Source organism: Rhinoraja longicauda, chromosome 19 (assembly GCF_053455715.1).
Source record: "Rhinoraja longicauda isolate Sanriku21f chromosome 19, sRhiLon1.1, whole genome shotgun sequence".
NCBI lineage: Eukaryota > Metazoa > Chordata > Chondrichthyes > Rajiformes > Arhynchobatidae > Rhinoraja > Rhinoraja longicauda.
This window is the reverse complement of record NC_135971.1, coordinates 19,312,068-19,367,449: the sequence shown is the minus strand read 5'-3', so window position 1 is coordinate 19,367,449 and position 55,382 is coordinate 19,312,068. Positions and strand designations below refer to the sequence as shown.

The following is a 55,382-nucleotide window of genomic DNA, read 5'->3' as shown; positions in this document are numbered from 1 at the left end:
AGCACCAGGTGATCGCCGCCGGGCAGGAAGAAGTTGAGGCGGGCGTTGTCAGCGTGGACCACCTTATCCTTGGGCCGGTAGAAGATGGCGTTGTTCACCGACAGCATGACGGCCACCGTCAGGATCTCCTCCGAGCACGCGTACCTGCGGGGACGGGCGGAGGGGTCAGGGACGGGCGGAGGGTCAGGGACGGGTGGAGGGGTCAGGGTCTCCCCTCCCCCCCCCTTCCACTCGCTCTCCTCCCTCCCCCTCCCCACCACCCTCCCCCTCTCCCCATTCTTCTCTCCACTCCTCCCACCCCCTCTCTCTCTCCAACCCCTCCTCGGTCCCTCTCTCCTCCCACCCTCTCTCTAACCCCTCCTCCTCTCTCCCCCTCCCTCCTCTCTCCCTCCACCTCCTCCCTCTCTTCCTTCCCTCCTCTCTCCTCCCTCCCTCCTCTCTCCCCTCCCACCTCTCCTCCACCTCCTCCCTCTCTCCTCCCTCCCTCCCCTCTCCCCCCACCTCCTCCCTCTCTTCCCTCCTCTCTCCTCCCTCCCTCCTCTCATCCCCCTCCGTGGGACAGAGGGTTGCCCCGTCCCACTCCTCACTTTCCCCCAGGGACCGCAGAATCATCCCTGACTCCATCGGGCGTGTAGGATAGTGCCGGTGTACTGGGTGACCCTTGGTCTGCACGGATACGGTGGGCCGAGTGGCCTGTTTCCGCGCTATATCTAAAGTCTCGAGGCATTTTGGGGCAGTGGTAGAGTTGCTGCCTCCCAGCGCCAGAGACCCTGGTTCGCTCCTGACCACAGGTGCTGTCTGTACGGAGTCTGAGCGTTCTCCCCGTGACCGCGCGGGCTTTCTCCAGGTGTTCCCGTTTCTTCCCACACTCCAAAGACGTACAGGTTTGTCGGGTGATTGGCTTGGTTCAAATGTGAATCGTGCCTCGTAGTGTGTGGCAGTATTAGCTGCGAGGAGGATGCTAGGAGGCTGCAGAGTGACTTGGATAGATTAGGCGAGTGGGCAAATGCATGGCAGATGCAATATAATGTGGATAAATGTGAGGTTATCCACTTTGGCGGCAAGAACAGGAAAGCAGAGTATTACCTGAATGGTGACCGATTGGGAGAAGGGGAGATGCAACGTGACCTGGGTGTCATGGTGCACCAGTCATTGAAAGCAAGCATGCAGGTGCAGCAGGCAGTGAAGAAAGCGAATGGTATGTTGGCATTCATAGCAAGAGGATTTGAGTTTAGGAGCAGGGAGGTTCTGCTGCAGTTGTACAGGGCCTTGGTGAGACCGCACCTGGAGTATTGTGTGCAGTTTTGGTCTCCTAATCTGAGGAAAGACGTTCTTGCCTTAGAGGGAGTACAGAGAAGGTTCACCAGATTGATTCCTGGGATGGCGGGACTTTCATATGAGGAAAGATTGGATAGACTGGGCTTGTACTCGCTGGAATTTAGAAGACTGAGGGGGGAATCTTATAGAAACATATAAAATTCTTAAGGGGTTGCAGAGGCTAGATGCGGGAAGATTGTTCCCGATGTTGGGGGAGTCCAGAACCAGGGGTCACAACTTAAGGATAAGGGTGAAGTCTTTTAGGACCGAGATGAGAAAACATTTCTTCACACAGAGAGTGGTGAGTCTGTGGAATTCTCTGCCAGAAGGTAGTTGAGGTCAGTTCTTTCTTGCGTGTGTGCTTGCGTATGTGATTTATTCACAAAATGCTGGAGTAACTCAGCAGGTCAGGCAGCATCTCGGGAGAGAAGGAATGGGTGACGATTCGGGTCGAGACCCTTCTTCAGACTGATGTCAGGGGGGCGGGACAAAGGAAGGATATAGGTGGAGACAGGAAGATAGAGGGAGATCTGGGAAGGAGGAGGGGAAGGGAGGGACAGAGGCTTGCGTGTGTGTGTGTGCGTGTGTGTGGACGGAAGGCAGGCTCTCTGCTTACCCAGGCTCTTCAGCAGTAGGACGACGTTGCCCAGGTTCGTCCGCTGGATCTCGGGCACTGAAGTCTCCTCCATCTCGTGCTTGAAGGCCCAGGCCGTGTAGAGTCGGAAGCACTTCCCCGCCGCCACGCGCCCTGCCCTGCCCGCCCGCTGGTTCGCAGAGGCCTGGAGTTGTGCGGTAAGCAAGCGGTGCAAGACGATCACTGCAGATGCTGGTTTAAACCGAAGATAGACACAAAAAGCTGGGGTAACTCAGCGGGACGGGCAGCGTACCTGGATAGAGGGAATGGGTGACGTTTCGGGTCGAGACCCTTCTTCAGACTGAACATCGCCCGTTCCTTCTTCTCTCCAGAGATGCTGCCTGTCACGCTGAGTTACTCCAGCATTTTGTGTCTATCTTCGGGCACAATGATCAGCTCCATCCAGAGATGGATAGATTCTCGATAAGTATGGGCGCCTGGGGTTACGGGGAGAAGGCAGGAGAATGGGGTTAGGAGGGAGAGATAGATCAGCCACGATTGAATGGCGGACTACACTTGCTGGGCCTAATGGCCTAATTCTGCTCCTATCACATGACCTTTATACGTCTTGTATCTCTGGTTTCCGGCATCAGGAGGGGGGCTCAGGGGCTGTGGGGCAGAAACCCGGTGGACAACAGGTCGGCGCTGAACGGCTCCCATCTAATCCCCAAATTCCGCGGTAAAACCCCAGTGAGCGCGGAAATAAAACCAGGGGGAATGTAACTGTGGGAAGAGAGAAATAAACAGCAAGTGGAATCAGAGCTGTCGATCCGTTCATTTCAACACGTTAACTGCGTCCGTCAACGGAACAGAAACACTTTTGTGAAAATATATAGATTGAAACAGTCTCCCTTCCCGCGGGTTCAACAGCAGCCGCGGGCGGCGGGTCCTAAACTCGCCCCGAGTCACAACGCGGCACCAGCGGTGTTGGTGCGGACTTCAACAGCGGCGTAAAGGCGAGTATGGGGGGGGGGGGGGGGGGGGGGGGCAGGTGGAGACAGGAGGGCGGAATGAAATCGGAAATTCCCTCCAGTGAGAGAAGGCAAAGTGAATATTGGAAATGGTAGATACAAGAAATCTGTTGAAATATAATGGATGTTACAAAAAAACAACAAAGTGCTGGAAGAACTCAGCGGGCCAGGCAGCATCTGTGGAGGGAAATGGACAGACCACGCTTCAGGGTCGGGACCCTTGTTTGGTCTGAAGAAGGATTTCTAAGAGTTACAGGTCTATTATATCAGAGTGAATGAATTGGTGTTTATGTCGTTCGGAAGAGGGCGGGAAAGGTCTGACTCGGGAGGAATGAAATTGGAAATTACTTGAAGGGAGAAGAATAAAGCTGAATGTTGGGAGTGGGAGATACAATGGGTCTCTCGGTGTGGTTGATGGCCATGTAGAACTAGAACATTCTCTTCGGCCCACATAGAACGTCGAACAGTACAATGCCAAGCTAATCTCTGTTTCCTCTAGTTGCTCCGGTTTTCTCCCACATCCCAAAGATGTGCGGGTTTGTAGGTTAGTTGGCCCCTGTGAAGTAGAGAGTGGATAGAGAGTGAATGAGAAAGTGGGATAACATAGAACTGGTGTGAACGGGTGATCGCTGGTCGGCGTGGATTCAGTCCCTCCCCCACCCTGGTCGTTGTACTAGTTTCACTGTCGTCCTGGTGAATTTCATGTCCTGTAACTCGTTTTCTCCGAGCTCGCAGCCAACAATGGCCTGTTTCCTTTATCATCGTTATTTGTTTACGTACTTTTCATTTGATCAAAATCTTTGTATCACCGTCGATATCTCTCGTTTCTCTTTCCCATGACTCTCAATCTGAAGAAGGGTCTCGACCCGAAACGTCTCCTTTTCCTTTTCTCCAGAGATGCTGCCTGACCCGCTGAGTTACTCCAGCTTTTTGTGTCTATATTCGGGGGGCCGAAAGGCCTGTTTCCGTGCTGTATCTCTGCACCAAACCCGTGTTCTGTTAATCCGGAACAGGGCTGTTTGAACTTCTTGGTTCGGCCACTAGATGGCAGCAACGCCACGCGGTGCGACCACAGACCAGGTGTAACTTTGAGAATTCACTTTGACAATTGCAGAAACAGCGGGAATCTGATTTAATAAGTGACTTTTGTGACCTGTTACCACACCTGCGGCCTAAACCAAATGCATGGCTTAAAACGTTGAGGCTTTAAAATGTGGAATAGAAGCAAAAATAGCCCCAAATACTCAGCAGGTCAGGCAGCAACAGCAAGGTGCAACAGACCTTACATTTCAGATCTAATACAGATGACGAATGGTGTTCAACCTGAGTCATTAACTCCGTTTCTTACTCTACATAAGCTAACCGGCCTACCGACTATTTCTTGCATCTTACTGTACGTCTTCATTTAGGATTTTCAGCATCTGCGTTTTTATTTTAGTTTTTCCAGTTCAATGGTCGATTGGAATGTGAGTCTGCCCATAAACTGCCAAGAAAAAAAACCCAGAAAGCCTTGGTGGCATTCAGCAGGTCGGGCAGTATACGGTATTTGGAAAGAGAAGACTTAATATTTCTGAGGTACAGTTGAGCAGCGGGAAGAGCCGGTGCCTCACAGGGGCAGGGAACCGGTTTCGATCCTGACCTCGGCTGCTGACTGTTACATAGAAACAGAAAATCGGGCAGGAGAAGGCCATTTGGCCCTTCGAGCCACCACCGCAATTCATTGTAATCATGGCTGATCATCCACAATCAGTAACCTGTGCCTGCCTTCTCCCTAGATCTCTTGATGCCACTAGCCCCTAGAGCTCTATCTAACTGTCTTTTAAATTCATCCAGTGAATTGGCCTCCACTGCCTTCTGTGGCAGAGAATTCCACAAATTCACAACTCTGGCTGAAAAAGTTTCTTCTCACCGCAGTCTTAAATGGCCTCCCCTTTATTCTTTGACTGTGGCCCCCGGTTCTGTACTCCCCCAACACAGGGAACCTTTTTTTCTGTATCTAGATTGTCCAGTAGGAGGTAGTTCCGCAGGGACTATCACAACGTTTACGAAGTAGTTGGACATGGATAGGGCAGGTTTGGAGGGATATGGGCCAAACGCGGGCACTGCAGGTCGGTTCAAGAACCTAATGGTTGTGGGGGAGGAGCTGGGTTTGGGAGCTATAATGAACCTGTCGGTTTAGTTGATGGCCACAAAGAACTAGACCAGTCCCTTCAGCCCACATCAGACTACGCAATGCCTCTACCGTATGTGTCTCTACCACCACTCCAGCAGGGCGTTCCAGGCACCCACCATCCTGTGTAATAAAACATGACCCGCACACCTCCTTGAAATTTGCCCCCACTGTGCTAAAATCCATGTCGTTTCGTCAGAGCCGAGAAGGAAGGGGGGCGGCGCGGGGGCGCCTGCTGCCTCGTGCGGCGGGACCTGGTTCGCCGCTGCGGGGAAATATAGACAGTTCCATAAACCTCTCGCAACTTTGTCTGCCCCAGTAACGTGGCGACTCTCTCTGTACTGCCTGGGGGAGGTCTGTATTTTACCGGATTGCATGCAAAAGCAAAGCATTTCACTGTCCCACGGTTCATGTGACAATCGAGTATAATTGGCTCATTGAGTTGAATTCAAAAGTTTGCACATGAGACTGTTAAATAAAATAAGTGTTTGCTGTAGAAATAATATTATTGTGCAGCCTAATCAAATGAACAATTCACGATGGGAAACACTGATGTAGTTAGTTTAAGGGAATGAAATTTACCCGCAGCTTATTGCATATAACACCCATTTGCTGGTCAGGGCTGTGATTGACGGGGCTGAGCTCCGCCTCCCCTCAGCCGTGCCCCGATACTGCAAGGGTTCAGCAGCTGCGCGAAAGGGAACGCGTTTTGAACCAGGAAGTTAAAATGGCTTCGAAAGACCAGGTCGGGAGTTGGACCGAGGAGATAGTTTGTCCCATCTGCCTGGATTTCTTCACCGATCCGGTTACACTGGACTGCGGGCACAACTTCTGCCGCTCCTGTGTCACACAGAGTTGGGACAGGGAGGGGAGAAACTCCTGCCCGGAATGTAGAGAGGTGTTTACAGACCGCACCCTCAGGGTGAGTCGGGCCTTGGCGAGACTGGCTGAGAAAGCTCGAACACTGAGCCTGAATCGGGAAAAAATTCCAGAGAAGGAAAGTAAACTTCACTGCGAGAAACATCAGGAAGAACTGAAGCTGTTTTGTGAAACTGACAAGAAGCTGATCTGCCTGGTTTGTCGAGATGCGCGGGAACACAGAGATCACCGCTTCATGCCGGTAGATGAAGCTGTTGAAATCTTTAAGGTAAATGCAAACCGATTTTAATCACATCATTTTAATTCAATTTTTACTGTTCAACAATTTAATGTTCTGATTCCCAAACACAATTCCAGGATCAGGTGAAATCTTCCATCCAGTCTCTCACAAAATATAAATCAGGGATCCAGCAAATGGAGCAGCAACAGAAAGAGAAGATTTCTGGAGTTCTGGTGAGGCATTTAAGTTTCGATTTCCTGATCTTGTGCAGGTTTGATCCCTTTGACGGGTATAATAACAGGGCAGCGCAGTGACACAAGTAGTGCTGCTGTCTCCTAGTTCTGGTGAGCGGGTTCGATCCTGACCTCGGGCGCTGCCCGTGTGGTTCACGCCTTCTCCCTGTGACCGCGGCGGATTCCTTCCACGTCCCCAACAAAGATACTAGAGGCGCAAAATGAACCGCTCCGTCGAAATCGCTTCTACCTGAGTGTAGTACGTAACGGAGCGGATCGTCCGTCATTTTAGTAAGCAAAACCCGCCTTGCAGTGTAATCAGTGTTGTGGGGAACAGTATGTGAGATGATCCCATCAAAGTGCAGAAAATATCTCATCTATCAACTCACATTTTATTGTTATTTTTATTTTAAAATGTTTTCCCCCTGCTAAATTTCTCTGGTTTTATTTCCTTACTGTTTCTGCCCATTTCCCTCCCATCCTTCCTCCCCGTCCCCTCTTTTGTGCCATTTCCCTTGTATTGCTCAAACACACAATCAGCACAAATTTAACTTATATATATATAGATATGAATGTGTGTTTGTGTGTGAGAGGCAAGATGGAGATAAATAGATCTCCAAGTTCCTTCAGTTGGATCAGAAGCAACTTTGATTTAAAGCAACACTCTATTTCTCTCTTCATCTTATTTTTCAAATGATGTACATCTAGGCCAAGTGGGCCCGTCCTCGTAGGGTTTCCATTGCGACCTGGGGAAATTGCTTTTTTCTTTAAAAGCAATCTCAGTGGGGGGAGGCGGAGAGGAAGGGGGGGCTCACCCCCTCCACTCGCCCCATCCCCATTCTCACTGTCCCCCTCCCCTCCCACCCCCACTCTCCCCTCTTCCCCACCCCCACTGTCACCCTTCCCCCCACCACCACCCACCCTTGCCCCACACCCCTCTCTCCTCCCCCTTTCACTCTCTGTCCCCTCCTCCCCACTCTTCCCAGACCCACACTGCCCCCTCCCCCCACGCCCACTCTCTGCCGCCCACCACCACCCCCCTTCTCCGCCAATCTCACCCCCCTCCCACCCCCACCCTTCCCTCCACCCACTCGCCCCCACGTCCACTCCCCTCCGTGGAGACTGGCGGCGAAAGGCACTTACCGAGCGTGCAGGGAGGAGGAGGGAGCTCCGGACTGCTCGAGTCGGGCAGCGGAGGTCGGACTACTCGAGGCGTGCGGCGGAGTTGGGAGGGGTGTGAGGGAGGGGGGGGGGGAGGGGGGGGAAGGGAGGGGGTGAGGGAGGGGGGGGGGAGGGATGGCGGGAGGGATGGCGGGAGGGGAGGGGGGACAGCAGTAGAGCCCTCGTCACCCCGCATTGACAGGCAATGTCGTCAGTCGGGCGGGTGCCGCATCCCCCCCCCCCCCCCCCCAGCCCCCGAGCGGGAGAGGCGACTACATCTCCCGGCCGGAGAGACTACATCTCCCGGCGGTCAGCTCTGCCCGACCTGAGTAATGTCAGATGCGGGGACGGGCGGCGGTGCTCGGGGAGAGCGCATTAAAGTAAAGGTCCGGGGGGGGGCATTAGTTAATGTTCCGCGCGGGGGGGGGGGGGGGGGAGCTGCCCTCTGCGCTTCGGCCTGTGTGCGGTAACGGTGCTGGGCCCGTGCGGGAGGGGGGACGCGACGGATAGTGCGGCGGCGCGCTGGGTCCGTGCGATGGCGGGGTGAGGGGGGAGGGGTTGGGACCTCCCCTTTTCCCAGTACCCCTCTTTCCCCCTCCGCACGACCCCTGCTGTCCCCTTCCCCCGTCCCCATTCTCAGACCCCCCCCATTCTCTCTCCCCCAGACACACTCTTACTCTCCCCCACCCCCCCCCCTTTCCCCAGCACACCCCTTTCCCCTACTCTCTCTTGCCCCCAGCACCAACCCCCCCACCCCCGCTGCCCCCTTCCCCAGTCCCACTCTGCCTCCTCCCACCCCCAATCTCTCCTCCTCCCACCCTCCCCGTCGCCCCCACCGTTACTCTCCCCCACCCCCTTTCCCTACCAGCCCTCCCCCCCCCCCCCCCCCCCGTGGTCCCGGCGAAAAGCACTTACGGATCGTGCGGGAAGCAGGAGGGAGCTGCGGATCGCGGCCGGACTACTGGAGACCGATAGGGCGGCGGCGCGCTGGGTCCGGGCGATATCGGGGAGAGGGTCTCCCGGGTGTGGGAGAGAGGAGAGAAGCAAGGGGAGAGAGGAGAGGGGAGCCGGTGATCGCGGGCGGGCGGGCGGCTCCGCTAACGGCGTCCATGTGGTTGGTGCTAGTGAGGAGATGCCGCGCGTGCGCACAGACGCACAGCAGCGCAACGCTGAAAACCTTCAATAAATCAGTTAGATGGGGGGGGCGGGGCAGCGCGAGCTCATCTCACAGGGGCATTGTGACGTCACACGCTGAAGGCCTTCAATAAAAGCCTTAGAAATGTTTTTTAACTTTAAAACCTCTGTAACTTAAAAAATACGCGACCGAATCAAATAAAAAAATCATTTTCCAGCAGCGTTCGGCGCGGTGATTAAGGCGGTGCAAAAATCGTGGCGCTACGGTTCACCGTTTTTGCCGAAATCAGCCGAAATAACAGAGAAAAAAAGTCTTGACTTTTAAACCTCTGTAACTTTAAAAATATACGACCGAATTAAATAAAAATATCATTTTCGGCAAGCGTCCAGCGGTGTGATTAGGCGGTGCTAAAATTGTGGCGCTACGGTTTACCGTTTTGCCGAAATCAGTGAAATATATATACAAGTGAGAAGATACCGCGCATGCGTACTGAGCACAGCCGCACCACAGCGCCCCCCTGAAAACCTTCAATAAATCAGGGAGTCAGCGCTTTAAAACCTCTGTCACTTAAAAAATATGCGACCAAATTAAATTAAAAAAACATTTTCCAGCAGCTGTCCGCGTGGTGATTAAGGCGGCGTAAAAATCGTGGTGCTACGGTTTACCGTTTTGCCGTAATCAGCCGAATCACAGATATATATATATACATATATTCATACATACACAAGATCTGAGTTTTAAGAAGATAGATAGATAATAGATAGATAGATAGATAGACTAGCGAAGAGGGCCCGTTGGGCCCATTCGCACACCCCCCATTCTCTCCAACCCCAATCTTACTCTCCCCACACCCCCCCCTTTCCCCACGACCTCCCCTTTTCCCAGTACCCCTATTTGCCCCACCACCAAGCCCCCTCCGGACGACCCCTGTTGTCCCCCTCCCCAGTCCCCATTCTCAGACCCCGCCACCATTCTCCCCCAGACACACTCTTACTATCCCCCACCCCCCCTTTCCCCAGCACACCCCTTTCCCCTACTCTCTCTTGCCCCCAGCACCAACAGGTCCGGGGGGGGGGGGCGGGGAGCGCATCAGTGAAAGGTCCGGGGGGGCGGGGGAGCGCATGAGTGAAAGGTCCGGGGGGGGGGGCGATAGCGGGGAGAGGGTCTCCCGGGTGTGGGAGAGAGGAGAGAAGCAAGGAGAGAGAGGAGAGGGGAGCCCATACGCACAGACGCACCACGCTGAAAGCCTTCAATAAATCAGTAGGAGAGGGGTTGGGCGAGCTCTTCTCACATGGGCATTTTGACGTCACACGCTGAAGGCCATGGAAAAAACGGCTGATTTTCAAAAATTTATACTAAAACCTCTGTAACTTAAAAAATACACGACCGAATCAAATAAAAATATCATTTTCGAGCAGCGTGCAGCGTCGTGACTTACTCCACCACTGTGTCAATTTGAATTGGATTCGTGCTTCTGTACCACATCAGACAGCATTGGTCATTTTAGTGGCTATCAAGGATTTTTAACTAATCAATTCACCAATTCAAATTTTCTTGGCTCTAAGTATAAAGTTAAATGTCTTTTCAATTATAATGTGGATACAGTCGAGTTCTATTGTTTGCAAAAGCCTAATCTCTACATCCATGACTTTTTAAAAGAAAACAAAAAGAGATACAGCTTGTGGAGGTGAAATTGAAATTAACAGAGAAAGCAAAGAACAGTTCATTAAATATGATCAATTGGCCTGATAGAGATAGAGTGGATCTATAGTGCAAATATTAGACAATAGACAATAGACAATAGGTGCAGGAGTAGGCCATTCAGCCCTTCGAGCCAGCACCGCCATTCAATGCGATCATGGCTGATCACTCAATCAGTACCCCGTTCCTGCCTTCTCCCCATACCCCCTCACTCCGCTATCCTTAAGACCTCTATCCAGCTCTCTCTTGAAAGCATCCAACGAACTGGCCTCCACTGCCTTCTGAGGCAGGGAATTCCACACCTTCACCACCCTCTGACTGAAAAAGTTCTTCCTCATCTCCGTTCTAAATGGCCTACCCCTTATTCTCAAACTGTGGCCCCTTGTTCTGGACTCCCCTAACATTGGGAACATGTTATCTGCCTCTAATGTGTCCAATCCCCTAATTATCTTATATGTTTCAATAAGATCCCCCCTCATCCTTCTAAATTCCAGTGTATACAAGCCCAATCGCTCCAGCCTTTCAACATACGACAGTCCCGCCATTCCGGGAATTAACCTAGTGAACCTACGCTGCACGCCCTCCATAGCAAGAATATCCTTCCTCAAATTTGGAGACCAAAACTGCACACAGTACTCCAGGTGCGGTCTCACCAGGGCCCGGTACAACTGTAGAAGGACCTCTTTGCTCCTATACTCAACTCCTCTTGTTACGAAGGCCAACATTCCATTGGCTTTCTTCACTGCCTGCTGAACCTGCATGCTTCCTTTCATTGACTGATGCACTAGGACACCCAGATCTCGTTGAACTCCCCCTCCTCCTAACTTGACACCATTCAGATAATAATCTGCCTTTCTATTCTTACTTCCAAAGTGAATAACCTCACACTTATCTACATTAAACTGCATCTGCCATGTATCCGCCCACTCACACAACCTGTCCAAGTCACCCTGCAGCCTTATTGCATCTTCCTCACAATTCACACTACCCCCCAACTTAGTATCATCTGCAAATTTGCTAATGGTACTTTTAATCCCTTCGTCTAAGTCATTAATGTATATCGTAAATAGCTGGGGTCCCAGCACCGAACCTTGCGGTACCCCACTGGTCACTGCCTGCCATTCCGAAAGGGACCCATTTATCCCCACTCTTTGCTTTCTGTCTGTCAACCAATTTTCTATCCATGTCAGTACCCTACCCCCAATACCATGTGCCCTAATTTTGCCCACTAATCTCCTATGTGGGACCTTGTCGAAGGCTTTCTGAAAGTCGAGGTACACCACATCCACTGACTCTCCCTTGTCAATTTTCCTAGTTACATCCTCAAAAAATTCCAGTAGATTTGTCAAGCATGATTTCCCCTTCGTAAATCCATGCTGACTCGGAATGATCCCGTTACTGCTATCCAAATGCTCAGCAATTTCGTCTTTTATAATTGACTCCAGCATCTTCCCCACCACTGATGTCAGACTAACTGGTCTATAATTACCCGTTTTCTCTCTCCCTCCTTTCTTAAAAAGTGGGATAACATTTGCTATCCTCCAATCCACAGGAACTGATCCTGAATCTATAGAACATTGAAAAATGATCTCCAATGCTTCCACTATTTCTAGAGCCACCTCCTTAAGTACTCTGGGATGCAGACCATCCGGCCCTGGGGATTTATCAGCCTTCAGTCCCATCAGTCTACCCAAAACCATTTCCTGCCTAATGTGGATTTCCTTCAGTTCCTCCATCACCCTAGGTTCTCCGGCCCCTAGAACATTTGGGAGATTGTGTGTATCTTCCTCAGTGAAGACAGATCCAAAGTAACGGTTTAACTCGTCTGCCATTTCTTTGTTCCCCATAATAAATTCCCCTGCTTCTGTCTTCAAGGGACCCACATTTGCCTTGACTATTTTTTTCCTCTTCACGTACCTAAAAAAACTTTTGCTATCCTCCTTTATATTATTGGCTAGTTTACCCTCGTACCTCATCTTTTCTCCCCGTATTGCCTTTTTAGTTAACTTTTGTTGCTCTTTAAAAGAGTCCCAATCCTCTGTCTTCCCACTCTTCTTTGCTATGTTATACTTCCTCTCCTTAATTTTTATGCTGTCCCTGACTTCCCTTGTCAGCCACAGGTGTCTCTTACTCCCCTTAGAGTCTTTCCACCTCTTTGGAATAAATTGATCCTGCAACCTCTGCATTATTCAATCAGTAACATCCAAATTTTAAAGATCACGAAGCAGCAACTCTTCAAGAAATAGTCATAGGTGTCAACCATCAACTTATCCAAGAAGTTGAACAAAAATAATTGTTTGCAAACATTTTATATACAAACAAATCGCAGAGAGTTGTGAGCACAGCCCAGTGTCGCACACATAATCTGCTTAGTAAAATGGCGCTGAAATTTACCCATGACCAACTACGGTTTTAAGAGTCGGGTGGTCTATCTTGCTCCTCTAGTATCTTTGGTGCCCAATACATGCTGGTTCAAAGGTCAATCGGTAACTGTAAATTATCCCTGCAGAGGTGGGTGGTCAGCGGATGAATGAGAATTAATGGGTACGTGAAAAGGAATAGGCAGCAGGGAATTAAAGTCATAAGGAATAGGAGTAGAATGAAGCCATTTCGCTCATCACGTCTACGCCGCCATTCAATCATGGCTGACTTATCTCTCCTTCCAGACCACATTCTCATGCCTTCTCCCCATAATCTCTGACATCTGTACTAATGAAGAATCTATCCATCTTTGCCTTAAAAATATCCATAGCCTTCTGTGGCAAACAATTCCACAGATTCACCGCCCTCTGACTAAAGAAATTTCTATCTTCCTAAAAGAATGTCCTTTAATTCCGAGACTTTGACTTTGAGTCCTGGATTCTCTCATTAGTGGAAATATCCTCTCCACATCCATTCTATCCAAATCTTTCACTATTCTGTATGTTTCAATTAGGTCCCCCTCATTCTCGGAAACTTCAGCGGGTGCAGGCCCAGTGCTGACAAACGATCATCATAGGTTAACGTATTCATTCCTGGGATCATTCTTGTAAACCTCTTCTGGACTCTCTCTAGAGCCAGCACATCTTTCCAAAGATATGGTGCCCAAAATTGCTCACAATATTACAAATGCGGCCTTACCAGCGCCTTAAGGAGCCTCAACATTACATCCCTGGTTTTATATACAAGCCCTCTTGAAATAAATGCTGGCACAGAGTTTGCTTTCCTTACTATCGATTCGACTTGCAGATTAACCTTTTGGGAATCCAACACCAGCACTCCCAAGTCCATTTGCACCTCCGTTTTCTGGATTCTCACCCCATCTGGAAAATTACATATGCTTTATTCCTACTCTGAAAATGCATGACTCCACACTTTGAGATATTGATGAAATATTGAGCTTCACCTTTCATTTCACAGGAACAGTCACACAACCTTCAGTCCAAGATCACATCCCAGTTTGCTGAACAGCACCAGATTCTCACTGAGAAAGAGCAGCGTGTACTGGCAGATATCCGGGAGGAAGAGAAGAAGATTCTAAATGTAATGGAGAAAAATCTTCGAGAAATTGAAGAGAATTTAAATTCCATTCAGGAGGAACTCTGTAAGTTGCAGCAGCAGATGGATCAAAAGGACAGTGTGGTGTTTCTGAAGGTGAGGGGTTACACTACAGTCTGGTGAAGTGAAAGTGCAGTCACAAAATGGTGGGTGACATTTCTGAAATAATTCCTGCATTTACCAGTAATTGAGAACTGGGTAAATGTTTCATCTGTTCCAGTTGTTGTTGTTCCCAAACTAATTGGCCTCCCACATTATCTATGGGATCTCAGGACTGCCTGGCCGGAATGTAGAGAGGAGTTTGTATTCTGTAGAGCTCAAAACTACGACGGCTGATTCTATATCTGATCCTAAGGAACACGAATGGACAGAGGGCAGTAAATCTCTGGGATTCTCCAACCCACAGACTCTGAGAGGTTTAACCTGTTAGACGTATTTATAACAGAGGAAGATACATTTTTGAAAATTTGAGGAACTGAAATCAAAGGGAATGGGACAAAGCGGAGGCGTTCAGTCCTGGGCTAGATCAGCCATGACCACATTGTGGGGGTTAACATTGAAATCTAGAACGTGGCGCACACAGCAGATTGATCATCTATATCAATAGAAAATAGGTGCAGGAGGAGGCTATTCGGCCCTTCGAGCCAGCACCGCCATTCAATGTGATCATGGCTGATCATTCTCAATCAGTACCCCGTTCCTGCCTTCTCCCCATACCCCCTGCCTCCGCTATCCTTAAGAGCTCTATCTAGCTCTCTCTTGAATGCATTCAGAGAATTGGCCTCCGGTCTCCCAGGTTCTACACACCGCTCTCTCATCTGGACAACCAGGGGGGCTATGTGAGGATGCTGTTCATTGACTTTAGTTCAGCATTCAACACAATAGTCCCCAGCAGACTGGTTGAGAAGCTGCTGGAACTGGGGCTTAGCACCCCTCTGTGTGCCTGGGTCCTGGACTTTCTCACCGCCAGGCCCCAAGTGGTCAGGATGGGGGAACACACATCTAGCTCCCTCACCCTGAACATAGGATCCCCCCAGGGATGCGTCCTTAGCCCCCTACTGTACTCCCTGTACACACATGACTGTGGGGCAGGTTCAGCTCAAACTCCATCATCAAGTTTGCTGATGACACTGTGGTGGTGGGCCGGATCTCCATCAACGATGTGAAGGCCTACCGGGAGGAGGTGGCTGATCTGGCACTCTGGTGTCAGGACAATAGCCTCCTCTTGAATGTCACTAAAACGAAGGAGCTGATTGTGGACTTCAGAAGGGCTAAACATCCAAGGACGTACACGCCACAGGAGATAAATGGGTCTACTGTGGATAGGGTAAGCAGTTTTAAATACTTGGGAGTCCGCATCACAGAGGATCTGACGTGGGCAACGCACATTGCCGCACTGGTGGGTAAGGCAAAGCAGCGCCTTTACCACCATATAACCATATAACCATATAACAACTACAGCATGGAAACAGGCCTGTCCGGCCCTACCAGTCCACGCCGACCACTCTCCCTGACCTAGTCTCATCTACCTGCACTCAGACCATAACCCTCTAATCCCCTCTTATCCATATACCTATCCAATTTACTCTTAAATAATAAAATCGAGCCAGCCTCCACCACTTCCGCCGGAAGCCCATTCCATACAGCCACCACCCTCTGAGTAAAGAAGTTACCCCTCATGTTACCCCTAAACTTTTGTCCCTCAATTCTGAAGCTATGTCCCCTTGTTGGAATCTTCCCCACTCTCAAAGGGAAAAGCCTACTCACGTCAACTCTGTCCGTCCCTCTCAAAATTTTAAAAACCTCTATCAAGTCCCCCCTCAACCTTCTACGCTCCAAAGAATAAAGACCCAACCTGTTCAACCTCTCTCTGTAGCCTAAGTGCTGAAACCCAGGCAACATTCTAGTAAATCTCCTCTGTACCCTCTCCATTTTGTCGACATCCTTCCTATAATTTGGCGACCAGAACTGCACACCATACTCCAGATTCGGCCTCACCAATGCCCTCTACAGTTTTAACATTACATCCCAACTTCTATACTCGATGCTCTGATTTATAAAGGCAAGCATACCAAACACCTTCTTCACCACCCTATCCACATGAGATTCCACCTTCAGGGAACAATGCACAGTTATTCCCAGATCCCTCTGTTCCACTGCATTCCTCAATTCCCTACCATTTACCCTGTACGTCCTATTTTGATTTGTCCTACCAAAATGCAGCACCTCACACTTATTAGCATTAAACTCCATCTGCCATCTTTCAGCCCACCCTTCCAAAAGGCCCAAGCCTCTCTGTAGACTTTGAAACTCTACTTCATTATTAACTACACCACCTATCTTAGTATCATCTGCATATTTACTAATCCAATTTGCCACACCATCATCCAGATCTTTAATGTAAATGACAAACAACAGTGGACCCAACACAGATCCTTGGGGTACTCCACTAGACACTGGCCTCCAACCTGACATACAATTGTCAACCATTACCCTCTGGTATCTCCCATTCAGCCATTGTTGAATCCATCTTGCAACCTCACTATTAATACCCAACGATTTAACCTTCTTAATCAACCTTCCATGTGGAACCTTGTCAAATGCCTTACTGAAGTCCATATAGACAACATCCACAGCCTTGCCCTTATCAATTTCCCTGGTAACCTCTTCAAAGAATTCAAGAAGATTAGTCAAACATGACCTTCCAGGCACAAATCCATGTTGACTGTTTCTAATCAGGCCTTGTTTATCCAAATAATTATATATATTGTCCCTAAGTATCTTTTCCATTAATTTTCCCACCACAGATGTCAAACTAACAGGTCTATAATTGCTAGGTTTACTTTTAGAACCTTTTTTAAACAAAGGCACAACATGCGCAATGCGCCAATCTTCCGGCACCATCCCCGTTTCTAATGACGTTTGAAATATTTCCGTCATAGCCCCTGCTATTTCTGCACTAACTTCCCTCAATGTCCTAGGGAATATCCTATCAGGACCTGGAGACTTATCCACTTTTATATTTTTCAAAAGTGTCCGTACCTCCTCTTCTTTAATCCTCATAATTTCCATCACTACTCTACTTGTTTCGCTTACCTCACATAATTCAATATCCTTCTCCTCGGTGAATACCGAAGAAAAGAAATTGTTTAATATCTCCCCCATTTCTTCCGGCTCAGCACATAGCTGTCCACTCTGACTCTCTAATGGACCAATTTTATCCCTCACTATCCTTTTGCTATCCTTTAGACAACTGAGGAAATTCAGAGCGTCTCTGAGGATCCTTCATTGCTTCTACTCTGGGGCTGTAGAGAGCATCCTGTCCGGCAACATTACAGTCTGGTTTGGGAATAGCTCTGCCCAGGACAGGATGGCCCTGCAGAGAGTAATGCGTTCGGCAGAACGCACCATGGGAACTACACTCGTCCCCCTGCAGGACCTATACATCAGGAGGTGCAGATCCAGAGCAAGCAAGATCATGAGGGACCCCTGCCACCACAGTAACGGACTGTTCCAGATGCTACGATCAGGCAAACGCCTCCGCTGTCACGCTGTGAAAACGGAGAGGATGAGACGGAGTTTCTTCCCACAGGCCATCAGGACTGTCAACTTTTATAACCCCAGAGACTAAATTTTTGTCTACACTATAGTAACTTATTAACTTTATTTATATGTTGTAACTGTAATTCTTTTTTGTGCACAATCCGCAGGCACTGCCACTTTCATTTCACTGCACATCGTGTATGTGTATGTGACAAATAAATTTGACTTGACTTGACACTGCCTTCTGAGGCAGAGAATTCCACAGATTCACAACTCTCTGACTGAAAAGGTTTTTCCTGACCTCAGTTCTAAATGGCCTACCCCTTATTCTTAAACTGTGGCCCCTTGTTCTGGACTCCCCCAACATTGGGAACATGTTTCCTGCCTCTAACGTGTCCAACTCCTTAATAATCTTATACATTTCGATAAGATCTCCTCTCATCCTTCTAAATTCCAGTGTGTACAAGCCTAGTCGCTCCAGTCGTTCAACATATGATAGTCCCGCCATTCCGGGAATTAACCTAGTAAACCTACACTGCATGCCCTCAATAGCAAGAATATCCTTCCTTAAGTTTGGAGAACAAAACTGCACGCAGTACTCCAGGTGCGGTCTCACTAGGGCCCTGTACAACTGCAGAAGGACCTGTTTGCTCCTATACTCAACTCCTCTTGTTATGAAGGCCAACATTCCATTGGCTTTCTTCACAACCTGCTGTACCTGCGTGCTTCCGTTCAGTGACGGATGCACTAGGACACCCAGATCTCGTTGTACGTCCCCTGTTCCTAACTTGACACCATCAGCAGTGGGTGGTCACCTTGGGGGAATTTGCTCTGTTTGTTTTACCCACCTTTGTTCCCCATAGAATGACATCCCATTCTACATCATAGACAGGCCATTTGGCCCATCCTCTCCAATCAAGATTTCTGCTCAACTCAACGTCCCTCCCATCTACTCACCACATCCGGTAACAATACCTGGAATACCAGGAGCGCTCACTTGTTTATCCCGCTTGCCCTCAAATTATCTCTGCTGTTGGGTTCAGTCCCTCCAATGCAAGTGAGGTCCATGTTCTCATGACTGCATTCCTTTCAGTATTTATTGAAGACCACGTTACGTTTCAGCATTAATTTTTGCTCACCCATCGATTAGAGATATTTCATCCCACCCCCCTCCCCCCCCATTTAAATCCACCGCTAAACTTAAATTCTATCTTATCATTCCTGACATCTTCTCCAGATAAAATCCGTGACCTGCCCAGTCTTTGCATTGAGCTCCACCCTCTCAGTTATGGCATCATTCGCATGAACACTCCTTGTGCTTTTCCCCATCGTTATACATCTCTACGGCAATATCAGCTTTCTATCTGCATGGCTGCGGCGATAAGAGTTGGGAAATGGGAATTATCAGAGGGTTTTAGAAATGTGGAGAAATTCCCACTGTCTGGATGAGGACGTAACATCTCAATCAATTGAGATTTGTGTTTTATTTCTTTCAGGAGGAAGCTGGTCGCAAGCGAAGGTAGGACATGCTCTTGACGGAAACATTGTAAGTTTTTGTGGAACAGTTCAAAACATTTCTAATGCTCAGTTGATAACCAGCTGTTAAATGTTCACAGGGTTCATGATGAAGCCAAACCACTGTCGGTGGTAGATGATGCCTTGCCGATTGAAAAGTTTCATTGCCCTGTTTCATTCAACACGGCATTTAAAGAAACATCTGATGACTTCAAGCATGGTAAAGCTTATACCTTTTCCATTGTTCTTGTTTCTGACATCTTTAAGTAATGTATGTAGGAAAGAACTGCAGATGCGGATTTAAATCGAGGGTAGACATAAAATGCTGGAGTAAATCAGCAGCAGGCGGCATCTGTGGAGAAAAGGAATGGGCGATGTTTCGGGTCGAGACCCTTCTTCAATCTGAAGAAGGGTCTCAACCCGAAACGTCGCCCATTCCTTTTCTCCAGAGATGCTGCCTGTCCCGCTGAGTTACTCCAGCATTTTGGGTCTACCTTCGATTGTGTCTATCTTTAAGTAATACTTAGATGCAATGATTAAAGGTATTTTAGGGAAATTGAAGATTTGATCTCCCACCAAGCTCATCTGCTGGGAAGCATCACAGAGTCAGAGAGCTTTGGAACACAGCAACAGGCCCTTTGACTCGACTCGACCATGCCAACCACGTTGCTCAACCAAGCTAGCCCCACTTGCCTGAGTCTGGCTCATATCCTTCCAAGTCTTTCTTATCCACATATCTACCCAATTCTCTGTGAACTGTTGTAATTGTACCTGCCTCGACCACTTCCTCTGTCAGATCATTCCACATCTGCACTACCCACTGACTGAAACACCTGCTCCTCAGGTCATTTTTATTGTTTCCACTCTCACCTTAAACTGATGCGCTCGAGGTTTAGACTCTCCGACCTTGGGTAAAGTATTGTGGCTAATCACCTTGTCTGTGCATCTTATACACATTGATAATGTCACTCTGACAGGCTCCCAAGAAAAAATGTCCCAGTCTGAATAGTCTGTTCCAGGAATGAGTAGATTAACCTATGATGAGCGTTTGTCGGCATTGGGCCTGTACTCACCGGAGTTTAGAAGAATGAGCCTCATTGAAAAGTACAGAATAGTGAAAGGCTTGGACAGAATGCATGTGGAGAGGATGTTTCCATTAGTGACAGAGTCTAGGACTAAAGGTCATAGCCTCAGGATAAACGGATGTACTTTTAGGGAGGAGATAAGGGGAAAAGTTTTTAATCAGAGGGTGGTGAATTTGTGGAATTCATTGCCACAGAAGGCTGTGGAGGCCAAGTCGGTGAATATTTTTAAGGCAGATATAGCTGGATTCTTGATTAGTACAGGTGTCAGGTTATGGGGAGAAGAATGGGGTTAGGAGGGAGAGATAGATCAGCCATGATTGAATGGTGGATTAGACTTGATGGGTCGAATGGCCTAATTCTAATACTTTCACTTATGACATTATGACCTTCTGACTGTCCAACTTCACCTGATCACCCAACCCTTCAGACCTGATGAAGTTGTTGTAAATCCTTTTGCACCCACTCCAATTGACTAACAAACCCACCCTTCCCTTTGTCTCATCCTCCACTTAATAAAACACAGGAGCAGGTCATCTGGCCCCTGGTGTCTGCCCCGCTTCACTCTGATCACGATGACACCACCACACACCTACCTCCTCTTTAACAACCTCAAATTACCGCTCACCTCAATATCATCTGCCTCCATATCTGAATAACCCGCTTCATCCCCCATCCCCACCACAATCCTGCAATCCTCCTCACTCTCCGCACTCGTCCTCCCCGTCCACCCTCCCCCACCTCACGAAATTCCCCTCTCCATCCCTGGATAAAACATCCGGGGAGATGTCTGTTGTCCACGCGCTGTGGTCGGGGTGAAACCCCGGGCAAGGTTTCAGTTGTCCGCCCGCCTGTGCCTGAGGCCGAGCGGCCTCTCCCCCGGTCCCGGTGCCGCGCTGCCCGAGTCTCCCCCCGACCCCCGAGGACTCTCTGATTCTCTGCTTCTCCCCCCAGTCTCCGTCACCCTGGATGTGGAAACAGCGCATCCGGGGCTCGAGGTGTCTGAGGATCGGAAGAGGGTGAGACTGACCGGGACCGGGAAGAGTCTCCCTGACACCGGGAAGAGGTTTACAGACAGGGCGTGTGTGCTGGGATCGGAGGGATTCACATCGGGGAGACATTACTGGGAGGTGGAGGTGGCGGGGAGTCGGGGCTGGAGTCTGGGAGTCGCCGCAGAGTCTGTGGAGAGGAAGGGACAGGACACACTGACCCCGGAGACTGGAGTCTGGAGCATCGCGCGGGGGTGGGGTGGCGGGTTTGATGCATTCACCTCCCCTCCATCCCCTCTCCCCGCCCGTCCCATCCCCGGGAGGGTGGGAGTTTATCTCATTTACGAGTCCGGGACAGTTTCATTTTACGACGCGGACACCAAGTCCCATCTCCACACCTTCATTGGGAATAAATTCACGGAGAAACTTTATCCTTTCTTCGGGACTTGGGATGGAAATTGGCTGAGAATCTGCTCCGGTTCCGCTCCGGGTGTGTAAAAGGGTCGAGTCCAGGGACCGGCGTCAGGAGCGGGGCTCAGGGGCTGTGGGGCAGAAACCCAGTGGACAACAGGTCGGCGCTGAACGGCTCCCATTTAATCCCCAAATTCCGCGTCGTAAAACCCCAGTGAGCGCGGAAATAAAACCAGGGGGAAGGTAAATGTGGGAAGAGAGAAATAAAGAGCAAGTGGAATCAGAGCTGTCGATCCGTTTATTTCAACGCGTTAACCGCGTCCGTCATCGGAACAGAAACACTTTTGTGAAAATATAAAGATTGAAACAATTTCCCTTCCCGCGGGCTCCGCGGGTTCAGCAGCAGCCGCGGGCGGCGGGTCCTAAACTCGCCCCGAGTCACAACGCGGCACCAGCGGTGTTGGTGCGGACTTCAACAGCGGCGTAAAGGCGAGTATAGGGGGTGGGGGTGGGGGGGGGGGGGGCAGAAGGCAGGAGGAGACAGGAGGGCGGAATGAAATCGGAAATTCCCTCCAGTGAGAGAAGGCAAAGTGAATATTGGAAATGGTAGACACAAGAAATCTGTTGAAATATAATGGGGGTTAAAAAAAACCCCAACAAAGTGCTGGATGAACTCAGTGGGCCAGGCAGCATCTGTGGAGGGAAATGGACAGACCACGCTTCAGGGTCGGGACCCTTGTTTGGTCTGAAGAATGATTTCCAAGAACTACATGTCTGTTATATCTGAGTGAATGAATTGGTGTTGATGTCGTGCGGAAGAGGGCGGTAAAGGTCTGACTCGGGAGGTGGAAATAGGAGGGAGGAATGAAATCGGAAATTACTTGAAGGGAGAAGAATAAAGCTAAATGTAGGGAGTGGGAGATACAATGGGTCTCTCGGTGTTGTTGATGGCCATGTAGAACTGGAACAGGCTCTTCGGCCCACATAGAACGTGGAACAGTACAATGCCGAGCTAATCTCTGTTTCCTCTAGTTGCTCCGGTTTTCTCCCACATCGCAAAGACGTGCGGGTTTGTAGGTTAGTTGGCCCCTGTGAAGTAGCGCCTGCTGTGTAGAGAGTGGATGAGAAAATGGGATAACATAGAACTGGTGTGAACGGGTGATCGATGGTCGGCGTGGATTCAGTCCCTCCCCCTGGTCGTTGTATTAGTTTCACTGTCGTCCTGGTGAGTTTCATTTCCTGTAACTCGTTTTCTCCGAGCTCACAGCCAACAATGGCCTGTTTCCTTTATCATCGTTATTTGTTTTCGTATCTTTCTTTCATTTGTTCAAAATCTTTGTATCACCGTCGATATCTCTCATTTCTCTTTCCCATGACTCTCAATCTGAAGAAGGGTCTCGACCCGAAACGTCTCCCATTCCTTTTCTCCAGAGATGCTGCCTGACCCGCTGAGTTACTCCAGCTTTTTGTGTCTATATTCGAGGGGCCGAAAGGCCTGTTTCCGTGCTGTATCTCTGCACCAAACCGTGTTCTGTTAATCGGGAACAGGACTGTTTTCACATCTTGGTTCCGCCACTAGATGGCAGCAACGTCACGCGGTACGACCACAGACCAGCTGTAACTTTGAGAATTAACTTTGACAATTGCAGAAACAGCGGGAATATGATTTAATAAGTGACTTTTGTGACCTGTTACCACACCTGCGACCCAAACCAAATGCCCGGCTTAAAACATTGAGGCTTTAAAATGTGGAATAGAAGCAAAAATTGCCCCAAATACTCAGCAGGTCAGGCAGCAACAGCAAGGTGAAACAGACCTTACATTTCAGATCTAATACTGATGACCAATGGTGTTCAACCTGAGTCATTAACTCCGTTTCTTTCTCTACATGCGCTAACCAACCTACTGAGTATTTCTTGCATCTTACTGTCTGTCTTCATTTTGGATTTTCAGCATCAGGGTTTTTATTTTAGTTTTTCCAGTTCAATGGTCGATTGGAATGTGAGTCTGCCCATAAACTGCCAAGAAAAAACAGAAAACGTTGGCGGCAGTATGGGGTATTTGGAAAGAGGAGTCTTAATATTTCTGAGGTACTGTGGAGCAGCGGGAAGAGCCGCTGCCTCAAGGCCAGGGACCCGGGTTCGATCCTGATCTCAGCTGCCGACTGTTCTAAGTTTGCACGTTCTCCTTGTGGGCTCGTGGATTTCTTCCGGATGTTCTACTTTCCTCCCACAATCAAAGGACATGCCGTTTTGTATGTTTATTGGCCTTCTGTAAAAGCCCCAAGTGTGTGGGGAGTAGATGGGAAAATGGGACAACAGGGAATAAGTGTGAATTGATGACAGACACAAAAAGCTGCAGGAATTCAACGGGTCTGACAGCATCTCTATAGAAAAGGAGTGAATTGGTGATCGATGGGCCTGTTTCCATGCTGTATGTCTAAAGTAAAGTAAGGTCCACTGTAAACTTCTTTCTCGTCAGAAAAATAACCTTCAACTACCACGCAACAGAGAAAACAAGGCACAGATCAGTGCAGCACAAGAACAGACCCTTCAACCCCTAATGACGAGCTGATGGAAAGACCGTTCAGAGGCCCGATAACAGAGGGGAGGAGGCTGCTCTTGAGACTGGCAGTGCGCCCGTCCAAGGTTCTGTACCTTCTGCCCAACAAGAACAGGGAGAAAAGGGAATGGCCGGGGTGGGACGTATTTGATTATGTTGTCTGCTTCTCCGAGACAGAAATAAGTGCAGATGGTGTCTGGTCTGGGCCTCATCCACAATTCTGTGAAATTTCTTGCGCTCTTTTCCCAAACCAAGCTGTGACGCAAACCGACAGTACGCATTTTATGGTGAATCTTGGAGGTTTGCCAGAGTAATAGAATGACAGAGTGAGACAGCAGCCAACATGTTCCATCTACACTAGTCCCAGCTTTTGGTCCATATCCCTCCAAACCTGGCTCATCCATGTACCTGTCTAACTGCTCCTTAAACGATGAGATAGTCCCTGCCTCAACCATATCCTCTGGCAGTTTGTTCCACAAATCCACCACCCATGGTGCCAAAAGGTTACCGCTCAGGTTCTTATTAAATCTTTTCCCCTTCACCTTAAACCTAAGTCGTCTGGTCCTCGAATCTCCTACTCTGGGCAAGAGACTCTGTCCACCCAATCTATTCCTCTCATGACCTTATAGAACTCTATAAGGTTACCCTTCATCCTCCTGCGCTCCAAGGAATAGAGTCCCAACCTACTCAATCTCTGCCTATAGCTCAGACTGTCTTGTCCTGGCCACATGTTTGGCGACATGCGGAATTGCCTCAGTCCACTGATGAAGTACAGGTGTTGGTGCGGCGTCTTGGCTGTGTCTGCAGTGTGGTTGGTCCACCATAGATCGTTGATGATATTTACGCCAAGGAGCCTGATGCCCTTCACCATTTCCACTTCAGTGTGTTTGATGCTGACATGGGCTTGTCCTCCACTGCGCGTGCTGGTGGAGTGCCTGCCCCAATCAGGCTTCAACTGCTTCAGACGCTGATGGGAAGTCAACAAACCTGAGCGTTGTGCAATTCTAAACATCCCCATCTGTGATGAACGGCGGTTTATCGATAATGCAACGTCCTGTTATTGCAATAATGAGTGCGCATGATCAGAGGGAAAGAGGTTTTACGAGGATGTTGCCAGGACTCGAGGGCCCGAGCTATCAGGAGAGGTTGAGCAGGCTGGAATTCTCTACCTTGGTGCGCAGGGTGATGAGGGATGACCTTAGAGAGGACTAAAAAACCACGAGAGGAACAGATCGGGCAGGTGTACAGTCTCTTGCCAAGAGTAGAGGAATCGAGAACCAGGGGATATAAGTTTAAGGTGAGGGTGGAAAGATTTAATAGGAACCTGAGGGGTAACACAATACGGGTGGTGGGTATATGGAACGAGCTGCTGGAGGAGGTAGTTGGGCAGAGACTATCCCAACGTTTACGAAGTAGTTGGACAGATACAAGGATAGGGCAGGTTTGGAGGGATATGGGCCAAACGCGGGCACTGCAGGTCGGTCCAAGAACCTAATGGTTGTGGGGGAGGAGCTGGGAATGGGAGCTATAATGAACCTGTCGGTTTAGTTGATGGCCACAAAGAACTAGATCAGTCCCTTCAGCCCAGATCAGACTATGCAATGCCACCACTCCAGCAGCACGTTCCAGCACGTGATAAAACATGACCCTTGAAATTTGCCCCCACTGTGCTAAAATCTATGTCGTATCGTTGGAACCGAGAAGGAAGGGGAGCGGCGCGGGGGCACCTGCTGCCTCGTGCGGCGGGACCTGGTTCGCCGCTGCGGGGAAATATAGACAGTTCCATAAACATCTCGCAACTTTGTCGGCCCCAGAAACGTGGCGACTCTCTCTGTACTGCCTGGGGGAGGTCTGTATTTTACCTGATTGCATGCAAAAGCAAAGCATTTCACTGTCCCATGGTTCATGTGACAATCGAGTATAATTGGCTCATTGAGTTGAATTCAAGTTTGCACATGAGACTGTAAAATGAAATAACAGTGTTTGATGTAGAAATAATATCATTGTGTAGAATAATATAATGAATAATTCACGATGGGAAACACTGATGTATTTAGTTTAAGTGAATTATATTTACCCGCAGCTTATTGCATATAACATCCACTTGCTGGTCAGGGCTGTGATTGACGGGGCTGAGCTCCGCCTCCCCTCAGCCGCGCCCCGATACTGCAAGGGTTCAGCAGCTGCGCGAAAGGGAACGCCTTTTGAACCAGGAAGTGGCGGAGTTAAAATGGCTTCGAAAGACCAGGTCGAGAGTTTAACGGAGGAGGCAGTTTGTCCCATCTGTCTGGATTTCTTCACCGATCCGGTTATACTGGACTGCGGGCACAATTTCTGCCGCTCCTGTATCACACAGAGTTGGGACAGGGAGGGGAGAAACTCCTGCCCGGAATGTAGAGAGGTGTTTACAGACCGCACCCTCAGGGTGAGTCGGGCCTTGGCGAGACTGGCTGAGAAAGCTCGAACACTGAGCCTGAATCGGGAAAAAATTCCAGAGAAGGAAAGTAAACTTCACTGCGAGAAACTGAAACAGGAAGAACTGAAGCTGTTTTGTGAAACTGACAAAAAGCTGATCTGCCTGGTTTGTGCAGCTGGGCGGAAACACAGAGATCACCGTTTCATGCTTGTAGATGAAGCTGTTGAAATCTACAAGGTAAAAGCAAACCGATTTTGATGCTGCCTGTCCCAATGAGTTACGCCAGCATTTTGTGTCTGTTACTGTTTAATTCCTTCTTTATTGTCTAACACATTTATTCTCTGATTTTCAAACACAATTCCAGGGTCAGATGAAATCTTCCATCCAGTCTCTCACAAAATATAAATCAGGGATCCAGCAAATGGAGCAGCAACAGAAAGAGAAGATTTCTGGAGTTCTGGTGAGGGTTTTAAGTTTCGATTTCCTGATCTTGTGCAGGTTTGATCCCTGTGATGCGTGTAATAACAGGGCAGCGCAGTGACACAAGTAGTGCTGCTGCCTCCTCGTTCTGTAGACTGGGTTCGATCCTGACCTCGGGTGCTGCTCGAGGTACACGCTGGTTCAATGGTCAATGGGCGACTGTAAATTATCCCTGGGATAATCTGAAATATAAAATCAGTCATTCACACACTTCTCAGCACACGGTTCTCCCTATCATGATCACTGTTCTCTCACATACATTTCATTCGGGCCTACCCGTACACATTCGCAATCAGTGACATCAAACTTATTTCCAGAAATCCTAATATTGTGAATAAAATAACTACGAAAACATATTAAGGTATTTTTCCATTATTGTCATTCCACATTAGTGTAATAAAATGTAATGTACATTACCACCATAGTTTAGTTTTGAATTTAACATATAATTGAGTGGGGTCGGTGCAATATAGTGCTGACCCTCACTTTTGTGAAAAATGAGTTACATGCATTGACACGATACTTACCCACTATCATACAACCTTTAAAACAAATCATATTTAAATTCAACCGATAGGTTGGTCAAATAACACATAACATTCTTTGTTTTTTAAAAATTTATATATATAAATTTTTCAAAAGTGAATATCTCATAACGGCACATTTGTGGGTTAGCAGTATATTGCACCAATCCCCCTTCAATTTTACATCATTCAAAAATGAACTTCATAAACAAGGATAACACTTTTTATTTCTGTCATTCATGGTAAGATTTACATCATTTTGTGTGCAAGATATACAGGGTTGCACTGTTTCGCATGTCAGCTAACCAATGAAGTGATAAGGCCCTGATTTATACAAGCTCTTCACCTTCCTCCCTTTGTCTGAAGAAGGGTCCCAACATGAAACATCACCCATCCTTTTTCTCCAGAAATGCTGCCTGACCCGGTGACTTACTCCACCACTGTGTCTATTTGAATTGGATTCGTGCTCTGTACCACATCAGGCAGCATTGGTCATTTTAGTGGCTGTCAAGGATTTTTAACTAATCAATTCACCAATTCAAATTTTCTTGGCTCTAAGTATAAAGTTAAATGTCTTTTCAATTATATTGTGGATACAGTAGAGTTCTATTGTTTGCAAATGCCTAATCTCTGCTTCCATGACTTTTTAAAATTAAACCAAAAGAGATACAGCTCGTGGAGGTGAAAATAAAATTAACAGAGAAAGCAAAGAACAGTTCATTAAATATGATCAATTGGCCTGATACAGATAGAGTGGATCTCTAGTGAAAATATTCAATCAGTAACATCCAAATTTTAAAGATCACGGAGCAGTAACTCTTCAAGAAATAGTTATAGATGTCAACTATCAACGCATCCAAGAAGTTGAACAAAAATAATTGCCAACATTTTATATACGAAGAAAAGTTGTAAACACAGCCCAGTCTGGCACACAGAATCTGCTTACTAAAATGGCGCTGAAATTTACCCATGACCTACTACAGTTTTTAGAATCGGGTGGTCTATCTTGCTCCTCTAGTATTTTTGGTCCCCAATACACGCTGGTTCAATGGTCAATCGGTGAATGTAACTTATCCCTGCGAATGTGGGTGGTGGGCGGATGAATGAGAATTAATGGGTACGTGAAAAGGAATAGGCAGCAGGGAATTAAAGTCATAAGGAACGGGAGTAAAACGGGGCCATTTGGCCCATCACATCTACAGCACCATTCAATCTTGGCTGACCTATCTCTCCTTCCAGACCACATTCTCATGCTTTCTCCCCATAGTCTCTGACACCTGTACTAATGAAGAATCTATCTATCTTTGCCTTAAAAATATCCATAGCCTTCTGTGGCAAACAATTCCACAGATTCACCACCCTCTGACTAAAGAAATTTCTATCTTCCTAAAAGAATGTCCTTTAATTCCGAGACTTTGACTTTGAGTCCTGGATTCTCCCATTAGTGGAAATATCCTCTCCACATCCATTCTATCCAAATCTTTCACTATTCTGTATGTTTCAATTAGGTCCCCCTCATTCTCCGAAACTTCAGCGGGTGCAGGCCCAGTGCTGACAAACGATCATCATAGGTTAACGTACTCATTCCTGGGATCATTCTTGTAAACCTCCTCTGGACTCTCTCTAGAGCCAGCACATCTTTCCAAAGATATGGTGCCCAAAATTGCTCACAATATTACAAATGCGGCCTTACCAGCGCCTTAAGGAGCCTCAACATTACATCCCTGTTTTTGTGTACAAGCCCTCTTGAAATAAATGCTGGCACAGAGTTTGCTTTCCTTACTATCGATTCGACTTGCAGATTAACCTTTTGGGAATCCAACACCAGCACTCCCAAGTCCATTTGCACCTCCGTTTTCTGGATTCTCACCCCATCTGGAAACTTACCTATGGTTTATTCCTACTCTAAAAATGCATGACTCCACACTTTGAGATATTGATGAAATATTGAGCTTCACCTTTCATTTCACAGGAACAGTCACACAACCTTCAGTCCAAGATCACATCCCAGTTTGCTGAACAGCACCAGATTCTCACTGAGAAAGAGCAGCGTGTACTGGCAGATATCCGGGAGGAAGAGAAGAAGATTCTAAATGTAATGGAGAAAAATCTTCGAGAAATTGAAGAGAATTTAAATTCCATTCAGGAGGAACTCTGTAAGTTGCAGCAGCAGATGGATCAAAAGGACAGTGTGGTGTTTCTGAAGGTGAGGGGTTACACTACAGTCTGGTGAAGTGAAAGTGCAGTCACAAAATGGTGGGTGACATTTCTGAAATAAATGCTGCATTTACCAGTAATTGAGAACTGGGGAAATGTTTCATCTGTTCCAGTTGTTGTTGTTCCCAAACTAATTGGCCTCCCACATAATCTATGGGATCTCAGGACTGCCTGGCCGGAATGTAGAGAGGTGTTTGTATTCTGTAGAGCTCAAAACTACGACGGCTGATTCTATATCTGATCCGAAGGAACACGAATGAACAGAGGGCAGTAAATCTCTGGGATTCTCCAACCCACAGACTCTTGAGAGGTTTAACCTGTTAGACATATTTATACCAGGGGAAGATACATTTTTGAAAATTTGGGGAACTGAAATCAAAGGGAATGGGACAAAGCGGAGGAGTTCAGTCCTGGGCTGGATCAGCCATGACCACATTGTGGGGATTAACATTGAAATCTAGAACGTGGCGCACACAGCAGATTGATCATCTATATCCGGTTCCCATCAGCAGTGGGCGGTCACCTTGGGGGAATTTGCTCTGTTTGTTTTACACACCCTTGTTCACCAAGAATGGCATCCCATTCTACATTATAGACAGGCCATTCGCCCCATCCTATCCAGTCAAGATTTCTGCTCCACTCAACATCCCTCCCATCTAATCACCACACCCGGTAACAATACCTTGAATACCAGGAGTGCTCACGTATTTATCCCGCTCGCCCTTAAATTATCTCTGCTGTTGGCTTTGGTCCCTCCAATGCGAGTGAGGTCCATGTTCTCATGACTGCATTCCTTTCAGTATTTATAGAAGACCATGTTACATTTCAGCATTGATTTTTGCTCTCCCATCGATTAGAGATATTTCATCCCCCCCCCCCCATTTAAATTCACCGCTAAACTTAAATTCTATCTTATCATTCCTGACATCTCCAGATAAAATCCGTCGACCTGCTCATTCTTTGCATTGAGCTCCATCCTCTCAGTTATGGGATAATTCTCATGAACTCTCCTTGTACTTTTCCCCATCGTTCTACATCTCTATGGCAATATCAGCTTTCTATCTGCATGACAGCGGCGATAAGAGTTGGGAAATGGGAATTATCAGAGGGTTGTAGAAATGTGGAGAAATTCCCGCTGTCGGGATGAGGACGGTCCATCTCAGTCAATTGAGATTTGTGTTTTATTTCTTTCAGGGGGATGCTGGTCGCAAGCGAAGGTAGGACATGCTCTTGACGGAAACATTGTAAGTTTTTGTGGAACAGTTCAAAACTTTTCTAATGCTCAGTTGATAACTAGCTGTTAAATGTTCACAGGGTTCGTGATGAAGCCAAACCACTGTCGGTGGTAGATGATGCCTTGCCGATTGAAAAGTTTCATTGCCCTGTTTCATTCAACGCGGCATTTAAAGAAACATCTGATGACTTCAAGCATGGTAAACCTTATACCTTTTCCATTGTTCTTGTTTTTGACATCTTTAAGTAATGTATGTAGGAAAGAACTGCAGATGCAGGTTTAAATCGAAGGTAGACATAAAATGCTGGAGTAAATCAGCGGCAGGCAGCATCTCTGGAGAAAAGGAATGGGCGATGTTTCGGGTCGAGACCCTTCCTCAATCTGGAGAAGGGTCTCAACCCGAAACGTCGCCCATTCCTTTTCTCCAGGGATGCTGCCTGTCCCGCTGAGTTACTCCTGCATTTTGGGTCTACCTTCGATTGTGTCTATCTTTAAGCAATGATTAAAGGTATTTTAGGGAAATTGAAGATTTGATCTCCCACCAAGCTCATCTGCTGGGAAGCATCACAGAGTCAGAGAGCTTTGGAACACAGCAACAGGCCCTTTGACTGGACTCGACCATGCCAACCACGTTGCCCAACCAAGCTAGCCCCACTTGCCCGAGTCTGGCTCATATCCTTCCAAGTCTTTCTTATCCACGTATCTACCCAATTCTCTGTGAACTGTTGTAATTGTACCTGCCTCGCCCACTTCCTCTGTCAGATCGTTCCACATCTACACTACCCACTGACTGAAAAACCTGCTCCTCAGGTCATTTTTATTGTTTCCACTCTCACCTTAAACTGATGCGCTCGAGGTTTAGACTCTCTGACCTTGGGTAAATTATTGTGGCTAATCACCTTATCTGTGCATCTTATACACATCGATAATGTTCCTCTGACAGGCTCCCAAGAAAAAATGTCCCAGTCTGAATAGTCTGTTCCAGGAATGAGTAGATTAACCTATGATGAGCGTTTGTCGACATTGGGCCTGCACTCGCTGGAGTTTAGAGGAATGAGGAGGGACCTCATTGAAAAATACAATGGAGTGAAAGGCTTTGATAGAATGGATGTTTAGAGGATGTTTGCATTAGTGAGAGAGTCTAGGACTGGAGATCATAACCTCAGAATTAAAGGATGTTCTTTTCGGAAGGAGATGAGGGGAAATGTTTTTAATGGGAGGGAGGTGAATTTGTGGAATTCATTGCCACAGATGGCTGTGGAGGCCAAGTCGGTGGATATTTTTAAGGCAGAGATAGCTGGATTCTTGATTAGTACAGGTGTCAGAGGTTATGGGGAGAAGGCAGGAGTATGGGGTTAGGAGGGAGAGATAGATCAGACATGATTGAATGGTGGACTAGACTTGATGGGCCGAATGGCCCAATTCTAATACTTTACCTTATGTCCTTATGATCTTCTGACTGTCCAACTTCACCTGATCACCCAGACCTTCAGACCTGATGATTTTGTTGTAAATCCACCACAATCTTGCAATCCTCCTCACTCTCCACGTTCGTCCTCCCCGTCCACCCTCCCCCACCTCACGAAATTCCCCTCTCCATCCCCGGATAAAAACTCCGGGGGAGATGTCTGTTGTCACACACTGTGGTCGGGGTGAAACCCCGGGCAAGGTTTCAGTTGTCCGCCCGCCTGTGCCTGAGGCCGAGCGGCCTCTCCCCCGGTCCCGGGGCCGCGCTGCCCGAGTCTCCCCCCGACCCCCGCTGACTGTCTGATTCTCTGCTTCTCCCCCCAGTCTCCGTCACCCTGGATGTGGAAACAGTGGGTCCGCGGCTCGAGGTGTCTGAGGATCGGAAGAGGGTGAGATGGACCCCGACCTTGAGGAGTCTCCCTGACACCAGGAAGAGGTTTACAGTCAGTGCGTGTGTGCTGGGATCGGAGGGATTCACATCGGGGAGACATTACTGGGAGGTGGAGGTGGCGGGGAGTCGGGGCTGGAGTCTGGGAGTCGCCGCAGAGTCTGTGGAGAGGAAGGGATGGGTCACACTGACCCCGGAGACTGGAGTCTGGAGCATCAGGCAGTGGGGTGACGGGTTTGATGCACTCACCTCCCCTCCATCCCCTCTCCCCGCCTGTCCCATCCCCGGGAGGGTTGGAGTTTATCTCAGTTACGAGTCCGGGACAGTTTCATTTTACGACGCGGACACCAAGTCCCATCTCCACACCTTCAATGGGAATAAATTAACGGAGAAACTTTATCCTTTCTTCGGGCCTTGTGATGAACTTTATCCTCTCTTGTGGAATGTGGATGGAAAGTGGCTGAGAATCTGCTCCGTTTCCGCTCCGGGTGTGTAAAAGTGTCGGGTCCCGGGACCAGCGTCAGGAGCGGGGCTCGGGCTGTGGGGCAGAAACCCAGTGGACAACAGGTCGGCGCTGAACGGCTCCCATTTAATCCCCAAATTCCGCGTCGTAAAACCCCAGTGAGCGCGGAAATAAAACCAGGGGGAATGTAAATGTGGGAAGAGAGAAATAAACAGCAAGTGGAATCAGAGCTGTCGATCCATTCATTTCAACGCGCTAACCTCGTCCGTCAACGGAACAGAAACACTTTTGTGAAAATATAAAGATTGAAACAATCTCCCTTCCCGCGGGTTCAGCAGCAGCCGCGGGCGGCGGGTCCTAAACTCGCCCCGAGTCACAATGCGGCACCAGCGGTGTTGGTGCGGACTTCAACAGCGGCGTAAAGGCGAGTATGGGGGGGGGGGGGGGGGGGGCAGGTGGAGACAGGAGGGCGGAATGAAATCGGAAATTCCCTCCAGTGAGAGAAGGCAAAGTGAATATTGGAAATGGTAGATACAAGAAATCTGTTGAAATATAATGGGGGTTAACAAAAACCCAAACAAAGTGATGGAGGAACTCAGTGGGCCAGGCAGCATCTGTGGAGGGAAATGGACAGACCACGTTTCAGGCTCGGGACCCTTGTTTGGTCTGAAGAAGGATTTCCAAGAGCTACAGGTATGTTACATCAGAGTGAATGAATTGGTATTTATGTCGTTCGGAAGGTCTGACTCGGGAGGTGTAAATAGGAGGGAGGAATAAAATCGGAAATTACTTGAAGGGAGAAGAATAAAGCTGAATGTTGGGAGTGGGAGATACAATGGGTCTCTCGGTGTTGATGGCCATGTAGAACTAGAACAGGCTCTTCGGCCCACATAGAACGTGGAACAGTACAATGCCGAGCTAATCTCTGTTTCCTCTAGTTGCTCCGGTTTTCTCCCACATCGCAAAGACGTGCGGGTTTGTAGGTTAGTTGGCCTCTGTGAAGTAGCTCCTGTTGTATAGAGAGTGGATGAGAAAGTGGGATAACATAGAACTGGTGTGAACGGGTGATCGCTGGTCGGCGTGGATTCAGTCCCTCCCCCACCCTGGTCGTTGTACTAGTTTCACTGTCGTCCTGGTGAGTTTCATGTCCTGTATTTCGTTTTCACCGAACCCTCAGCCAACAATGGCCTGTTTCCTTTATCATCATTATTTGTTCACGTATCTTTCTTTCATTTATTGAAAATCTTTGTATCACCGTCGATATCTTTAGTTTCTCTTTCCCAATCAGAAGAAGGGTCTCAACCCGAAACGTCTCCTATTCCTGTTCACCAGAGATGCTGCCTGACCCGCTGACCTACTTCAGCTTTTTGTGTCTATATTCGGGGGGCCAAAAGGCATGATTCCGTGCTGTATCTCTGCACCCAAACCGTGTTCTGTTAATCGGGAACAGGACTGTTTGCACTTCTGGGTCCCGCCACAAAAAGCTGCAGGAATTCAACGGGTCTGACAGCATCTCTATAGAAAAGGAGTGAATTGGTGATCGATGGGCCGGTTTCCATGTTGTATGTCTAAAGTAAAGTAAGGTCCACTGTAAACGTCTCTCACCAGAAAAATAACCTTCAACTACCACGCAACAGAGAAAACAAGGCACAGATCAGTGCAGCACAAGTACAGACCCTACAACCCCTAATGACGAGCTGATGGAAAGACCGTTCAGAAGCCCGATAACAGAGGGGAGTAGGCTGCTCCTGAGACTGGCAGTGCGCCCTTCGAAGGTTCTGTACCATCTGCCCAACAAGAGCAGGGAGAAAAGGGAATGGCCGGGTGGGACGTATTTGATTATGTTGTGTTATGACCTTATACAGCTCTATAAGGTTACCTTTCATCCTCCTGCGCTCCAAGGAATAGAGTCCCAACCTACTCAATCTCTGCCTATAGCTCAGACTGTCTTGTCCTGGCCACATGTTATAGACAATAGACAATAGGTGCAGGAGTAGGCCATTCAGCCCTTCGAGCCAGCACCGCCATTCAATGCGATCATGGCTGATCACTCTCAATCAGTACCCCGTTCCTGCCTTCTCCCCATACCCCCTCACTCCGCTATCCTTAAGAGCTCTATCCAGCTCTCTCTTGAAAGCATCCAACGAACTGGCCTCCACTGCCTTCTGAGGCAGAGAATTCCACACCTTCACCACTCTCTGACTGAAAAAGTTCTTCCTCATCCCCGTTCTAAATGGCCTACCCCTTATTCTTAAACTGTGGCCCCTTGTTCTGGACTCCCCCAACATTGGGAACATGTTTCCTGCCTCTAATGTGTCCAATCCCCTAATTATCTTATATATTTCAATAAGATCCCCCCTCATCCTTCTAAATTCCAGTGTATACAAGCCCAATCGCTCCAGCCTTTCAACATACGACAGTCCCGCCATTCCGGGAATTAACCTAGTGAACCTACGCTGCACGCCCTCCATAGCAAGAATATCCTTCCTCAAATTTGGAGACCAAAACTCCACACAGTACTCCAGGTGCGGTCTCACCAGGGCCCGGTACAACTGTAGAAGGACCTCTTTCCTCCTATACCCAACTCCTCTTGTTACGAAGGCCAACATTCCATTGGCTTTCTTCACTGCCTGCTGTACCTGCATGCTTCCTTTCATTGACTGATGCACTAGGACCCCCAGATCTCGTTGAACTCCCCCTCCTCCTAATTTGACACCATTCAGATAATAATCTGCCTTTCTATTCTTACTTCCAAATAACCTCACACTTATCTACATTAAACTGCATCTGCCATGTATCCGCCCATGTATCTGTCCAAGTCACCCTGCAGCCTTATTGCATCTTCCTCACAATTCACACTACCCCCCAGCTTAGTATCATCAGCAAATTTGCTAATGGTACTTTTAATCCCTTCGTCTAAGTCATTAATGTATATCGTAAATAGCTGGGGTCCCAGCACCGAACCTTGCGGTACCCCACTGGTCACTGCCTGCCATTCCGAAAGGGACCCATTTATCCCCACTCTTTGCTTTCTGTCTGTCAACCAATTTTCTATCCATGTCAGTACCCTACCCCCAATACCATGTGCCCTAATTTTGCCCACTAATCTCCTATGTGGGACCTTGTCGAAGGCTTTCTGAAAGTCGAGGTACACCACATCCACTGACTCCCCTGTCAATTTTCCTAGTTACATCCGAATTGCCTCAGTCCACTGATGAAGTACAGGTGTTCGTGTGGCGTCTTGGCTGTGTCTGCAGTGTAGTTGGTCCACCATAGATCGTTGATGATATTTACGCCAAGGAGCCTGATGTCCTTCACCATTTCCACTTCAGCGTGTTTGATGCTGACATGGGCTTGTCCTCCACTGCGCGTGCCGGTGGAGTGCCTGCCCCAATCAGGCTTCAATTGCTTCAGACGCTGATGGGAAGTCAACAAACCTGAGCGTTGTGCAATTCTAAACATCCCCATCTGTGATGAACGGCGGTTTATCGACAATGCAACGTCATGTTATGCAATAATGTGTGCGCATGATCAGAGGGAAAGAGGTTTTACGAGGATGTTGCCAGGACTCGAGGTCCCGAGCTATCAGGAGTGGTTGAGCAGGCTGGAACTCTCTACCTTGGTGCGCAGGAGGATGAGGGATGATCTTAGAGAGGACTAAAAAACCACGAGAGGAACAGATCGGGCAGATGTACAGTCTGCTGATCTACAGATTTGCAGCCCATTGGTATGAACATCGACTTCTCCAACTTTAGATAGTTCCCCTGTCCCTCTCTTCCTCTCCTCCTTCCCAGATCTCCCTCTTTCTTCCTGTCTCCACCTATATCCTTCCTTTGTCCCGCCCCCCTGACATCAGTGTGAAGAAGGGTCTCGACCCGAAACGTCACCCATTCCTTCTCTCCTGAGATGCTGCCTGACCTGCTGAGTTACTCCAGCATTTTGTGAATAAATACCTTCGAGATGTACAATCTCTTGCCTAGAGTAGAGGAATCTGGAACTAGAGGACATAAGTTTAACGTGAGTGTGGAAAGATTTAATAGGAACCTGAGGGGTAACACAATATGGTTGGTGGGTGTGAGTAATGGAATTTAACTTCTGGTAGTCACGGGTCTCAGTGAGATAAGGAATCCAACTTCTGATAGTCATGGGTCTCAGTGAGATAAGGTACTGACAAGTGACCTAGGGTAACCGAGGGAGTAGACAGCGCCTGCGTAATAAGGTATAGAATATTAAAATACACGCCCACTGGTGAGTAGAATCTAATTAACATGAACATGCGATGCATGTAACAGGGAGGGGGATAGGCGTAACGGTTAGATTGTGCACCTCATCTTCCTGATCCAATCAGGAGGGAAGGGGAGGGGTGATTGCGCCGGTCTAGTGGATTTAAGGAACATGTGGAACTTGCCTCGGTGTGTCTCTGGGATGAGAGGCACCCGGCTCTGCAGACTCAAAAATAAAGGTTTGCTTGCTTCTAAGACTTTGTCCTCTTGAGTGGTGATTGTGAGCATACATTACATCTCACAAGCTTGGGGGCTCGTCCGGGATCTATCGTTCCTTGTTGCCAGTCGGGAAGCGGAGAAGGAGGGGAAGACGCGTCCCACTGATTTCGGCGGTCTCTGACATCCACGCTTCACGGCGGTAATAAGCGAATGGTATCCGGACGGAGGACTCTAGAAGCAAGTCGGGGAAGACGATAATACTAGGGGAAACTGGAAGAGCGCGCTGACAGTTGAGCAATTCTTGTGCACAAGACCCGGGTAAGAAAACTAACTGTTAAGTATTACTCGGGCGACTGGGAGGATAAAAAGGGTCTAAGGTAATATAGACTCGGGGATCCGGTGGACTTAAAGGGAAAAATGGGAAATAAAAGTAGTAAGAGTAAAAATGGAAGAGGTAAAAAGACCCGAGAGGGTCCGAACATTCCGCCCGACAGTTCCTTGGAGCGAATGTTGACATATTGGGGACAGGAGGGAAGATCCTGCACCCAGGGAAAGAGTAAAGAGAGAATGATACAATTTTGTTATTTTGAATGGCCTAAACAGCCAATCTTAAGTCCTTCAGTATGGTGGCCTAAGTTAGGGTCAGATGAGGATTGGATATGCCAGAAATTAAATATCTATGTGAATACAAAAAGTTTATTTGACCAAGAAGAAAGTGATTATGCGGCCTGTTGGGCAGGGGCAGCCAGAATATTAAAAATCAAAGTGGAAAATAAAGAGCCAAACGCCCCTCATTGGGACCATTTAGAGTACCTACCCCCGCCGTATAATGTAGTTAATCAGCCTAATTTTCCTGCCGCTAATGTAAACCAGCACCAAATGGTCCAACAGGACCTAAATGAAGTACAACCTGACCAAGACCAAGCCCAGGCGGCAGAGCAACAGGTTGACCATTCACAACAGGGAGCCCCGTCTGGGGGCTCGGAGAGGAAAGGGGAAGAAAAAGACTGGTCTGTCCGATCCCGAATCACTGAGGTGGAGAAATTAGAACGGGACATTGAAGCACTACCGTTCCAAGAACGGAAGAACAATAAAGGGACTACTCAGCAATTTCCCCTCCGGGAAGTCCCGATGGGGAATGGGAATCTAGGATTTGTTAATGTTCCCCTTACTAGTACTGAAGTAAGAAATTTTAAGAAAGACATGAGAAGCCTCCTGGAAGACCCCCTCGGATTGGCTGAACAACTAGACCAATTCCTGGGACCCAACACGTATGCATGGGATGAGATGCAGTCCATTCTAGGGACATTATTTACAGCAGAGGAGAGGCAAATGATCCGGCGAGCAGGAATGAGAATTTGGGAACGGGAAAACCCCCCAGGGTAGGGATAAATGTCTTGGCAGCCGAAGTTAAATTTCCCCCATGTGAGGCCGGATTGGGACCAACAACAGGAGGTAGGGAGGACACATATGAGCGAATTTAGGCAACTGATTGTAAAGGGGATCAGGGAGGCAGTCCCGAAAGGCCAAAACTTTGAAAAGGCTTTTGAAAATAGACAGATAAAAGATGAAGCCCCCACTGCTTTCCTACAGAAATTAAGGAAGAGTATGCAACAATACTCGGGAATAGACCCCGATTCGGAGGCAGGACCGCAGTTATTAAGGGCTAATTTTGTGACAAAATTCTGGCCTGATATCAAAACGAAAATTAGAGAAAATAGAGGATTGGAATGAGAAACCATTGAGTGACTTGCTAAAGGAAGCACAGAAAGTATATGTCCGAAGAGATGATGAGAGATAAAAGGGAAAGGCTAGAATGATGATGCAAGCGGTAGGGCAAGTTGTAGAAAAAAGGTGGGAGCACGAGAGGCAAAGGGAAGTTCCACGAGGTGGACTGGAGGGAAGAGGAAGAGGAAGAGGGAGAGGAGAAATGAACAGGAGAAATGTCGGTAGAGGTAGAACATGGGAAACAGGACCCTTAAGGTGTTACTATTGCAACGGGGAAGGACATTTAAAATGAGAGTGCCCGAGACTACAAAGGGAGACAAGGACATATGCATTAATGGAAGAGGAGGACTAGGGCGGTCAGGGGCTCCCCTCCTTTGGGCCAACAGGATACAGACAGGAGCCCTTGGTAAACTTAGAAATAGGACCCCAGGGAGAAGATATGGTGTTTATGGTAGACTCTGGAGCAGAAAGATCCAGTATTACCAGGGTTCCAAAAGGGATGAAAACGGGGTTAGGGCAGGTAAAAATTGCAGGAGTTGGGGGGCAGACAATGATAGCACCAGAAATCGAAAGAGTCCAGGTTGTGTATAATAGAAAGGAAGCGGTGGAGAACCTGATCTTGGTTCCCCAGGCAGGAATAAACCTAATGGGAAGAGATTTGCAAATACAATTAGGGGTTGGAACGGCCCCCGTTGGTGAGGAGATTATGGTGAAACTATATCGACTGACCGACGAGGATGAAGAAAAGATAAATCATCAAGTATGGGCAGTAAAGGGGAATAGGGGAGGGCTGCAGATCCCACCTTTGAAAATAACAATTAAGGAAGGTAGTGGAGTGGTCTGTGTAAGACAATACCCTATTGCGATAGACGGAAGAAGAGGATTACAACAAGTAATAGAAAATCTATTGAAGGAAGGGGTATTGGAACCTTGTATGTCACCTTGCAATACACCAATCCTCCCACTAAAGAAAACTGATGGGACATACCGTTTAGTACAGGACTTACGAGAATTAAATAAGGTAGTGAGAGCCCGACACCCGGTGGTACTGAACCCATACACTATAATGGGAATGATACCCCACGAACACGAATGGTTTAGTGTAATGACCCACGGCGGGTATGGCAAGGCATCCAGCACATCACCAACTACAAGACCAGCAACCGCACGACTGCCGACGGCGACGCCTCGCTGGCAGAGGAACTTAACTGTTTCTTTGCTCGTTTCGAGGTGAAAGCTACAGTGGCAGACATAACACCCTCTCCAGCACCTGACAGCAACACCTTCACTGTGCAGGAGTATGATGTTAAGCGCGTGCTCAGAGCAGTGAATCCCAGGAAAGCTGCAGGCCCCGATGGTGTGACGGGCAGAGTGCTGAGGGAATGTGCAGACCAATTATCTGAGGTCTTCACAAAAATCTTCAACCTGTCCCTTTTAAAATCCACCATCCCTCCCTGCCTGAAGTCCGCCACAATCATCCCACTGCCGAAAAAGTCTGTCATCAGCGGCCTTAACGACTACCGTCCGGTAGCACTCACACCGGTCATCACAAAGTGCTTCGAGAGACTGGTCCTGCAGCACATCAAAGCCAGCCTCCCACCCACCTTCGACCCACACCAGTTTGCCTACAGAGCAAATAGGTCTACAGGGGATGCCATCGACACTGCTCTTCACACTGCACTGACCCACCTTGAACACCAGGGGAGCTATGTGAGGATGCTCTTCCTCGACTTCAGCTCTGCCTTTAACACGGTCATCCCGAGCAGACTGGTCACCAAACTTTCCGACCTTGGGTTTTCCCAAACCATCTGCCAATGGATCAAGGACTTCCTGACCAACCGCCCCCAGACCGTCAAAATAGGCCCTCACCTCTCCTCCACCATTACACTGAGCACCGGCTCACCACAGGGCTGTGTGTTGAGCCCCATCCTTTACTCCCTCTACACTCACGACTGCGCCCCCACCCATCCCACCAACACCATCATCAAGTTCGCGGATGACACGACTGTGGTTGGACTCATCTCAGGAGGAGATGAGACAGCCTATAGGGATGAAATCCAAAGGCTGGCAGCATGGTGTTCAGTGAAGAATCTGGTCCTGAACTCCTCCAAAACAAAGGAACTTATAATTGACTTTAGAAAAACCAGTGTAGAATACGACCCACTCTACATCAATGGGGTCTGTGTGGAAAGGGTACCCGCTTTCAGGTTCCTGGGTACGCACATCGCAGAGGATCTTACCTGGTCTACCAACACCATCACCACAGTAAAGAAGGCACAGCAGAGACTCCACTTCCTGAGGATCCTCAGGAAAACCAACCTGCAGGAGAAGCTCATGTTGTCCTTCTATCGCTGCTCCATCGAGAGTGTGCTGGCATACTGTATAACCACATGGTATGCCAGCTGCTCAGAAAAGGACAGGAAGGCCCTTCAGAGGGTCATCACGACGGCCCAGAAGATCATCGGCTGCTCACTGCCCTCCCTGGAGCACCTGTTCAGCCTACGCTGCCTCAGTAGAGCAGGCAAAATAATAAAAGATCCATCCCACCCCGGCCACCGTCTGTTTGTTCATCTGCCCTCTGGTCGACGTTTCAGGTCGATCAAATCCCGAACAGACTTAAGAACAGTTTTTACCCCAGGGCCATACGAGAACTGAACACTACCTTTGCACTAGGCAACACCGTTAAAAAATCTTGTACTTAATATAGTTGTATTTATGTATTTATTTGTTTTTGCATTTATTGCATATATGTTTGTACGCACCGTCAGGATTGGCTGTTTTTTAATTTCGTTGTACTCGTTGCAATGACAATAAATGAATATTATTATTATTATAATCGACCTTAAAGATGCTTTCTGGAGCTGCCCCTTGGCGGAAGAAAGTCGAGACCTTTTTGCCTTCGAATGGGAGAATCCCCACAATGGAAGAAAGCAGCAATATAGGTGGCGAGTGTTGCTTCAGGGTTTCACGGAACCTCTTTGGACAGGTTCTCAAACAAGTACTGGAGGAGTATCAGTGTCTGCCCGACACCCAACTTCTACAGTATGTCGACGACTTACTAATATCAGGAGAAGAGAAGGAGACGGTTAAGGAGGCCACTATAGCCCTGTTGAGCTTTTTAGGGGAAAAGGGCTTAAGGGTCTCCAAAACCAAACTACAATTTGTAGAGAAAGAGGTGAAATATTTGGGACACCTGGTCAGCGAAGGAAAACGACGAATAAACCCCGAGAGAATAGCGGGGATAACTAGCTTCCCTCTGCCTCGGACTAAAAGAGAAATACGAAAGTTCCTAGGATTTATCGGATACTGTAGAATATGGATCGAAAACTATACCCGACAAACACGATTCCTCTATGATAAATTAGGAGAGGGAAAGGAGAAAGTTGAGTGGAATCAAGAGGAACAGATTGAATTTGAGCGTTTAAAACGCAGCCTGATAACCGCACCGGTCCTAGCCTTGCCCTCGGTAGAGAAACCCTTCCACTTATTTGTGAATGTGGAGGAAGGAATGGCCCTTGGGGTCCTGACACAGAACTGGGGAGGACACAGACAACCTGTGGCCTTCCTGTCCAAAATGTTGGACCCAGTATCCCGCGGGTGATCTTTGTGCGTTCAGGCAGTAAGTAGTTGCTACTGCCTTGCTGGTGGGAGAGAGTCGGAAGTTGACCTTTGGAGGGACTCTCGTCGTTTCCACCCCGCATACTGTGCGAATCATACTTACCCAAAAGTAAGTATGACTGATTCACGAATTTTGAAATACGAAGCCATCTTGATGGAAAGAGATGACCTGTCCATCATTACGGACAGGAACCTGAATCCGTCACAATTCTTATACGGGGAGCCGGAGGAAGGATCAAGTCCGGAACATAATTGCCTGGACTTGATAGATTATCAGACCAAGAGCAGAGAGGACCTGGAAGAACAGCCCTTGGCTGGGGGACATAGGTGGTTTATAGATGGATCCTCGAGGTGTATAGACGGGAAAAGATACAGTGGCTATGCCATCATAGATAGAATAAACATGGAAGAAATAGAGGCAGGCAGGTTACCCAGCAGCTGGTCAACACGAATTTGCGAACTATATGCTCTAATGCGAGCCCTGGAGCTACTGGAAAACAAAGAAGGAACGATATATACAGATTCCAAATATGCATTCGGGGTAGTGCATACTTGGAAAAATCTGGAAGGAAAGAGGAATGATTACAGCAAGGAGAAAGGAATTGGTACATGAACAGCTGATAGGACAAACATTGGACTCATTACAAAAACCTGCAAGTATAGCAGTGGCCTACGTGGCGGGACATCAGAAAGGGAATTCACTAGAGGCCAGAGGCAACAGGATGGCGGATGAATCAGCCAGACAGGTGGCCCTACAGGAACATGTAAAATTGATGGCTATTATACCCATAGAGGACAGGGTGACCAAAGTCCCGATATTTAGCCAACAGGTATTAGACCAAATGACCAACCTAGGGGCCACAAAGACTAAAACTGGGGAATGGAGACTAGCCGACGGGAGACAGGTGTTAAATAAGGAAATTGCTAGAGAAGTAATGGGGAGGCTGCATGCCCAGTCTCATTGGGGAACCCAGGCATTGTGCGATACATTCCTTCGGTTGTATGCTTGTGTGGGGATATACACAATAGCAAAACAGGTGGGCAGTCGGTGTGTGGTATGTCAAAGGGTGAATAACAAGGTTATGAGAAAGGCGCGGCCCGGAGGCAGACTCTTAGCAGTGAGACCATTCCAGAGAATACAGGTAGACTTTACCGAATTACCCAGAGTACAAAGATGGAGATACATTCTGGTAATAATGGAGTATTACACCCGATGGGTAGAAGCCTTCCCGACGGCTACCGCCACAGCCTCGGGAGTGGCGAAGATATTACTAGAACAGATCATACCCCGGTACGGGGTCATAGAATCCATAGACTCGGATAGAGGAACGCATTTCACCGCCAAGGTTCACCAACTAATCTGTGATACCTTGGGAATAACCTGGGCTCAAATCACTGTTAATGACAGAGACTAGGATGCCTTGGACGAAGTGTCTGCCCCTGGCCTTACTCAGAATCAGGACAGCCCCGAGAAAAGATATAGCGGTATCTCCCTATGAGATGTTATTTGGACTGCCATACATGGGAAAAGTAGAAGGAGTGCCAACCATTGAAAGTAACAACTTATTCTTAAAGAACTATTTACTGGCAGTTTCGGGCGGCACGGTAGCGCAGCGGTAGAGTTGCTGCTTTACAGCGAATGCAGCGCCGGAGACACAGGTTCGATCCTGACTACGGGTGCTGCACTGTAAGGAGTTTGTACGTTCTCCCCGTGACCTGCGTGGGTTTTCTCCGAGATCTTCGGTTTCCTCCCACACTCCAAAGACGTACAGGTATGTAGGTTAATTGGCTGGGTAAATGTAAAAATTGTCCCTAGTGGGTGTAGGATAGTGTTAATGTACGGGGATCACTGGGCGGCACGGACTTGGAGGGCCGAAAAGGCCTGTTTCCGGCTGTAGATATATGATATGATATGATATGATAGAGGACTGTTGGCACAGACTCCTCCTTTGGACTTCTCAATCCACCAAATAAAGGCTGGAGACTGGGTTCTTGTAAAATCGTGGAAGGAGGCGAAGCTACAGCCCAACTGGGGCGGTCCGTATTTAGTGCTACTGACCACTGAAAATGCGGTGCGTACAAAAGAAAAAGGGTGGACGCACGCTACACGAATAAAAGGACCAGTGGAACCTCCGGGCGATCGAGAGTGGACGGTAACACAAGGAAAGAACCCTTTGACTTTGGTTTTCACTAAGTCAACAGAGTGGACTTAAAACGTGAGTATGAAACTCCAACTGTTAATATGGTCAATAATGCCTTTGCCCATTAATATGATGCAGAATTGTGATGAATGTTATAAGAATATAAGGTATAATGGCAAGATCCAGCGATCTTTCACGTGCCACTCTTCGGTTTCCTCCTCTTGTTACACACGCATGATAACTTGTAAGGAAGGGAATAAAGAGTACTATATGATACAGAATCTAGGATATTCAGGAATGAGGAACTATGGAGCCTGTCCAAGGGGAGAAAGATGGTTCTGTCTATTGAAGGCAGGGCGGTGGGGGACGGGGATCCGGGTCCTGCAAGATATGGAACGGGAAGTAGTGATCAAGAAGGAAAAAGAGGAGGGGAAAGAGAAAAAGTTAATAGCTATGGAACGGGAAGTAATGATGAAGAAGGAAAAAGAGGAGGGGAAAGAGAAAAAGGTAATAGCTCCCACGCAAAGGACCCCCCAAGTGTATCCCTCATTGTATGAAGAAATACAAACCCAGATAGATCTCCCAAAAATACGGGGGGGTCTCTTTGTGGACCTGGCCTTGCGAATTGCCAACACATTGGGAGTGAAAATGGTTGGGTCTGCGGAGGACCCCTAATGAGCGAACAGTGGCCATGGAGGAGGTCTAGCGTGGAAGTAACGGACTTGTTTAAATGGAATATAACGACAGGAGAAAAACGGAAACCACAAGATTGGGTTCCGACGATGCTCCGGTGGGGATAGAGTGTTTAGAAAGAAATAATGAATTTTAAATAATGGCTTAAATAATGAATTTTATAAAAAATTCAGTGGTTTGATCTCTCCACGTTTGCAAACTGTATATAGTCACGCCTTTAAACAACAGAGATTACCACAAACTCTGACTGAATCAACAATAATCCTCATTCCTAAAAAAGATAAGGATTCTGAAGACCCTGGTTCGTATAGGGCGATAGCTCTTTTAAATACTGATCAGAAGATATTAGCGAAAATCTTAGCTCAGAGATTAAGTCTAGTTATAGATAAATTGATACACCCCGATCAATCAGGCTTTATAGCCAAACGATATTCATTTTTCAACTTGAGACGCTTGTTTAATATAATTTATTCAAATAGACTATTAAATGAAGATTTAGCAATCATCTCGCTAGATGCTGAAAAAGCATTTGATCAAGTAGAATGGCCCTATCTTTTCTCAGTGATGGAAAAATTTCAACTAGGTGAAAATTTTTGTTCATGGGTGAAACTTCTATATACATCCCCAACAGCTAGGATATTAACTAATCAAATGCTGTCATCTAAATTTCATTTAGCTAGGGGTTGTAGACAAGGATGTCCACTATCACCACTTCTATTTGCCCTTATTATAGAACCACTTGCTGAGAGTATTAGATCAAATTCAGATATTCATGGCTATAACACTAAACATACAACCAATAAAATTTCTTTATATGCGGATGATGTATTAATATATATTACAAAGCCAGAAATTAGCATTCTGAATTTATTAAATCTCATAACTCAATTTGGTTCATTTTCAGGTTATAGAATTAACTGGTATAAAAGTGAAATTATGCCAATAATGGAGCATAATCCGGCCATACTTCAACAATTTCCTTTTAAAATTGCCTATGAAAAGTTTAAATATCTTGGAATTTACGTGACTAGGAAATATACTTCTTTATTTAAATTAAATTTTCCTCCTTTACTCGCTAAATTACACAGAAATATCCAATTTTGGAAAACACTCCCTATATCATTAGTTGGTCGTAGTAATGCTATAAAGATGATCTTTCTTCCACAGCTACTATACTTATTTCAAGCAATTCCGATCTATCTTCCAAAAAAGTTTTTTTTTTAAATTGATTCAATTGTTACTAATTTTATTTGGGATTACAAGACTCACAGAATAAATAAAAGACATTTATGTAAGTCTAAAATTAATGGAGGAATTGCTTTACCTAACTTTTTATTTTATTATTGGGCGGTTAATATTAAAAATATAACCTGCTGGTTGGATGATTCTGATCAACAACCGGATTGGTTAAAGATGGAGAAAGAGGATTGTTTACCATTCGATATTGGTGCGATCCTCTTAGCTCCAATAAATTTAAATAAAAAAACATATGGAGGTAATCCCATTATACATAGTGTTATCCGTACCTGGAAACAATTAAAGCTTACGTTAAAAAAAAAAAAAATTGAGTAAATTATCTGTTTTCCTTCCTATTGCGAATAATCCTTCTTTTAAACCATCTGTCTTAGATAGAGGCATTGCTCAATGGAAAAGTTATGGAATCAAAAGGGTGGTAGATCTATATCATAAGGGAACTTTTCTCTCTTTTCAGGATTTACAGCAGAAGTACGGATTACATGTTAATAATTATTTTAGGTATTTACAACTTAGAGATTATGTAAAATCACACATGCAAGAATATAAGTTTAGAGGTCCAGAAACACTTGATGTATGCCTGAATCGACATTATAACTCAAATAAATTAATATCCTTTATTTACAATACTCTCCTTGACACTGACATTCCGTCATCAGAATCTTATAGACGAGCATGGGAGGACGAATTGAATCAATTTATAATGCAAGATATATGGGATGAAAGTTTACAACATATACATCAATGTTCATTGAATACTAGACATTCCTTAATACAATTTAAAATAATACATAGATTACATTATTCGAAGACGAAATTAAATAGGATTTTTCCTAGTATCTCTCCTATTTGTGATAAATGTCAATTTCAAGAAGCTAATTTAACTCATATTTTCGTAACTTGTATAAAAATGCAAAACTTCTGGTTGGAGATTTTAAAAATAGTTTCTAAAGTTATTAATAAAAAATTAGATATGGACCCAAAATTAATTATATTAGGATTATCAGAACATACTACAAATTTTACAGTAAGTCAGGTACATTTTCTTGATTACAGTCTAATAACTGCGAAAAAATTAATACTTAAATTTTGGAAAAAACCAATAACCCCCACAATTAAAATGTGGACTACGGAAATGACAGAGACCCTGCATTTGGAAAAAATAAGGTTTGCCTTAATCGACAAACCTGAGTTATTTTTAAAAATATGGTCTCCATTTATTGAATTTTTAGAAAAGTAAATGGGTTTGGCACAGGACTAAAATAAAAAATTTAAATTAAAAGTTGAAACTTGAGTTAGGGGTTGGTTGTACAACTGTGGTTATTGTCTCCCGGATCTACTCCCGTTAATTTTTATTGTTAGATCCTTTTTTTTAACCCTCTTATTCTCTCTCCCCAAGTTTATAGTTTTTTATTTTTATTTTTACTTTCTCTCTTCAAAAATTTAAAAATTGAAGCTATGTAAGAACTTTGTAACAAATGTGTTTTTTCTTATTTCTATTTGTACATATGCTTTTCAAAAATAAAAAATATTTTAAACAAAAGAAAGAAACCCCCCAGGGGGACAGGCAGTGAAGGTGGGTAGTAGCCCCTGTCAACGCACATTAACCCTAGCTGAAAACGAAACGAAAACCTGGTGGCCGAAGACCCCGCAATGGTACTTGGCAAAGGACAACCAGGGTAATTGTACCAAGGATACGGGAATCTGGAACTGTACAGGGGACAATCCTTATCAAGGAATCCCTGGAATACGCACAATATGGGGCAACACATTTGTTAGTGGACCAGCCCCAGAAGGACTATTTTGGATCTGCGGAAATAGGGCATATTCAGTGCTGCCCCAGCAATGGAAGGGTGCTTGCTTCCTGGGGATAATATAACCCGGATTCTTCCTGATACCCAACAAGGAGGGGGAGGGTCTAGAGGTTCCGGTATTTGATGACCTACACAGAAGTAAGAGGAATGTGGAGATAGGGACTTGGAAGGATGACGAATGGCCACCCGAGAGGATAATTTCATACGATGGGCCAGCCACCTGGGCTGAAGATGGTTCTTGGGGTTATCGCACCCCAGTTTACATGCTGAACCGAATCATACGGTTACAAGCAGTATTGGAGGTGATCACAAACAGAACGGCAGCGGCCTTGGAGATGCTCGCTGGACAGCAGACCCAGATGAGGACAGCAATTTACCAAAAACGGTTAACCTTGGATTACCTGTTGGCAGAAGAAGGCGGGGTCTGTGGGAAATTCAACCTTTCCAACTGTTGCCTGAACATTGATGACAATGGAGAAGCAGCAATGGATATCTCGAAGGGTATCCGGAAGCTGGCCCACGAACCAGTACAGAAATGGAACTCGATGATGGATGGAAGCTGGTGGAGCTCTATGTTCGGAGGAGCATGGTGGAAGACAGTAGGGTTCTTTATAATATGTGCCTTGGCAGGACTAATATTCATAGCCTGCCTTATCCCTTGCTTCAAGATGTTAATCACAACGGCGGTGGAGCAAATGCAAGCTGTAACTGTCCCTATAAAGACAAATGAGGGAAATGGAGTCCAGAGGATCATGATAATGAGACCAAAGGAGACAGTGCAGAACCAGAGAGAGGAGATAAAATTGATGCTGAGTAAATTAGAAAAGGGATATGTAGATTGAGTGGCTTAATCAAAAGATGTATATAAAAATTAAAAATTAAAAGGGGTGGATTGTGAGTAATGGAATTTAACTTCTGGTAGTCACGGGTCTCAGTGAGATAAGGAATCCAACTTCTGATAGTCACGGGTCTCAGTGAGATAAGGTACTGACAAGTGACCTAGGGTAACCGAGGGAGTAGACAGCGCCTGCGTAATAAGGTATAGAATATTAAAATACACGCCCACTGGTGAGTAGAATCTAATTAACATGAACATGCGATGTATGTAACAGGGAGGGGGATAGGCGTAACGGTTAGATTGTGCACCTCATCTTCCTGATCCAATCAGGAGGAGAGGGGAGGGGTGATTGCGCCGGTCTAGGGGATTTAAGGAACATGTGGAACTTGCCTCGGTGTGTCTCTGGGATGAGAGGCACCCGGCTCTGCAGACTCAAAAAGAAAGGTTTGCTTGCTTCTAAGACTTTGTCCTCTTGGCTAAGATCAAGTGTAGTATCTGTTCTGGCACAATCTAATGTTCTTATAAGAACAGTATATATAAGAGCAGTATTTGCATTGGATCATTGACGAGGAGCGGAGGTCAGGAGCACGTGTCTGGTTTAGGGGTGGATCCATGCTGGTTGGGTAACCAACCTAACACCCTTATCCAGGTGGGATGGCAGCAGCAAGTGGAGCTGGAGGGCAGGGTATCCGGAATACCCTGCGAGTATCGGTGAAGGACCTCAGGGAGGGGAACCCTTTCTCAAGGGACCTCTTCATCAAGAAGGTGCTGCTGGAGGCCTGTGGATTCAAGGCCGGGGACATCTTCTGCCTCCAGGACTTCCCAGGTAACGGATATTTCGACGTTACCTTCCAGAACCCGGCGGGATGGCAGAAGTTGCTGCAGGACTTCCGGGAGAAGGGGGATGAAGCCCCGCTGTCACTCCTGAAGGTGCAGCCGCTCTTCACCCTCCCCACCCAGAGGGAACGAATGATCACGGTGCACATGTTTAACCCACATGTGCCCGTCGTGGATGTCCTCACATTCCTTGCGCGCTACGTCGAAGGGGCCGGGAACTGCGTGGACATAAAGGACTTGTTCGGGATCTGGACGAGCAAGAGGCAAGTGAAGGTGAAGCTGAGGGTGGACGGGAAGGGATTCATCATCCACCCTCCCTCGGTGTTCGCTATCGGAGGGAACCGGGGTTACATGACGCACGCGGGGCAGCCCAGGGTGTGCAGGAAATGCAACAAACCTGGGCACGTGGCGGCAGAATGCAGGACAGTTGTCTGCAGAAACTGCAAGTTAGAAGGCCACGAGACAAGGGATTGTAAAGAGAGTAAGAGCTGCAACCTGTGTGGGGAGGCAGGCCACCTTTACAGGGCCTGCCCAAAAAGAGCTAGCACGTACGCACAGGCCCAGGGTGGACGAGACGCCCCCTACCACGGCAAAAGCCCAAAAAGGAAAGGAGAGCAGGGGCGATGACAGCGCGACCACCAGGAGCCCCCAACCGCAGGACAGAGCCCCACAGGCCCCTGCCCACGAGGGCGATTCGATGGAAGAGGGGGAACAGGAAGAGGAGGAATGGCAGGTGGTAAAATCGAGGAAAACGTTGAAGGCTGTGCGCACGGAGAAAAAGGCGGAGGGGGCAAGCAAGTCCCAAAAAAGAGTCCTCTCCCAGGACGAGGCCAGCAGCCTCTCCGCATCGGAGGATGAGACGACCGGGAGGATCCGACAATGGAAGCAGAGGCAGAGGAAGAAAACGGGGGAGGAGGAAGGTAAGAGAAAGAACGTGTCTGTTGCCCCCCAGCCCCAGGAGACTGGGAGCAGTGCCAATGGGCCCCAGCCCCAGGAGACCGTGAGCGGCACAACGTCCAATGGGCCCCTGCTCCGGGAGACCGTGAGCGGCACAACGGCCAATGGGCCCCTGCTCCGGGAGACCGGGAGCGGCACAACGGCCAATGGGCCCCAGCTCCGGGAGACCGGGAGCAGTGCAGTGGCCAATGGGCCCCAGCTCCGGGAGACCGGGAGCAGTGCAGTGGCCGATGGGCCCCAGCTCCAGGAAACTGGGAGCAGCGCAGTGGCCTCGCCAGAAAATACACCCTGTGCTGAGGAAGCCACCAACCTGTACCACTACCTGTGCGACAAAAATGTGCAGGAACTCAGCCAGATGATTGGCATGCGGGAGGATTGCCTGGGACACTAAAGGACAATGGAGCTGAAACTGGCATCCCTAAACGTGCGCAGTGTGAAGAGCACTGCGCAATGTGTAACCGCCTTGCAGTACCTAGCCAAGGTAAAGGCGGATGTGACTTTTCTACAAGAGTGCGGGCTGCCACACCTTCGCTGCTATCGGAGGTGGTCGCGATGGTGGCCCCACGGACTGTCGGTATGGTCGGGGGGCAATGATTGTCGTGCGTCCGGTCTGGGGATCTTGCTGCGGGGAGGGGGCTTCACCATCACTGAGGTAAGGGCGGTGGTGGGGGGGCGTCTCTTGGTGGTGGATGTAATGTACCGTGGTTCTCCGCTCCGGCTGATTAATGTGTATGCCTCACCCAGGCGGAGCGAGCGGTTGGCCGTCCTCCAGCAGCTCCCACCGCTGCTGGCCACGTCTAGACCGCTCGTTCTGGCCGGTGACTTCAACTGCATCATCGATGCGGCTGGACGATCCGGCAGTGCCAACCACAGACTGGACGGCACCTCCAAACTCCTGGTGGAGACGGTCAAAGATGCAAAGCTGCGCGACGCCTTCAGTGACCCTGCAGGTGGAGCCCAGGCGCGGTTCACCTGGTCAGGACCGAACGGTTCAGCCCAGTCCCGGATAGACTTCCTCTTCACATCGAGGGCCGTCACGGTCAGACACATCGACCTCGCGCCGGTGTTCTTCTCTGACCACAGGAGAGGGGTGGATGTGAGGGAGGAACTGAGAGAGTTGAAGGGCCGGCAAGCTCGGCTCTTTACCTCTAAATCCTCCAAGATCATCTTCCAGTCCAGGGTCCGCCATGTTGAGCAGGATGAGACGTGCTCACGTTACTTCTTCCATAAGGTTCACAGGGGGAGCTCTGTGATCAAAAGCCTTAGGGAGGAGGACGGCTCGGTAACATCCTCGCAGTCAGACATGCTCAAGATCTGCAGATCCTTTTATAAGGATCTGTACGATGTAAAGACCACAGACAGCACCGCCTCCCAGAACTTCCTGTCCTCCATCACGGAAGTCTTGGACGACAGCAAGCGGGAGAGTCTGGACAAACCACTGACCCTGGAGGAGCTGACTGGCTCCATCCGTTCCTTTGACTCGAGTAAAACTCCCGGAGGCGATGGCTTACCGGCAGAGTTGTACTCGGCTCTGTGGGACTGGGTGGGCCCGGACCTGCTGGAAGTGTTCAACGATATACTTCTAGCCGGCAGCATGTCAGACGCAATGAGGAAGGGCAGCATCACCCTGATCTACAAGCAGAAGGGGGAGATGAATGACTTAAGGAATTGGAGACCCATCACATTGTTGAATGTAGACTACAAGATCCTGTCTAAGGCCATCGCCAACCGGGTCAAGTCGGCTCTGGGACGGGTGATCCACCCGGACCAAACCTGTGCTGTACCTGGCAGGAAAATCTCAGACAGCCTGGTGCTGCTGAGAGATACCATTGCCTACATGCAGGACAGACGGGTGGATGCCTGCCTGGTCAGCTTGGACCAGGAGAAGGCCTTCGACAGGATATCGCACACGTACATGAGGGACGTGCTCTCCAAAATGGGCTTTGGGGAGGGAATCAGGAAGTGGATACAACTGCTCTACTCCGATATCTGTAGTGCAGTCCAAATTAATGGGTGGGAATCAGACAGTTTCCCCGTCAGGTCTGGAGTCAGGCAGGGTTGCCCTCTTTCCCCTGTCTTGTTCGTCTGTTGCATTGAACCCTTTGCAGAATCCATCAGGAAGGATGCGAGCATAAGAGGAGTGACATTGCCAGGCAGTGGGGGCACTCAGGTCAAGGCCTCCCTGTACATGGACGATGTCGCCGTCTTCTGCTCGGATCCAGGGTCGGTCCGCAGACTGATCAGCGTCTGCGACCAGTTTGAGTTGGCCACGGGGGCCAGGGTAAACCGCAGGAAGAGCGAGGCCATGCTCTTTGGCAACTGGCCCGACCGATCTTCCATCCCCTTCACCATCAAGCCTGACTTCCTGAAGGTGCTGGGGATCTGGTTCGGGAAGGCTGAGGCATGTAACAAAAATTGGCTGGAGCGGATAGCCAGGGTGGGGAAGAAGCTGGAGCTGTGGAAGCAGCGCTCCCTCTCCATCACGGGGAAAAACCTGGTCATCAGGTGTGAGGTGCTCTCGGGGCTGCTGTACTTGGCGCAAGTGTGGCCCGTCCCTCCCTCCCACGCCAAGGGGATCACCCGGGCCGTCTTCCACTTCATCTGGGGGTCGGCCATGGACCGGGTGCGACGAGCCACAATGCACAAGTCGGCAGACAACGGGGGTAAAAGCGTGCCCAACGTCGCCCTCATTCTGATGGCCACCTTCGTGTGTGGCTGCATCAGGCGGAGCATAGAGCCAAGGCACGTGGGCACCAAATGCCACTACCTGCTTAGGTTCTACCTGTCCCCGGTGTTGCGAAGGATGGGCCTGGCGCAGATGCCACGCAATGTGCCAGTCAGCTGGACATTGCCGAACCATCTGTCGTTTGTGGACAGGTTCTTCCGGACCAACACCTTTGACCACAAGTCCATCGGGCAGTGGTCAGCACGGAACGTCTTGCAGGCACTGCAGGGGAATGACTCCATGGATCCTGTGGCGTGGTTCCCAGAACAGACAGCCCAGCTTGTCTGGCAAAATGCCTCATCGCCAGTACTCACCAACAAGCACCAAGACCTGGCTTGGCTGGCGGTGAGGGGAGCCCTCCCAGTCAGATCCTTCCTGCACCGCCGGAACCTCACTACCAGCGCACGCTGCCCTCGGGACGGCTGCTACGGAGAGGAGATGGTGGCCCACCTCTTCAAAGAGTGTGGATTTGCCAGGAGAGTCTGGAGAGGTCTGCAGGGGTCCCTGTCACGATTCATTCCGAGCAGCTCCGTCACAGAGGACTCTGTGCTCTACGGACTGTTCCCAGGGACGCATTCCGCGACTGCCATCGAGTGCTGCTGGAAGGTCATCAACTCGGTGAAAGACGCTCTTTGGTCTGCCCGATCCTTGTTGACCTCCCAGCGGAGCGAGATGTCCGTCAAGGAATGTTGCCGACTGGCCCACTGCAGACTGCAGGAGTACGTGCTGAGGGACGCTCTGAAGCTCGGTGCAGCCAACGCCAAGGCCCTGTGGGGGAGGACCACAGTCTAGGGTCCTTCCGCTGCTGGACATGGGGGGGCAGGGTGTGGTGGAGAGAGACGCCCCTCTAAATAAGGGATACTGGGTAAATGTATGTAAATGTAAGTAAATGTCTAAGTAAATGCCTGTATTGAATGTGTAACCTCCGGAAATGTCGGATGGGTTTGTTAAAAAAAGATGTTTTGTAAATGATATTTATTACTTGAATAAAGTATTTTTTGATATTAAAAAAAAAATAATAAAAGAGCATACATTACATCTCACAGTGGGTATATGGAACTAGCTGCTGGAGGAGGTAGTTGAGCA

General features: G+C 48.1%; 1 protein-coding gene across 1 annotated transcript; it reads left to right on the top strand.

Moving 5' to 3' along the window:
* The first annotated feature begins 5,819 nt into the window (after window positions 1-5,819).
* On the top strand, window positions 5,820-33,463 carry LOC144603187 (zinc-binding protein A33-like). Its single transcript, XM_078416355.1, has 6 exons — window positions 5,820-6,239; window positions 6,329-6,424; window positions 13,821-14,054; window positions 18,998-19,020; window positions 31,012-31,130; window positions 32,723-33,463. Exons 1-6 carry the CDS (start codon window positions 5,820-5,822, stop codon window positions 33,280-33,282), a joined length of 1,452 nt encoding a protein of 483 aa, XP_078272481.1. The 3' UTR covers window positions 33,283-33,463.
* Window positions 33,464-55,382: the final 21,919 nt, after the last annotated feature.

Coding starts and splice junctions, on each gene's coding strand:
- LOC144603187 (XM_078416355.1), top strand. CDS start 5,820: ATGGCTTCGAAAGACCAGGTCGGGAGTTGGACCGAGGAGATAGTTTGT. Junction 14,055..18,997: donor ACAGTGTGGTGTTTCTGAAG/GTGAGGGGTTAC, acceptor TATTTCTTTCAG/GAGGAAGCTGGTCGCAAGCG. Junction 19,021..31,011: donor GAAGCTGGTCGCAAGCGAAG/GTAGGACATGCT, acceptor AAATGTTCACAG/GGTTCGTGATGAAGCCAAAC.